Source organism: Carex rostrata, chromosome 3, assembly GCF_964058835.1.
Source record: "Carex rostrata chromosome 3, lpCarRost1.2, whole genome shotgun sequence".
In the NCBI taxonomy this organism is placed as follows: Eukaryota; Viridiplantae; Streptophyta; class Magnoliopsida; order Poales; family Cyperaceae; genus Carex; species Carex rostrata.
Genome location: NC_135920.1, coordinates 9,561,382 through 9,633,470, shown reverse-complemented (window position 1 = coordinate 9,633,470; position 72,089 = coordinate 9,561,382). Strand labels below are relative to the sequence as shown.

Here is a 72,089-nt window from a genome sequence, read left to right as displayed (position 1 = left end):
CATATGACACATAAAGTGAGTAGCCCATTTTTTCCTAGACATTCTTCCCTCCTGCTGCACCTTCCCCCATGAATTTTCTCATGTCTGCTCAACTGAATCTCCTTGCATCATTATATCTCTACCCAAATATCTCGATACCTCAATACCAAGGGTTTTTAAAGTATAGTTTGATGGATAACAAACAAACCATCTTACTTTATTGTGTTGTTAGCGTTTTGTAATGTCGAATTAAAAAAGATGCACAGGTATTGACTTATTAATTGTCAGTAATTTAAATTAATTTATTGAAATGGATTTTGAAATACAAGTTAAATTGTAAAGAATACAGATTCAATTATAAGAATACATGTTGAATTATGAGAATGCATATTGAATTATAAAATGCAGTAGATAGCTAAATACAATGAGAAGAGTATATAGAATTATGGATTCACCGTAACATTTTTTGAATTATATAATATATAATAGTTTATTTTTTTTCTTTTATATTTGAGTTGTGATAACTAAAGATATATTAATTATTATAAATACGTTATACGTACGTATCCCCATTCGTTTTATCATACTGTGTTCAAAGTTAATTTTATCTTATATTTACATGACTTATGATCAGTTTAATCAAAACTCATTACATCTAGCTCGTATCTTTTTTTAAAAGCTTTTTAGACTATTTTCGTAACTCTTTGAGTACATACCTTTATATACAATTGTTGAACATTAAATTTCATCTCAATTTTAGATTTAATTATGCATAAAAAAAAATTAATATTTATCGTGAAACCAAGAATAAATAGTAGAAACGTCCATTTGGGAAATATACGTGAGGGGTCTGTAGGCTGTACATTTGCGATGTTCAACTCAAAGGAGAAATACAAAGCTTCTTTTTAGCGTGCTCTACTGCTCTAGATAAAATGGAAAGATTCTTATTGTGAGGTTTATTCATGTAACTTTTACCTGATAGATTGATTGATAATGTCAATGTACCATGAACAGGCCACATTAGATCAGGCGAGGTGCAAAACACATCTACAGGTTATCCTGAAATATTACATCCTCCCAAAAAAAGAGGGAACATTAATTGCTGGTTTTTCTCGTTGATTTGGTTCTCTTCAATAACGCTGAAACGATACAAGGAAAGAGAGAGAGAGAGGGAATTGAGAGGATACTGGATTTTCATTATTCGTAACAAATTGATTACTAGGTCTATTTTAGAAGCAAGTGCTATGTAATTCTACTCAAAACTAAATAATATTTGCACAAATGCTATGGTAACAAAATTTAGTTACCTAAGAAGCTTACGCGCGGTGATTCTGATGAATTACTGTCACTTATGAACTGATTCTGCTGACAAATACTGAGTCGAGTAATAGTGACATATCGAAGTTAACTCTAACAAAAATCCTATGGAATAATGGAGATGTGGATCGGGTTGAGGTTTCCCTTCAAATTTACAGCTGTGTGCTGTTTTAGATATTTTTTTGTCTAATTTTATATAACAGCTAATTTGTAACTCTTTAAATTAATAAAATCGTCTACGGATTTTACTGTAAAAAAAAAAAAGTGACAAATCCATAATAATTTGTGTAGCTAAGTTATATAACCTAGCTCGACCAAAATGAAATGCACATATCGGGTTTCACATAGAAGTATGGAACTGAAATGGCCTCAATACCGAGAAAAAATGAAAGTAAAAGATTTGGAAACTTATTATATTAACAATTAATCTGACATATCTAAGTCATTTCGTCTCAACATTGCCACATTTTTTTTTTTTGGTTCTCAAACATTGCCACATTGCTGGTCCTGGATTGAAAAAGAATGCCACATTAAAAAAATGTGATACATGAATTCTAAAATTCAAAAAGAATGCCACATTACCACGTGTCAAAGTGGAAAGTGGAACGAGGAAGATGGAAAGGTCACCCCCTACAATTATCCATCTATAGAAATTGGGTCGGTTCTGGATTTCTTTAAATAATGGGGCCACTAAAAGGGTTTTGCTCCACGTTGAGCTGCCTGAAAGAGAGATTCATTAAAGATATTTTCGTTGATGCGACACAACTAGGTCTGTGTTCATATTATAGATTGGTGGAAGGTTTTTTCTGGTGCCAAATGGACGAATCAAATTATTCTGGGTAAAATAAAAACTTAACAAAAAAGAATGAAAAGAACGACCGCATTTTTTAAGGCCCAGTACACTCAGCCCAGTCTTCAGGCTTTATATCTCGGTCTAACAAAAGTGGGTCCAAATATTTGCTGGAGCTTTAGGCATAGTATTAGATTTATTTTTTTATTTACTTTATAGGCAGAAAGCCCGTATACAGGCCTCGTATTAGAGTTGAACTGTCGAAGCTGCATTGCCACCGGTAAACTTTGTTTCTGGCTACAGTGAAAATAGAACTTCCGCACCTTCTAATGTTTATCACTGAATATCAAAGTTGTAATATTAAAGTTCTAATGTTTGCGTAGCTATAGCTAGCTATTTAGAACCCGGTTGAATATTGATTGATCCGTGTTATAAATTTATATTTTTAATTATAAGTTAAAATAGTCGATTCAAATTCTTCAATTTAAATCTTTATATAAAAAACGTATATGAAGATAAAATTTTATATTTTATAAAAAATACTATTTTGTTTAGATATGTAGAACTGTAAACAGATCTGGATTATCCGGTCCGAATTCGCTTCGTATCCATATTAAACAAAGCGGATAATATCCGATAGTTGGATACATATATATTTGACTAATGCTAAATGGAGCGGATATTCGATAATATCCAGCAACAAAGCGGGTTACTGAAGCTTACCCGAACTCACTCTTCAACTTAATCTTTATATAAAAACATATATGAAGATAAAATTTTATATTTTATAAAAAGTACTATTATTAGATTAATGCTAAATGGAGCGAATATTCGGTAATATCCAGTAACAAAGTGGGTTATTGAAGGTTACCCTAGTGTATTAATGGTCGGGCGGGTATGGGTACCCCGGGTATACCCGGGCACGGGTACGGGTACATCTCGAGTACGGGTATGACGGGTACTAGGGTATACGGGTACGGGTATGTCGGGTATTTTTTTCAAAAACCATACCCTACCCGTCCTATACCCGTACCCGTGTACCCTTGACGGGTAGGACGGTCCGGGTACAGGTAGGGCAGGTATGGGTATTTTTTTTTTTTTTGCTGTTTTTTTTTCTGGTTTTTTTTTTGCTTTTTTTTTTTTTTTTTTTTTTGCTTTTTTTTTCTGGTTTTTTTTTGCTTTTTTTTTTAACAGTGTCGTATAAATGTTATTACGTATTTATAATTCGACTTTTAAAATATGAATAATTCAATATCAAATAGTATGTATATATATACATAAAATTATCAAGTCACATCTTTATAATTCCTAAATAATTAAAATTTGTAACTTATATATATAAATTATTCTTGCCAAAATTTGTATGTTTAGTCGGCTAAGTACAAATGTATTTATTTATTTCTTTACACGAGTCATTTAATTTTATTTTTAAATTCTCATTCTAATTATTATTGCAAAATCGGATCTATCTCGTTCTCCCCTTTCCGAAAAGTCGAAGAACGCGTGAATCCGACACTCGTAGCCAAAGTTATAGATGTTTGAAGTTTTTTCTTACGGTAGAACTTTGAAAATTCATAACTAATTGTAGAAAAATCCAAATAAATTGAAATTTGTGTCAATTATGTGTATTTTTTAATGTTATAATAAAAAATCTTATGCAATTCTAGTGTATCACATTTGTGTCAATTAGTGATATTTGACAAATTATTTAGTTTTGTTCGCGTGAAAGCGCAACGCAAGTTTCGGTACGCTTGGGAGCGTACCTTTTAAAACCGCGGTTACACCGTCCGATTAGGGTTGCAAGTGCACAACCCTATCGAGGAGTATAATCGGGTATCGATCCACAGGGACGGTTTCTTTGTCTAGAATCTACTTATCTTGACTAAAGACTAGAAGTGAGAAAGAAGGAGTTTTGGTATTTAATCTTCCTAAAGAATCAATTCAAACAATCAAACAATGCAATAGAATAGTGACTGTGCAAGGAAAGGTATAAACTGTGTTTTGATTTAGGATAAAAGATGTTTCAAGGGTTTCAGACTTCATCTCTGATTTGCCTCTAGTGGTACGGGTCTTACCAAGTTGGTACGGCTAGGCCGCACCAACCTGGTCCGATCAAGCCGTGTGGGGCTTGGTACGGGTAGGCCGCACCACTCTTGTAAGACCCGTACTGATTTACCATAACAGAGCTTACAAGTTCGAGTTGATGCATTTCTTGCTGGTACCTCGTATTAAACTCTTGAGAAAGGTTCAATTGACCATACCTAAGGTTCCTAAACCTCAACTCTCGTTTGTTGGTTCAAGATCTAGGTTTGGGAGTCAATTCTTCACCTTCTAGGGTTTCTAAACCTCAACTCTCGTGTTTTGGTCCAGATCCTCTAGTTGATTGATTGGAGATCTAAGGTATCCTCTAATCTGTCAATTAGGGGAGAATTCAACCTTTCGGCTTCAATTCGAACAAGTCTACCTAAAGGGATTGGTTTGGTTGAGAGAAGACAATGGTCACATGACCTTGTTAGGGTTGATCTACCACTATAGGCACACCACATGCAATCACAGCAAGACAAAGCAATCAAGACAAGCAAATACACAATCAATACAATCAAAAGAGTTCATACAAGATCCAAATCAAGAAAAGCAACACAAATCAAGAAAATCCATCTACAAACCCTAGAAACAATGATCAACTACTCACAAGTCATAGATCTGTCCAGAAATACAAATAAAGAGATAAAGAGAGGCATGATAGAACTAGATCGAAGATCGGGAGTGGAGAAGGGATTGATCCGTCGATTTTCGCCTCTTCCTCTTCCTTCTTCTTCTCTCCTTGCTCCTTTGCTCTCTTTCTCTGAGCTCTCAATCTGGAATTGGAATCGAATCCTCGAAAATGGAGAGATCCCTCGCTTTAAATAGCCTCTGCCAAGATTTGAATTCTGTCAGGCGGCATCTATGTACGGCCCGTACCAAGGTGGTACGGCTAGGCCGTACAAGATGGGAAAGAGCTGGATCGGCTAAGTCTGGTACGGCCCGTACCAAGCCTGGTAAGGGTCGTACCAAGCCTGGTAAGGGTCGTACCAGGGAGTCCAAAAACGCCGTTTCTTCGTGTATTTTGCTCTAATCCTGCAGAAAACAAACAAACTCTCAGCAGTACCAAATTCTAAGGATATATCAATGAAATGCACATGATTTTGACAATTTAGAACGTGAATTTGGTACGAAATCAAGTCAAATATAGGCTAAATATGCGAGGTATCAAGTTTCACTAAAACTAATATTTGAGTTTATTTTTGTTATCTTTTTTCTTCTACTCTTAAACTCAACATTTTCATTACTTAATTTGAAAATTGTCAAATATCACTTAATATTTAATCAAATAAATTCAAAACAAAATATTAGCAAAACAATTAATTTCCATCATTGAAGAGAGCAAAGACACAGATTCAGGCATAAAAGTGATTTTTTCATTTGAGAATTAGAATATTAAACTATTTTCAGATTAGGACAATTGATTTTGTCTAAAAGAACTATTTTATAGATCAAAAGTTGATCAATTTCTAATATGTTTTTTTAATTTTAGGATATTTTTTTTCTGTTTTTTATTAACAGTGTCGTATAAATATTATTACGTGTTTATAATTCGACTTTTAAAATCTGAATAGTTCAATACTTCAATATCAAATAGTGTATATATATATACATAAAATTATCAAGTCACATCTTTATAATTCCTAAATAAATAAAATTTGTAACTTATATATAAAAATTATTCTTGCGAAAATTTGTATGTTTATTCGGCTAAGTACAAATGTGTTTATTTATTTCTTTACACGAGTCATTTTATTTTATTTTCAAATTCTCATTCTAACTATATAGTTTCATAATTTATTTATATCTTGAAATTTTTAGTTTACATTTTAAATTGATAATATATTTTCTAAACGTTCATTTTAAATTGATAATATATTTTGTAAACGTTCATTTATTTTTAATAGGTTAAATAAAATATAAATAAAAAATATCTTAAATCAATTACTTTAAAACAATAAAATATAAATTAAAAATCTAACCTATTTAAAATAAATCTAACATTTTTAAAAATAAATCTAACCTATTCAACATAAATCTAACATATTCAAAATTAAATCTAACCTATTCAACATAAATCTAACATATTCAAAAATAGGTCTAACATTTTCAAAAATAAATCTAAACTATTTAAAAATAAATCTAACATTTTTAAAATAAAATCTAATGTAACATATTCACAAAAATAAATCTAACATCTTTTTTTAACCTATTAAAAATAAATCCGAATTTCAAAAATAAATCTAACCTATTAAAAACAAATCTAATTACTTCACATATTCAAAAACATAAATTAAAAAACTGATTTTTTTAACCTATTAAAAATGAATCTAACATATAAAATCAAAAAACAGAAATTAAAAAACAGAATTTAAAAAACAGAAATTAAATAACAGAAATTAAAACAGAATTTAAAAAACAGAAATTAAAACAGAATTTAAAAAACAGAATTTAAAAAACAGAAATTAAAAAACAGAAATTATAAAACAGAAATTATAAAACAGAATTTAAAAAACAGAATTTAAAAAACAGAAATTATAACAGAATTTAAAAAACAAAAATTAAAAAACAAAAATTAGAAAACAAAAATAAAAAAAACAGATTTAAAAAACAGAATTTAAATGGGTTGGGGGGAATTTTGAAAATTTTGAATTTAAACGGGTACGGGTACCCGGGTAGGGTACAACGGGTAAATGGGTACGGGCACGGGTACACGGGTACGGGTATGGTTGGGTACGGGTATGGTCGGGTATTTGCCCAAAAAATAGAGTCCGGCCCTTTTTTTGCCCGTACCCGTGTACCCGAGTACCCGACCCATACCCGGGCTCGGGCACGGGTACCCCGGGCGGCGGGCACGGGCGGGTAGGGTAGAGTATACCCGTTAAGGGTATAATTAATACTCTAGGTTACCCGAACTCAATTTTTCAAAAGTGGTTGTATATCTAACCTTTTAGGGCATGTTCGGCAACACTAGAATAGTGGAATTGAATGGAATTTAACTTCTATTCTTGCCGAACAGACAAAAAAAATATGAGTTAGAATAGAAGAGGCGGGATAGAGTCTTTTTCCTCTTTTCTCAATTCCAAGAGGGAGATGGAATAGAGAATTGAGATGGAAAAGCGATGGAAATTCTCATCTTTATTCCTCTATTTAACTGACATATATGGCAACTTCATCTCATTTAATATTCTCTCATCTCTCTTATTTGGGCACGGTTCCAGAGAAAAAAAACTTTTTTCTCTATTTACTCCAATCAATATTTCCGACGATCCGCTGAGAGATTCGCATAACTGAGACTACAAGATTAATGCACGCGAAATGCTCTTTCCAATGAGATCCATTTTAGTGATTTGCTTGTGGTAGACAACGTCGTGGTCGAGAGCTCCATGGTCCAGAGTACCATGGTTGAGAGTGTCGTGATTGGTTCGATTCCCCCTCACGACTTTGTAGCTTCTGCGAAGGTTTTCAAAAAAAAAAAAAGAGTGTCGTGATTGAGAGCTGGTTGAGAGCGACGCTGATTGATGCATGCGAACTGAAATGGTTGAGAGCTGATTGAGAGTATGGTTTGTTGAGAGCATCGTTGATAGAAGTAAATAAAATGGGAAGCCAATCTGCTCCTTTTCTTGAGAAAAGGAGGACCCTCCTATTCTCCAATCCGAACCGTTCAACATTGATCAAACGGCTTCAATTTCTTTTTAACATGACACGAATCTCAAAGCACAAATAAATTAGATGTAATTGAAGTCGTTTGATCGATTTTAAATGGTTTGGATTGAAGAATAGGAGGGTCCTCCTTTTCTCAAGAAAAGGAGCAGATTTCATTCCAATAAAATGTTTAGAAGAAAATGCATGGTTGAGAGCTGATTGAGAGCCTCGTTGATTGATGCATGCAAACTGAAATGTTTTAGAAGAAAATGAAATGTTTAGAAGAAGATGCATGGTTGAGAGCTTCCTTGAGGCTGACGTTGGAGAAGAAATGTATTATTGTCCATTTAATGTAACAATGGATACCTCTATTTCAAATTTCATCTTTGTTTTGTCCCGTTAGCTAAAAAAAAAGATACGAAATATCTTGCAGTATTAAATTTGTCTTTTTATTAGTTTTTATCAATTTATTGTTTTATCCCGTTAGCTAAAAAAAAGATACGAAATATCTCGCAGTGTTAAATTTGTCTTTTATTAGTTTTTATCAATTTATTGGTGCCAATTTTGTTATAGTTTTAAATTTATTTGTATTGTTGTTTGCTCTAAGATTTAATAATTGCTATTAGACATAACTAAAAATTGTATATTTGTATTCAATAGTTTTATATTTTTTTTTGTATTTTTTATGGCAATTTTGATATTTTTACATTTAATTTATAATTTTCTAGTTAAGCATTACGAATATATACACGAAAAATTCATAAGGTTATAATAGTCATTTTTCTATTAGGTTCATATTTAATAACTCTATATTTCCTCAATTCAATTATCATTCTTGCCAACATAACAATAAAATAGAGAAATAGTTTAGAAGAGTGATTAATTCTCAATTCTACAATTCCACTGTTCCATCACTATTATGTGTGTAGCCGAACAGGCCCTTAGGGAATTCACATCCTCTCCAATACCTGATAGCCGAACAGGCCCTTAGAGAATTCACATCCTCTCCAATACTTGATAAGGGAATCTTTTACAATTACTAGATCTGGACCGTTCTTTTTAACTTTGCACGAATCTCAAAGCCCAAAAATACAGCCTCCTATGGTGACCCGAATATCAAACCACCCGAATATCAAACCAGTTGAGATTTAATTTCAAACTGTAAACCAAACCAGTTGAGAGTTTGAAATATGGTGACCCGAATACCAAACCATAAGGGTGTGCTCCAGTTGGGGGGAACGGAGGGGAGGGTGAGAGAAATTTCTACGTTAACCTGCTCCACAAACGAATATCGAAAGGGAGGAAAGGCAGAGCGGGTGGATGGTTCACTCTGCGTGATCAAAAACTGTCACCCCCGATTCGGAGTGTACGCGAAGGAAAAATGGGCCCACCAGCAAAATTGACCAACTTTGCCCTCTTCCCTCCTCCGAAGCTTCGTCTCCCTCTTGGCGATCTCAGTTTTTTTCTCTCAGTGATCTCCTGTCTTCTCTTCTGGTGATCTCCGCCTTTTCTCACAGCTTTTTAAATAACTTCAATTCTATAAATTCATGAATTCTTTCTTTCTCAAAAGTACCACGAGGGGTTCCATAAAAAAAAAAAACAAAGATTGCTTTTTGATTTGAAGTTTTTATCCACTGTTTGTTGTTATCGTGTATATATAATGCTTGAGCATATATTTTGAATGTTAAAATAGCAAATATTTCAGGGACTGGCATGTAATTTTCGTATACCTTCCTTGTCAGATTCGTTTCTGGCTCTTGATGATCCTCTGCTACTTTTTATTAAGTCAATATTGTTACAAGATTGCATGATACTAATTATAAATATGAATGCTTAGTATTTCTATTGAAGGACCTATTTATAAACTTCAAATGAGGGTACCAATGGGTGTACTGGTACTGGTACCACTGGAACTAATAGAGCAAAATGTAGTTTTTACTGTCTAAAACCAACTAGGAGGGTAAACTAGTAATTTTAGATAAATTATAAGCGAAATTTAAAGATTACAGCTAGCCTCCCCCCTTCCTCCGTGAACATTATTGGAGCAAGTAACTTGTTAAAAATTCTCCTTCCTTTCCAGCCCCTCCCCTTCCTTCCCCTCCCCTCCCTCTCTTATATAATTACTGGAGCACAGTCTAAAGTGAGTGGAGTGAAGCGATTTTCATGCTGGGTTACGTGGCTGCATTGAAGGACTTTCACATCCCACATGGCCACATGAGGTGAATTTGATGTTGTCCGTTTTTTTTTTCAAGTATATAAGGCCTCAAATCATAATCTTGTATCCCTTGTGGGACTAATAATTGTAATCAAATCGTATGCATTTTGTTTTGTTGAGAATGCGTTGACTATTTTAGTAATATATGATATCTTTTGTTTGCTTTTTTTATTACTAAAAATAATTGGTTGTAATTAATAGTGTTCTAAATAGCACGCTACAGCGGCGCTATAGTGTTTTCGGACCTTGAACGCTACGCTATGGGATAAAAGTGCGTTATTTCAACTACGGCCGCTATAGTGGTAATAGCGGTCCGCTATCTGCGCTACACGCGAGGCGCTATAGCGCACACTATGCTACATAGGCTTTTATATAAATGTCCAACTTGAAAATTAATTTTAAAGATCAATTTTTTCAATGTCCAGATTAATTTTACTTTTCAATAGAAAAAGATAGTTTATTTCATGATATCTATCATTTTTTTAATAGAAAAAATATATAATTTATACCATGATGTTTAGGTTATTTTGAATGGAAAAAAGATAGATAGTTTATGATATTATTAGAGATATTATGAATAGTAATTGAGACTTTGTTCTGATTCAATATGAATATTCTAATTTCTTAATTAATTTTGTGTTACTTATTGATCTATGCGACTTTATATAGTGTTGATAATTAATAGAAATATAAAATATATTTTTTTAAACAAAAAACGCTATGTAGGATAGCTTTCGCTATAACTACGCTATTCGCATTAGCTTTTTTTTTAGCCTTTCTGTTATGATGCAATAATAGCTATTTAAAATCTTAGTAATTATAATACTTATATTATATTATAGAGTGAGTCTATGGTACTATGCATATTACGATTTGTTACCGTGCTACGGCTCTATATTCGAGTTTTCAAATCCTAACGGTCGATCCGAACCGTTCATCTTGTTCTCCATATTAATATGTGTTTGGAGACCAAATTTTACATTTTTTGAAATTTTCTTACTATTTTTTTAGATTTATTGAAAATCACTGTTTTTGGATGGTCCAGAATTTTCAGATCAAGTGATTTTCTAAATATCTAAAAAAATAGTAAACAAATTTCAAAAAATGTAAAATGTGGTCTCCAAACACATATTAATATGGAGAACAAGATGAACGGTTCGGATCGACCGTTAGGATTTGAAAACTCGAATATAGAGCCGTAGCACGGTAACAACCCGTGATATGCATAGTACCATAGACTCACTCTATATTATATAAATAGATTATTCGTATGACTTAATTATCCGATAATTATTCATTTAGCATATGTATTTCAATCCGTTTAAGACAGTTGGCTTTGAATTTTAATATTCATTTACTATTCGTATTTGTATATGTATCCACTCATTAAAAAATGAATACGGATATGGTATCGACATTATTCGCTCCGAATCCACTACGTTTACACCCAAAAGAGTACATACTATTTTGATAATAATTATAATATACAAGAAGTGTTGGGAAACCATTGTTGAAAGCCTACAACTGAAACAAGCTTATATTCATTTTCTTTAAGCATGGTTGAACGTGTAGTCTCTAACGGCATCTAGAGGAGAATGAATAGGGAGTCTTAAAATCCGTTGGACATTTTTTGGTTATACTCTCTAAACTAACAAGTCAGACAAACAACAAGTAAACGTGTACAAGTAAAAGTAAATATAATAGAGTTAGATAAATTTGCCTACATCTCCGGGGTAGAGCAACCCCGTCAGCACTCATTTTCTATTACCCAAAAAGAAATGATACAACTCGTGACACGTGAGCTCAACAAAGGTGGAAAGTCACAACCTAACTCATGTATAAGATGAGCCTAGAAGCTCAAGCTGGAGAGTCCCAACGGGATCGTCACGCAGCTATGGATATATGTGAGCGGAAGACGCTCGAGCTAGTGAATCCCTTTCACGCCCTACAAGCAGGAAACACTAAATTATAGACACTAAACTATATCTCAAAGAAGATGATGAATCATAATTTGACGTATTATTTAACACACGGTTAAGTCCAAAATTTATCCTAATTATCATATTTTATTGCATTTTATTTATCATTTCGTTCAGTTTTAATTAATGTTAGTCGAGACACAAGATATTGCGCAAGTTGTTAATTATTGCAGAATTGGAGCACGAAACCACGCGATCTGCATGTGCACAAAAAATCGATAATGTCAAGTTGATTGGAGAAACAAATGGAGGAGATCAATCTTTGAATTCGACTAATTAAGAGATTTCATAGTTTATGGCTGGACATTAATCACCTTGATGTTTTTGGATTCTTACCAATTTACCAACTTGGCTGACGCATATTTGTTTCCAATTAAAGCTGGTCAATTAAGGCATTTTGATTGAATTGGATTGCTGGCGCATACTGGCCCATTTAATTTCTTACCAAAGATTTTTTTTTAGGGAGACCTGATATATTCGGCTCTGGACAAAAATTAGGGGGCATCTTGATTTTTAGCCTTTCATTTTTTTTGACACTTTGAATATTTGGGAGAATTCAGCCAGAGAAAATTGAAGAAATGGGAGTTCGGCCAGAGGCAAATTGAAGGAAGCTAGAGCCGTGTTTGATTTAAGGGCATCTTAATTCTTCTTCTTCTTTTATTTTTTTGATTTTAATGAAATCAAATATGACTTGTGCTTGTATTGAAAGTATGCTTGGCTAAACATTTTATCTATGGATATGGGTGTAACTTGATACTTTAGTTATGCTAATTTAGTTGTTTGAATTTATTTGTGGTTGTGATGTTGAATTGTTTATGAATGCTTGAATGGTTTGTTTAGTTATTTCTTATTTTATGAAGGGATCCGCTAATAATAAATTGAGACCGAAATGAGAAATTTATTAGAAGTACTTTTTGAAATAGTGATAGGTATGCAAACAATATTAGGTAAATTTGGTGATGGGCCGAAAGGAGAAATTGAATTGCTTGAACAACATAAACAAACTTAAGTACTCGGAGCTACGAAAGTAGTTGTTCATGCACGAAAGTATGCTATACACAAAGTTTCAGGTACAGCTAGTTGTACCCTTTTATACTGTGATTTTAGCTTTTGAATTAAGTTGAAAGTGCACAACTTTCGTTCAAGAGTATAATCAGGTATCGATCCTCAGAGACGATACAGTTCAACTCTAAATCTTTGCTTGTCTCAGTTAGGTACTAGATTTTGAGAAAAGATTGGTTTGATTTGTTTAAATTCCTAAGTTCAATAACATAAAAGGAAAGCAATTAAACGTTTGATTTTACTTTGATTTTAAAACGAAGTTTCTAGGGTTTCAGATTTCATCTTCAATTCTGCCTCTCTGAACTCTCATGCGACTCGCAATGCTTTCACATGCGACCCTTGTGATGCGACTCGCATGCATGGTGATACCTTTGCATGCGACTCGCGTGGTCCTTGAGTGAATGCATCATTTGACCTGTTTCTGAGTTATTTTGCTTGTGTAAGGATCTGTTGACCATACCTAGTGTTCCTAACCCTCAACTCTCGTTTATTGGCTTAATGAACCTTGTAAGGAATTGCAACTTCACATTCTTAGATCTCCTACCTCAAACTCTCGTTTTACTGGTGTTCAACCTAAGTCATTTGTCTGGTTTGCTAAAGGTATCCACTATCTCTCAATAGATGGAAATTTCACCTCTCAGTTACTATTGATCTCACCTCTCGGATCTAAGATCTACCTCAAATACTTGATCAAATTGCAAGAAACATCAAGGTCAAAGTACTAGAAGAGATGCAAGAAACATTCAACAGTAGACATCAAGATTCATTCAAACAATCACAATCAAGCAATGAAAGAATAATACTCAGGCAATCAAACACAAGAAAAACTCAAATTCAAATTCAATGCATACAAACAGAATCTCAGACTACATCAACCCTAGAAACAAGTAAAGATCTACTCAAGCATCGTAAAAAAAGATATAAGAGAAGAAATCATGATAAAATCGAATGAAGAAATGGATCTAGGAGGAATCTTCCAATCTTCGCTTCTCATCTCCTCCTCTTTCTTGAGCGACACTTCAAAGGCCTTGGGGTTTAAATCTTTGAATTTTCTCCACACCCTCTCCAGTGGCAGAGGGTGGCCTATTTATAGCTTTCCCTCAAACGATCTTTCAAATTTGGGCCTTTACTAGGCTTAATTGGGCTTCTGTTGTCTGCTCTGGGGACTCTTGATGCGAGTCGCATCACCAGCGTTGTGACCCGCGTTGGAACATGACTGATGCGCTTCGCATGAGATGGCATTGCAACCTGCTGGTGCGACTTGGAGGGGTTGTCAGTGCGACTCGGAGGACTGGATGCACCTTGCGTCAATCATGATGCAAGTCGCATCAAAATCTCTGAACTTCAGAAATTCCCCTGATTTCACCAATTTCCCTGCGAAGTAAGAATGAAAGCGCAGCAGTACCACATTATATATATATTCATTATAGTAGACGTTATTTGATGGCTTAAAATACATGTTTTGGTACGGAAATTGGTCAAAATAATAGATTAGATATAGCAATATCAGTAGTCCAAAAGGCTTTTGAGGAAAAACATGGATTATCAAATAGCTTAATGGGTTTAGATTAAAACTGGTAAGCCACGAACGTAGGAGACCTATTTAATCTAGATATGGTGCGAAGCCGCGAAAGTGGATAAACATTTACCTTATGATAACACCCCCTCAACAATTACAAACCAAATATTAGAAAAACAATTAGAAATACATAATTAAAAGTATCATAGTGAAACCATAACCCTAGATATTCATCTCCTTTGATTTCTCTCATCATTTTCTGTTTCTGGAATTCAATCTGCATTATGTTAATTTAAGTTGCATTCAGATAATTTGCCCTGCATTCAATCTGGAATTCAGGCCGAGGTTCTGGAATTCAGTCTGCATTAGTTTATAATTCATCCTGCATTTAGTTAATTCATCCCGCATTTTTAGAATTCAGTTTATAAAAATCGCTCAATATTTGATTGTCTAGATTATTGAAAACCGGTAAACCAGTACTTACAATACCTCTCTGTGGTTCGATACCCAAATTACTAAACGATAAGGTCGTGCGCTTGCGACCGAATTGTATTGAGATTAGGGATTAAATTGTTAAACTATCAAAATTATATCAGAAGATAAGTCGAGTGAATGAGAGTAGCAAATTGGAAGGGAACACAATAACAGCCTTGACAAAAAATTATAGGAGGCAGGGATGTGTTGGCCAACAAGGCATGAGGGAAAAGGCGTTGGAAGGGGCGAAGCGGGTAAGAGAGGCGAGGAGGGGAGTGGATGGAGGTGGAGAAGACGGAGAGGGAGGTGGAGAAGACGGAGAGGGATTAAGAGGTGAGAGGAGAGAAGAATGTGAGTGTGTGTGTGGGGGGTTGTGGGTTGAGGTGGACTATAGAGGGCCGGTGAGGACCGGAAATGTCATAAATAATGATGGATGAATAGAAAGAAGATCGAAGAGAAGATTACGAAGAAGTTAAAGCAAAGCGCTTTGATTGATTGAGGTGACACTTTTTCATTAGTCACTTGGCCCATTTGGTCAAGTGAACTAAACTAAGCCCAGGCTAGCAACTACGAGGAAAAGAAAAAAGAATTCGCATCCTTTGAGATATCTCAAACTTTGAGTATTTCTTAGAAAATCTCAACCGTTCAAATATGTTATGCACGGATCTTAGAGCAAAAAAATATTGTGCCTGTGCTATCTCTGAAATTCGGGAATTCAGATCCTCCTCAGTACCGTAATAGAGTCAAATAAGAAAAAAGTATCGTAATAGAGAATCTTTTAAAATTATTGGATCTGGATCGTTCTTTTTAACTTGGTACGAATCTCAAAATGGTTGAGAGTTAATCTCAAACCGTAAAGTGAAGGGAATCTTTTATAATATTGTCCGAAATTTGAATGCGTATTCTTTGCATTAACTCAAAAGAAAATTTTTTGAGTTAATGAATATCAACCGTCTGATTTTAAACAGAATCAATCTGACATCTATCTATAACCTAAGTGGTCTTTCAATATTAGTGCGAATCTAGTTTGCAAAATCTTGAAACATATAATAACAGATCAGATGATTGAGATTCATTAATTCAAAAAGACTCCTTTTGAGTTGATGCAGAGGATTACGAATTCCCAAAGTTCGGTCACGCAAAAGTTGAGTGCGTATCCTCTAATATATCTCAACTTTTGCGTGACCAACGTGTCCGATGCCTATTTGGGGGTGATGATGTATTATGTGTGCTTTGAGATTCGTGCAGAACGTATTTAAACGGTTAGGATTTTCCATAAAGTCACACAAAGTTTGAGATATCTCATAGGATACGAATTCACCAAAGTTGAGATATGCGCACCCACCCGTTCGCATCCAACGGTCAGATCATCATCTCCTTCCCCCGTAATAAAGCGAATCTGGACTGGAGGTTTGGCACTTTTAATTCCAAACTCTTGTTATCTATTAATTACAGACTGACTAGGGTTTGGTTGATACTTGCCGTAAGCTTCTCTCAGTTGATCTGCGGCGCCACATAAACGGCGAGGGAGGTTCGAGTCGATAGCAGATCGACAACGATGGCCTCGCCGGAAGCTCCCACGCGTTACAACGGCGTCGCTAGAGAATCCGCCGCCTTCCGCCTCATGAAACAAATGGTATCCTCATTATTATTCCAATCGTTATATTTTCCATGCACATTATCCATGACTCAATACAAGCAAATTACACTTTATACATATGGTTGCCCCTCTCTTTTATATTGATTCTTGAAAGTCCATGTATCCCTTATCTTGAGCGTCCTTCTCTCTCTCCCATGCATCATAATATCACATTTCAAGAATTAAAACTCCATAAGTATCTTTCCCAAATCATGAATGCCTTCGTAATTCCATAAGTTTCTGTTCAGTTTACAAGATCTTGAAACTTCTTTCAAATAGGATGAAGGAGATGACTAACTTTTATGTGGTAGAATAGCAAGGATGTGATGGCTCCTAATAAATGTTTTAGTGATCAATGTAATCAATATCAGATTAAATTCCAATTTTTTGTGACTCCATATGTCAGATAAAAGTTTAGGGTGCTTATTGAACCAGAAAGTCTCGGACCTGATTGAAATAACTACATTTGTTGAGAGGCCACATCAGACTCTCACCTTTTAAGGAACTTATGATGTTTCTTACTTGAGCCTTGTTGTACTGATGTACTCTGGCCCCTCTGCTTTTTTTTTGGCTCTCCTTTTTACAACATCTGTAGGATATTATGTTTGAATTGAGAAATTATAAAGCAATTCAGGTGGTTGCATCAGCTGTTAACTTTTATTTTCTTCCATTGTATCATTCCTGCAGGGCTGGGAAGAAGGTGAAGGCCTTGGAAAGGAGAAACAAGGCATAAAGGGACACGTTAGAGTGAAAAACAAGCAGGACACTTTAGGTATGCACACTTTTTTAGCAGTTTTTTTGTTACGCGTACACTATTTTGGAGTCAAACTGTAAATATTTTTAATTCCTTGTGTTCAACAGGTATTGGTCTTGACAAGCCTAATAATAATTGGATCTTGGATACAACTCAATTTGATAACATTCTTAAAAAATTGAAAGTGGTGAGTGCTATTTATTGTTAATGCTACTTTAAATATTCAATTATTTATGGAATTCTCGGATCATGCTGACTTGTTTTCTCTTTTCTATTGACAGCAAGGAGCTGAATCAGTTGAAAAGGGTACTTTTCTAAAATTATTATTCTTTAATTATACATCTGTACTGTACCAATGTTGTAATCTCTCTCTCTTAATCTCTGTATAGAAGCTGCTGATGCAACGGAAACCCCTACTAAGGTTGAGAGGAAGGATAAGCCCAAAGAAGTTTGTGCTAACAAAGCTCCTCGGCCACAGGGAAGGTTCTTATCTCTATCTTAATTCTTGACTTGTACCTAACTTTTCTGTTCTTTTGGAATTCTCCATTGAACTTGTGTTTTGTTCTCTAAAATTAGGTACAAGAAAAGAGAGTGGGCAAAAAGAGTGAGCGGGTACACAGAGAAGGATCTTCAAGGAATCCTGGGTTCTGTATGATCCTTCCTTCCGTTGTTTAACTTTCTTTTTATTTTGAAGCTAATGGAGTAACTTCCTGTTGGTGTTGATGTTGCTAATTATGTGTCATAAGGAACTTACGATTATAACTACACTTACAGGCAAACAAAGTAGAAGATGGACAGAAGAATCTCGATTTGAACTCTGGTCCATCAGATTTGGAAATTGATTATCGTAATGATGACGAGGAGGCAGGTAAGCAATTGCAATCTTTTTATTGCTCTGGGTGTTATTTTCTTCTTCCCTTTTTTGTTTTTTGTTTTGGTACACTTCCATAACTTCTAATACCGTCCTTTTGTATTATACTGGTGCTAGTCTCTGATTTTGGAAAGAAAATGTGGTTCCAGACTTCCAATGACTAGGCTGGGCAAATAAGTCTTTTTTTATTTAGTGTTTCCAGCTATTCTACTGTGTAATGTTCATCTGGGTTGACGGTCGTAAGTAAATCAGGCTTAATTCGAGGTTTAAATGATAGGATTTAGTCGAGGCCAAAATGACAGTCTGAAATACGGAGATAATGGCAATTTTCAACATATTAAGACACCAGGAGTTATACTATTTTGTTTCTGCATAGCACATATTTGGGGAATAACAGATTTGTGAATGTTTACTCCAAAGATAAGAATGTGCAAATATTGGTCATGTGATATCTTCTGGTTTGATCCATGCAGTTGTGTATGTTGAAGCATTACTCTGGAATATATCTTTTCAAGATTTGTATATTTAAATTTTAAGACATGTCAGCTGGAGTTCAGATGCGTATCAGGGTATTGTAGTCCAATAATATATGGCTGATTATAAATCCATGGTTCTTTAATTATAGTTTTCTGTTGCCAATTGGTCTATTTATAATAATCTTGTTTTTCCGAGTTAAAAGCTTAAAACAAACAAAATAGTTAAATAAAAGATTTTCATTTTATATTGTTCAAATGGGCAGTCGTACCGGAAATAAAGGCTGATTGGTGGGGGCACAAGCAAGGGTTCACTTTTGGAGGGCTTCTTGGAGCACGATCTAATAAATTATGCAAAGCTAGAAGTTCAGATGACAACTCTGCATATGTCCGCAAGACTTTTGCTGAAGAAGATCAAGAAAATCTCTATAATCTGGTCCAGGTACCTTTTACTGGCTTAGATTATTCTGACTCTTTGGGGATGAGCATTTTTGTATTTATTGTTCACTGCAGTGATGCAAATCACTGAGATAATTTATTGTTCTTATTAGTGTGCACTTTGTGTTGCTGACTACTTAAGTTCACTGAACAATGCTTGTATTTTTGTTGTTACGATTGATACCTAGTAAATTGTTTGAGCATATTCATATATGCAAGCTGTTACAATTAATACTTCATAAATTGTTTGAGCATATATCTTCAAAATTATGTATTTCTTCAGGAGTTCCTATGCATCAGTAGAAATCATTCTACTCTAATTAACTGATGATAACTTGGTGAGTTTGATTCAATTTATTGATCAAATCTTGCAAAGTTCATTCAGCTGTTATTGGTCTATAGTAAGCTCAACATATTTGCCATTTACAGGATAAAGCAACAGCAGGAAGACAGGGACTAGGCATTAAGGACCAGCCCAAGAAAATTGCTGGAACCCGCTTCAAGGGCCAAAAAAAAACTTTTGGTTGTGAAAGCGACGAGGAAGACTCCACAAGTGAGTTGACAGATCTAAAACCAAGTGAGGACACAAATGAGGATTCTGGTCAAACTGTCTCTAATAAATCTAAGATAAAGCTCAAGAATCTGTGCAAAACAATTCTTCATCAGGTAGCTGACTATATTCGGTTGCGTGGTTTTTGTTTCTTTTCAAGATGCAAGTAGCTGACATTGGTTATTTAATTCAGGCACCTTCACAATCTCTGAAGCTAAAGGAGCTTAAGGCGCTTATTGATGAGCATTCCGAAATGGTGTTTTCCAAGTTCTCTTCTAAGCGCGAAGCTTTGACTTTCCTAAAGAAGAAGGTACACTTTGTTCTGATATCAGAAGGTTGTGTTTCTCTGTGTTGTTACTATTTAAGACAAATCCTCCAAGCATAATTTATCACCAGTGCACTACACTATTGTATCTACATTGAATTTGTACAGTATTGTAATCCTGTGGTGTGCAGCTTGGCTGAGGGGTAAATTTTTCCTTGGTCACTAAAGTACTCTGCCTTGGTAAGATAATGGCCAGTCAACATTGATTTATCCCTGAGATAAGTCACTGAACTTTGAATTTGGTCTAATCAAGTCACTCCGTCATTTTTTAAATCAAAAACTGAGTGCTAGTGTAACTTCATGTCAGCAAAAGGTTCTTCAAATCAACAAAATAATTTCCAAGAATTTCTTAGCTTCGGCAAAATATGTCAACATCATCTGACTTAATTGGGGCAAATTGAAAGTTCAGTGGTTTCTGGGGACAAATCAAATTGTAGTGACCAATTTATTACGAAGGGTAAAGTTGGGTGACCTCTGGGGAAATTTGCCTTGGCTGAGGGGTAAATTTATTACGAAGGGTAAAGTTCAGTGATTAATATGGTTGGACTCGAAATTTCAGGGAGGGAATCCCAAGAAGGGTGTTAGTAAGCTGATGCATTGTTATTTGATCAATTGCAGCTAGAAGGAGGCAAAAGGTTCAGAGTGGAGGGTAAGAAAGTATGCCTGATCTAATTTAGGGATATAACTTTTGTAGTGTGCTTCTATAGGGTAACAAAAGGTTTGCAGAGGTGAAAATTTTGCAAGGTGCTATTAATACGTAGATAATTTTAATTTATTTGTGGCATGAATTTTGAAAAAAAAAAATATTCATTAGAATGACAGTTGTAATGTTATCTCATATAATTTTGCAATTCTTTCTGAAGAAAACCTCTGGATTGTTGTTTTCATCACGTCTTATGTACTCAGCAATGATACATTACAATTTAAATTACCATCTGAGATGTGATTTACTTTACCTATTAATAGAACGATGGCAAAAAAAGCCTCCTATCTGAATTTTCATTTAAATCAGGAGCAAGACTCATCTATACACAAATATTTCCATTCTTATCAATATCGCTATTATTTTGAGTGTTTATTTCAATTGTGTTGGTGTTTTTTATATGTTATAGTATTCAGTTATAGACTTTATTTATTATTTTGGATAGGTCTTATTCTTTCATTAGGATCGATTCAAAATTATTATCATTGACCATAATCACTTTAGTTAGGCTTTCAAATTTGATTTTTCGAAGATGAGCACTTCCCATTTCAAAGCTAATAAAGGAAGTTTATCAGCATGTGAATTAGCCTATATTGATTAATTGAACATCTATTGAATAATATAAAGTTATTAATAGATAAAGAAAGATGAACTATTGAATAATATATAGCCTGTGTTGGGGTTTTACAAACCGGAAAAATTGATAGTGGAAGGCCGAAATGGAAAATTTTAATAGGAAGGGGTTTGGAACTTTGTACCAGTCCTTGATTAACATATGCATTTTTGTTTAACTAAATATATCATAAAACAGTCCAATTCAATGGTAATTATAATTACAATGGTTACAATAAACGTAGCGTCTAAATATTTCCTTGAAAGTGATAGATGAAAGAATGTTATGGTTGTATGGAGAAATTGGATATTATAGTGTTTTTATGGAGAAATTGGTTATTTTGAAAGTTTGTATGGGTACAATGGAAACTATCCCTTGGCAAACAACAGTAGCATATTTGGACATGATAACAGCTACTCAGATGTCAGCGCAAGGTAGGGGTTTTAATATCTGTTCGGAGCACTGAGATTGTGTAATTTGCTTTTGTTAATTAATATACCACTTGACAGCTGCTGTCAGGCTTTCAAAAAAAAAAGAAAAACTTGCCCTTTCATAAAACGGTCCAATTCAATGGTAATGGTAATGACTAATGACAATGGTAGCAATAAACGTAGCATCTAAACATTTCCTTAAATTAAAAAGCTTTTACAAAAGTAACATTGTTTAAACATAAAAATGATGATATGAAAAATCAACATATGGGGATAATCACGACACAATGCCCTGATGGCGCCTGCGACGGTCAAACACCTTATTCTCTTTTTAGCGCACACAACTCAAAGCCAGTGCCATGACATGATATGGTCTTGTAGCAGCCCAAACGAACTGAAGCCTAATTGTTCGGGACAATTGTGGCGGTCGTTGATATTTGACTACAACATTATAACAATGTCAACTGGATGTCTGGACCTGGACAAGCAAATATTCATTAAGGGGACGATTTCGATATTTATGAAAGGATAGAACCATACAGGCAACATATAACAACCATTCCAGTCCTCCAAATGTGTTAATGGGAGATATAGTGAAGAGAGCCTCATGTCGATTGGCCGCACCAAAGCACAATAAGAATTTACATGAATTTTGACTATACGGTTTTGAGTTAAGGGTTGCCCGCCAGCTTGAGTCCTGAAGAGATGAATCGCTGTGATGTGGTCCGCACCGTCAGGACTGGAGAGGAATCACAACACTAGAATGGAGAGCTCCTGGGGCAAGTCGTTACACCATATCAGCGATTACGATTTATACACTGATGTGTCCGTTTTTGTAGCTCTTGATTATATAGTTTCATCTATAAATAAGGAATAGGGGTGGCCATAACCCCTTTAGACCTCCATATCCAACGCCATTGCATTCCAATTTCTTCAGACTCCTCTTTCTCTGCATATCAAACACCATTGCACTCCAATTTCTTAGGATGTAAAATCAATTTAGTGAATTGTCTTGGTAATTTCTATGTTCTACATCAACTTCACTCTTGATTGATTGTGACACTTTGCAGTATGCCATGTGATAAACAGACAGCCTTCGCATTGCAATCTTATACAGCTACTCCAGTGGGTGGGTGGGCCATAGGCTATATGTGCGACCCCTGTGCTAAACTATGTTATTGGCTTACTGGTGCAAACAATAATTAATTTTAAAGTAAAAGAGTTCATTAAAGACCGGATTAACCTTTTCCAAAGGCCTAGTACACAAAATATTCAAAGATACATGCTGGATAATTGGCCCCTCTGCGCACAAGTACTATAAATACTCTTGCCTTCAAATTGACAAAACTGAAAGGCAAGGTATCTTGCTTACTCAACAACCATAAAATAACATAAACTCTAATTGGATGCAACGTACTCCAAACAAACTCTACACAGCTCTTCTAGACCAGTCCTTTATGTTGCAGCCCTGAGCATCAATCTGTACAACAAAAATAAACCCAGGTCAAAGCAAAAATAAAATGCAACAAAAATTTATATGGAAATGCTTCTGACATCAAAAGTTTGGCTCCAGAGACCATCACCCCATCCTTCCCACACACTTGATCTTTCAGCTTTTGCAATTTCTCAATATTGGCCAACAAATTCAAAAGAATAAAGAGATTCCAAAAAGACTCCCTTGATATTGATTTCAACCAATATCGATAAAGAACAGTGCCATATATTCGACATCAAAGATTACAATAAAAAATATATTACATGAACCCAGTCAGTTATTTGCTTACGTTTATTTACAAGCTGTACAGGAGCTGCCTTCACCGAATATTGATTTAGAACTATCCAATTAGAAAAAAAGGCTAAATTTTAGGTATCAGGTCTGGCTATCCTCCTTGAGACCCTTGCCGAGCAAATCATAGTTGATAGATGCAAGTTGTGACAGGTTCTGTTCACCATAAAGCAGTTAACAATAAACAATAAGCTTCTATCTCATTGAATCGTTCTTAAAATATTTATAGTACTTTTCTTAGGTTACTTTGCAAAATATATAAAAATAAAGCACACAAAAATTTCCCTCATACAGGAGAATAAACCAATGTGGGCATTTGCAAAATAGACATACAAAACATGGATTGGCTTGTGAGAAGTACAAAAATTACCACTTGGCGGTCTTTCAAATGTTATGGAACAGACCAATTCAAACATATTATAATGAATATATTGTCAAATATAATATATATTTGTACTGATTATAGAATTTATTTTTTCCAATTATTACCTTAAATGAGAAATTACTGAAGGAATAATTAACTGAAGTGCCAGAATATAACTCAGTAGTAAGGCCTCCGCATTCATCCCCCTAAGAAAAATTATAAAGATAAAACAATAAAAGTTATTCTATCACCGAAACATACAGTGTAAAAAGAAAAAAACTTTGGTATAGAAACATACCACATCATCTTGACGATTGCTTACACAGCTGCTGCTGCCGCTGACAGACCCATCATCACTAGAGACCTCTAGTTCATAGCCTTCCAATATGTTCTCATCGGATGGATTCCAAGAGTAACGGCTTGTGAAATAGCTCGTGTCAAAAGCACCATCAGAAGAGGGAACAAATGCTGCCTGTAAAAGAACAAGAAAGCTCAATGTTGACTATATAAAAAATCCCTTCTCTAACATGTACAGACAAATTAATATGCCCAAGTATCTAACCTTTTGCCTGGCCAATGTGTCCCAGTTGATATCCTTGAAAAATATGTGTTGCTTGACCTAAAAGAATGGTGTGTTTTAATGTTATAATACTAATTAAAACACAGAATTTTGGAACAAAATTATTTGGAGAAAATTGTATATTTTCTAGCAAAAATAACGTACCTCTGATGCACCTTTTGCTCCAAGCCGTTGATGAGGGTCCTCGGTCAATAACCTGTAAATGAGTTGCGCATACAGAATAGCAAAAATCAATACAATAAGAATGAACATCAGATGAAGTAGAAGATTACCGAGGATTTTACCATTACAATGGGGGAAAAAGGGTTTCCTACTTGTCAATTAAATCAGCAGCTTCCGTGCTCATCTCTTCAGGTACTCGAGGCCAAGGAATCTTCCGATTCAAAATATTGTCAAAGATCATCTAGAAAACAAGGAACACAATTATATATTCATATTAACATACTTTCCCACTAGCAAAGCATCCAATTCCATGTTCAAAAAGTTTAGTTTCAAGTTGGATGTGTTCCTTTTACAATTCAATCCAATTCTACAATTGTTAAGCAGTTCATACTTGAGGAAAAAAAAAGTTGCACTCACATACGTGCATGACGTGCTAATTCTTAGTAATTGTCCTATATATAAGAAAGGTATGGTATCCAAAAGAAAGAACATATAACTGCTAATGCTGATTAAATTGACGGTAAAGCTAACGGAATGAAACCTGTGGATGTTCAGCATTGAAAGGAGGTATTCCAACAATGAGCTCAAATAAGATAACCCCTACAGACCACCAATCCGCACTAGCACCTGTTTAGTTATTATTATTAAAAATAAATAACAACCAGTATAGGTTAAATATTGCTTGATGTGCACCAGCTCCACACAGAGAGAAATATTTGGTCATCGCTACCAGTACTGGAGTACACAACAAAGAAAATGCATTGTATCCATTAAACTGGGCTCATTTTATCTTGTTTGATTGATTATTAATGTTCTCAATATATTAGCATAATTAAAGTAACAGCATAGGGATAGGCAAACGAACCATGCATATCCCTATGCTGTTATAGGTGGTGACCATAATCAAAATAAAAGTAACAGCATAGAGATAGGCAAACAAACCATGCCCTGTGCCCAAAAGGATCTCAGGGGCCAAATAATCAGGAGTACCAACAGCAGATCGCTTCTTTCGTCTTTCAATCTGATCTTCTTGTTCAAAACCAGAAAAGTCAGGATCATGCTCATGCTCATGGTCATCCTCTACATACAATGAAGTCCCACAGACTGCTGGGCCAGACAGGTCATCTGTGCTGTTGATCAGACCAACCTTAGACAGACCAAAATCTGTCAACTAAGAAAAATGAAAAGAAAGAGTTCTTAGGAGTTACAATATTATAAGACACAAAGACCAAATTTTCAACAAACTGTGAAATGTTACCTTTATATGGCCATCATGAGCAAGCAACAAGTTATCGGGCTTTAAATCTCGATGTACAATACGATTTGAGTGCAAGTACTCCAAAGCAAGAACCTTAAAAAAAATTAGTCCAACTTGAAAAAATGATGTACAAAGTCAAGAGAGAAACAAAAGGAACTTCAATTACCAAAGAAGAAGCAACTTACTACTTCAGCAATATATATTCGAGCAACATCCTCATCCAAACAGCCTAAATTTCTAAGTAGAGAATACAGGTCACCTCCATTCAAATACTCCATTACAAGATACAGGTTCTCTCGAGACGTAAAAGAATAAAAGAAACGCACCTATCAGAAACAGGAAGTGAATCAAATACAAAGTGCTTGGTAAAGAGAGTTAACAATAAGAAAATTGTGAGAAAGCGAATTTTAACTAACTGACGCACCACAAATGGATTTCTGACTGTGATTAGGATGTCGCGTTCGGCTAATATACTCTCAACAGCATTTTTTCTGATCATATCAGCCTTTTTAAGGACCTGGTCACAATTAGGACAAGATTATAATTATTAAATAGTTTCATAACCCCATGCATCATCAAGGCAAGTTTATAAAAAGGCGTCATTTTAGTACATAAATTTTGTTGTTTGTGTCAGTTTTGGTTGTTCTGCTAAGTTCCATTAAAAAATAAAAAGGTAAAACAACATCTGCACAAATGCCAGTACCAAAAAAATTGATATATAGATACTAATAAAAGAGCTTCTGAAAGTTGCTGATTCGATTAACTATACACAACACGAAATATTCGACCCATATATGCCTCTAAAAGTTTTTACATTACATTTTGCACCATAAACTACAATAAAAATCTCATAGACCAAAAGGATACTCATCATAAACATTGAGATATATTTTAGACATTGTAAACGAGTGGATGTCCTTTTTACCTTGAAGAATTTATGTTTGTAATGAATTTCAAAAGGGTATCGCAAAGAAGTGAAAGAACCCATGTTTGTATCTATTACAACAAAATTTACCTTTATAGCAAAGAGATCTCCAGTTGTTCTTTTCTTGGCCAGGAATACCCGACCAAATGCCCCACGACTGATTGGTTTTATAATTTCAAAATCATCAATTGAAGTACGATCCTTGATTGGATGGACCGGGCTTGCCCGTAAGCTGCGCACCACATCATCCTCTTCATCCATTACCGTGCTTTGTGAATCAACCTTTTCATCAACAGAGTCACAGAGCTGCAAATACTTCTCTCTATTTCAATTGCAGAATGTAAAATACATCAAATTATATTGACAATAATAAGGGTGCATCTATGTCAAAAAGCATACCAAAAATAGGTTGTTTTAAATAAAAAACAAAAAACAAAAAACAAAAACAAAAAAGAAACAGACTATTAAATACTGCTCCAGTCATGGCAGATAGTGATGGCATGGAAGGGGACATATGACATGTATTTGAGTTTAATGAGGTCAGGAAAGAAAATTTTCAAAAAAAAAAAAAAAACTATAGAGCTTACTGGTGTAGCTTCTCTATACGAACACCAAATGTTTGAACTGTCAGAGCCTCATGCTTCCTCCGGCCAATTACTTCTTGCAAATCTTCCATGCAAGAAACCAGGTAAGGCGAGGATTTCTCTTCATAAAGAGACGTATTTGCTATACAACGTGCAATATCAGCAAGCTCAATAATCTGTACCATTTTGACACTAAAATTCAGATGCCACATATATAAATCCTGGTCAATGCCTGAGATATCCCCAACTCAGGAGCTACTAATGCTGTGTTTTTTTTAAGACAGATATGATACCTGAGGTATATCATCAGGCTCAGCAAGCGCATTCCTCCCAGTGAGAAGCATGTCAAAATGATTCGATCTAGGGGTGGTAAGTGGCGATCTAGGTGTCATTGAGCCAGCCGACGAAGTAGCCATTCCCTGATCAGATTTTTGTCCAAAGCGTGTCTTACAAGTCATAGAAGGTAAACCCTTCAAATCATCAAAACATAAGGGGTTAATATCTCCATCTTGAAAACAATCTAGCATATCGGTTGATCCTCTCCTGGACCAATCACTAAGCTTAGGGGAGGGCCCACCATCAGATTCACCATGCACACTGGGGTTCATGTCTTTTTGCGAGTAAGTCTCTATTAACTTTTCTAGCATCTCAGCTATTCGAATCAACCTCTCGTCGACACTTAAACCCTTCTGGTCACATTTATCAGCTATGGCACATACTTTGGAGTGGTCTTCTACATATTGTGTAGGTACATATTCTTCGCAAATGCGACACATAATAGAGCTCTCTTCTGAAACACTTGGTTGGTCAGGCCAATACCCCCAAGAGACCTTTTGCTGATTCTTGTCTGAAGGAATAACAGACAGGTGAATAGAAGATTCTACAGAGCTAGGTATTTCAGGTGTACTTGTACCTACAGCGATGGTCCTTTTCTGACTAGATGGTGGCTCCTTTTTCACCACTGGAGAGGGAAGTGGCTTCCAGGAGGTGATCTTTTCTCTGCTAGAAGAAGGCGGCTCCATAGGGGGTAACAAGTTGGTAACAGGTTGTAACTCATGACTCTGTTTCCATTTTAAACGCTGCTCCTGGCTATAGGACTTTCTAGAATTTGCTGCATTGTCGGTGCTTTTTCTTGCCTTAGGCCTCAAAGCAGCTTGTCTGTCAATTGACTGCACCACTTTTGGCCCCTTCAAATCCAACACTACCTCATCTTCAGCAAAGCCATTCTCCTTATGAAACTGGAGTAACCTAGTGCACCGGGTAAGTATGAATAGCATACGAGTATACAGCTTTTTTAGTACACCCATTGGCAAATCCTGTCTGTGATCATCTAGGTCCTGCACAATCCCTTCACACTGAAGCCAAAACTCACCAGGTGTCATCATAGAACAGCTTCGAGCAAGTATCAGCAAGTCTTCTAGGGTTTCCTTCCACTCCGGGTGTGTTTCAGTTGATTTCTCCATTATGCCGAGTAGTTCTCCTGCAAAAACTGCCAGGTCAGAGTCCACCTCCTCCTTGGCCTTCTCAAATTTCACCTGTATGTTCTTTAACACCTCCTGAAATATAATTTTAGGTCTCATGTTAAAATTTAGATTTCAGATTAAAAGTATAAAGGCCCCAATAATTGGTAGATGACTTCTGTAAACCGTTTGCACAAAATTCTTCAAAGGCAATTTCTTAAGCCAGAAGTATATTAAGAGGCCAAATTCAAGTAGAATGTCAACATGCCCATCGGAGTTGAGAGCACAATTTTAAACAGAAGCAGCAACTGGAATACACACGATGCAAATAATCCATATGTGGTTATACTTGCAAGTGGGGCCCAGTGTGAAATGGTACGATAGGGTTGCCCTAGTTATAATAAAGAACCACACTTCACTCCTTGAAAAGATTAAAAAAATAAATAAATAAATAAATTTAAATTAGGGAGGGATCATGTGACAATGGTCCTGACAATATCTCGTAAATCAACTCAAATAAGGTAGATAAGTAAAAGGTAAATTTATAGGTACGTTATTGAGCATATAGATAGCCCACCAATCAAATTTCATGCAACTCGAGTATCATTTGGTGATGCAAGGACCATTAATTTCACACTGCTGAGAAATTCAAATCACTTAATTAACGGGTAAATGATGCACCAGATCGCATGAATTTTTATAGGCATGATATATGCGCCATACAGGCAATGCCTATAATGTTAAGATTCAAATTAAATTTTTATTTTTCATGGTTGATAAAATTGTCAAGACAAACTATTGTCAAGTGATCCCTACCCATTAATATAATGGAACAATCCATAAAAGAAATCACTAGAGTTCGTAAAGGTGCCATAACAAACTAAAAACCACAAGGCTTTACAAAAAAATATCACCTTTAAGTTGTAAACACCGCGAGGCTTCCAAAAGTTGGGATATGGCCTCACTCCTTTAGAATTCAACTCATGTGAAAAGCTTTTTATATCACCTGGACCCTTCTTCCTTGGTGCACTTGTCGCTTGCATTATAGCCTTGAAGCGAGGCGACTCGGATTCTTTTGGAGTGTCATATGGATCTGATGTGGACTGCATAGTTATATGGTAACATCATCGATCAAAAATTAATACTACACTTTGATGCCAGCCTCAACTCAAGTTGAACTTGTACTTATGCAACAATAGTAAATGCTGTGTCCTTGGATAAAAATCTTCACACTTACAGATGAGAGAGGTTTTCATATTAGTTTTCATTCAATATGGTTTGTAGTGTACAAACCCTGTCGCTGCTGAACATGCACTGAGATACTACCATTGAGAGGAGATTATTGGCTGTTTGTTATTTCATTTTTTTTCTCTTTCAAGGGTATACTAGGAGATACTTGTAAATAGTGCATGTCCTAAGACACACAGTAACTATTATGTTTATTGCACTCGGAATTTATCTGGGTTAAGGACATTTTATGATTTTCATAAAGCAAAATTTTCATAAATAATACTTTTCCTCTGATGAATAGGATTTGAACATTAAAAGAAACAATAGTTTGGGAAGAAACTTTTTGTTGGCGCAAATTAAGTGTCCACTGCATTATTCCACAATCATTTATGTGAAAGACTTGTTGCGATATAGGAAATGCATTCTTGAAACAATTACATTGCAGTTCAATAATTACCTCGGATTCAGGAGTGAAAGGAGCAGGGCTTTTTATCTCGTCAGCATGGCTTCTTGATGTGCTGAGTTTACCTGAAGTGGCAAGTGGGACCCACATTTTAGTTAGTTAGGTAGTTCAAACAGTAACAAGGAGTTGACGAACTCTGCTTTGCTAAATTAGGCTATTGCTGGCTAATATGCAAATAGATTGGAATGTCGCTATGCGACTTTATCTAATGCAAAATCCATTAGTGCAATCTATTTTTTGACATCACCCAATTTATACAATTTCAAGCCAGATGTTGGACTCGTTCAAGCACTCAGCTATATACTTAAAATTCAAAGTGTAAAGAAAGTGAAAAACTAAAAACAATCTTAGAGTTTTCTATTGCATTTATGCATGGACAGATGGAATAAAACAGATTATTAAACAGACCTTTTATTTTTCAACAATGTGCTGAAAGGTCCATTATAACAAAAATACTACTAGTATAAATATACCTAACATTTCTGGCAAAACAGGAAAACATTTTTTTTTCTTTGATTTGCCTAGACAAAATGACTACCTGATTTTTCGGGCAGCGGCAGTTGAGCATCAAGCCCCAATTTCTTGTCAGCCACTTTGACATCCTTCTTACCTGATGAAGAGGTAGAAGAATTTAGAGTGGTTGTATCAGTCTGGCCTCTGGATAAGTTACTACCAGTGCCAAGGCCAGACATCCTGTGGTCCCCACGTAGTCCTTCCTGAAGCAAGGGGCCGGATCTGGTCTTGATCCTGTTTAAGCCTAGAGAAGAAGCTAATATAGGGGATAGGTAGGGGTTGGTTGGGTCTTTTGGTGCTTCTAGTTCTTTAATGTCTCTGTCTTTGTGTTTTTCCTTGTGCCTGTGCTTTGTGGAGGAGGAAAAAGAGGAGGACGAAGAGGGTGAGGGGGTGGAGGCGGGGGAAGGGTCGGATTTGACCTTCTTCTTGTCGGATCTGGTAGATGGGCTGCCTTTCTCTTGAGTGGGAGTTTTGGGGCTGTTGGAACCGTCAGGGCTGGATTTGCGGGAAGAAGAGAAGAACCTTCCTTTGAACACCATCTTCGATTAATTGCTCTGGTGGGGAGAGTTGCTAGGTTATCTGTTGCTCTAGAGGTCTGGTAGGGAGAAGAGAGGGAGCTACTACGGAGGAAGAGGAAGAGTCAGTCGGAGGAGTCGGTGGAGGAGCGGAGGGAGAGCTAGTGCCTACTGGGAAGGAAGAGTGAAAAGAGGGGTAAGAGAGAGAATAAGAAACTGATTCAACTCTTCTCTCCATTTCGCTCAAAACCGGAAATGTATCGCCCTTCATATTGGCAGCTTTCTTTCTTCCGAAAGGTGGAATAATCAAAATAATAGAAGAGAGGACTGGAGTGGTGGGGGATTGCGTGAGGATGGCAGTGGAATGGATGGAACAAGTAATGTAACGAATGGGGTTGGAGTTGGACTATGACTAATGACACCTCTTTGACTCGACTACAAGTCTACAACTAGAGTACCAGTCCCGCCGGTTGGTCCGTATGGCCCATCGCAGTCTTTGTTATACATTTCAACCACATCGGATCGGGTCCTCGACTCCTTTGTGCAACGCAGTCTACAGAGATAATGCCGTTTTTTTTTGTACCACCCTAAAAAATCCCGAAATTTTTATTAATAGAAAATATATTAAAAAATTATCCAGATTAAAGAACGCTTTTGATTTTTTTCGAGATATAGGGAAAACGTTTTGATTTATCACGGCCTCTGGCCGTTATGGCTTATTACGGCCAGAATTAGCGCTTAATTAACCATTCTAACTAGATTAACTATTTTTTAACTAAACCAGAAAAAAACCAAAAAAAACCCTGTCCGCGATATTTAGAAACGGCCAGCTCTGTATAAAGCAACGACCAGGCGAAAAAAAAAAAAAGTTGTCCGCGATAGATAGCAACGGCCAGGCGTGAAATTTTAAAAAATGAACCCCTGTCCGTAATAGGTGATAACGGCCAGCGAAAAAAAATTATTTCATATTGAAAAAAGTTGTCCGCGATAGATAGCAACGGCCAGGCGTGAAATTTTAAAAGTCGATCTAAACCGTTCAACATGATTTCTATATTAAAATGTGCTTGGAGATCAAATTTTATATTTTTTTTTACTATTTATTAAGTATTTTATAAAACCGTTATTTTTAGACAATTCTGGACCATGCACTAAAAACAACAGTTTTGTAAAATATTTAATAAATAAAAAAAATATATAAAATTTCATCAAAAAGCACATTTTAATATAGATATATATTGAACGGTTTAGATCGACAGTTTGAACTTTTTAAATTACATAACTAAATTGTTATAAAATACTGGAACTTACAAGTATTAATTGTAAATGCATCCCTTTTCATATATCACATTCGAAAGTTTTAACAGAAATACTGAAGATATCTTTCACTAATCAAATTTATATTAAAATATTATGAATGATTATAAAATAATTTTGTATATAATATAATTAATCGTTGATTGATCAGTTTTAAAATCAAGACAAAATGAGCATCAATATGAAATAAATTTTTTTCGCTGGCCGTTATCACCTATTACGGACAGGGGTTCATTTTTTAAAATTTCACGCCTGGCCGTTGCTATCTATCGCGGACAGCTTTTTTTCTTTTTCGCCTGGCCGTTGCTTTATACCATGGACAGAGCTGGCCGTTTCTAAATATCGCGGACAGGGTTTTTTTGGGTTTTTTTTCTGGTTTAGTTAAAAAATAGTTAATATAGTTAGAATGGTTAATTAAGCGCTAATTCTGGCCGTAATAAGCCATAACGGCCAGAGACCGTGATAAATCAAAACGTTTTCCCTATATCTCGAAAAAAATCAAAAGCGTTCTCTAATCTGGATATTTTTTTAATATATTTCTTATTAATAAAAATTTCGGCTAAAAAATCGGAATAAATTAAACGCCACCCGAAAAATCGGATTTGAGATTCCACCAAGTTCGCGTAGTGGATCTGCGAACGGATCGCCAACCCGTTCGCGTAACGGATCCGCGGACTGGCCCGCTAGCGCTATGACCCGCCAGAGTGACCCGTCCGCGTGGTGGATCGACGCACCGACCCGTTCGCACGGTGGATCTGCGAACGTGGTAGACATGCATAAAAACAGCTCCGCAGGCCATTTTTCCGGTCCGTCCCTGTCCGTCGCTGTCTCCGCAAATATCAGGTTTTTTTCTTTTTTTTTAATTAAAATTTGTTATTTAATTTTTTATTTAGTAGTAGTATTGTAAATTATATACAAATATTTGTGTAGTTTTAGTTTTAGTTTAGAATATCAAATATTTGTGTAGTTTTTAGTTGGTATATTTTTGTGTAATATTTGTATAGTTGTTCTATTTAAAAGTATATTTTTAGTAGACAAAAATGCTAGTTTGGTTTAATTTAGTTGTGTATCAATTTAGAAATGGACCAATTTAGGAATATCCAAAAATTATAATATATTATTATTATTATTACATTGTTATATTTAGACCAAAATTGAGTAGAAATGCATCAAATATTTGTATAGTTGTTTTATTTAAGTAGTATATTTTTTAGTAGACAAAAATAGTAGTTTGGTTTAGTTGGTACATTTTTTGTTTAGTTTAATTTAGTTGTGTACCAATTTAGAAATTGACCAATTTAGGAATGTCCAAAAATTGTAATATATTAGTATTATTATTAAATTGTTATATTTAGACCAAAATTGAGTAGAAATGCATCAAATCATAAATTTATTGTTATGCACTATTGTCTGATTTTACTGATTCATCCAAGAATAGTGATATATTATTGGATTACCATAAATATTTGTATTATTGTTAGATTTGTATTGTTCCTGAAATTATTGATAGAGGCCAAAACTGACAAAATTGATAAATTTAATGTTAGTATGGCGTCAACCAGCGGTAATAATGAAAACTGTTGTAATAAGGGGCACCGCTAATTAGCTCGAAAACTGAAATTAAATTGCAATTAAAAGTAAAAGAGATGAGTTTAGAGAAATTGACACGCGGGATGATAATAGAGTTCGGCAAAACAAAAGCCTACGTCTCCGGGGCGTCGCAACCTCTTTCTAGGTGCGCCTTTCTATTACCCAATATGAAAGGATTACAATTGTGAACCGTGAGCCCTTACAAAACGGGAAGTCACGGCCAACGAGAGATGAGCGCCGGCGAGCCCTTACAACCTATGTTGCATGGATACGAATACGGGTATCGTATCGGATACGATACGGATACGGCGATACGGCAATTTTCAAAAATCTAAGATACGATACGCCTATTATATATTATATTAATTATATTATTGATTCAACATTTGTATTATATAAATTAAGTATCAAAAATCTTGAATAAAGTACTTTACATAAGTTATATAAAAAAGTTACTATATTACAACATAAAATGTGAATTGCTGCAGTGGTTGAGGCCTATGTCCGCTTTCCCTCATAACCTTGGTTCGATTCTAGCTAGAGACATAATTTTGCTCCAAATGTGCTGCTGGTTACGCCTGGTTGTTGCTCCAAATTTGCTGGTTGCACTTGGTCTACGCACGGTGTGCACACAAAAGGGGAAATGGCCGGTCCATGCGCGGCTCACAGATTTCTGAAGGCGTATCGGGCGTTCAGTGGGCGTATCCGAGCGTAATGGAGCCGTATCGGTCGTTTCAGTGGGGTATCGTTGACCGTATCAGAGTGTTAAGGATACGCCACGTCATCCGATACGCCAGCTGGCGTATCGGATACGTATCGTGGCCGTATCGGACGCGTATCGGTATCCGATACGTATCGGATACGGGTACGGTGCCTAAACAGCCGTATCCGAGTAACATAGCTTACAACCAAGGGAAGTCACACAAGCAACTCGAGGTTTGAGCCGGCGAGCCCTTACAAACAAGGGAAGTCACACAAGCTACTCAAGAACAAGAGAAACACTCAATAGATCACTCTAACCTAATCTAATTAGAGATTAGTGAAGTGGGTTTGAGGTTGTTTGAGATTGATTGAGAGATATTGAAGTTTTAAGCTCAATCAACAATGGTGGAACCAAGCTCTCAGAAAATCGCCTCTTTTGAAGTTTAGGGACGGCTAGGTTAAGTGGGGAAGAGACCCCACTACTCTATTTATAGAGACAGCTCAAAAATGAGCAAATTGAGTTAAAACGTTACAACGTTTTATATTATAATGCGATTTTAGGTCTACAATTTTCTGACAGCTCAGCTAACTGATCCAAAATGTTACAACGTTTGTAAAACGTTACATAACGTTTTGCTCTGTAAAATCTTGATCAAAAACATGAATTGTTTGAAGCTCAGATTTAATTAAAACGTTACAACGTTTTAAATTTGAATTTAACATTAATACAGACAATCATAAAACGTTATAACGTTTTGTAAAAATGTTACAGCGTTTCAAGTCGTTCTGTACGCCTGTACTTCAGCATTTTTACCATCCTAAAACGTTATAACGTTTTGTGAAAACGTTACAAGGTTTTAGGTTATTTCTGAGTTTGATCAAGCTGTTACTTCAGCATTTTTGACAGGTTTAAAACGTTACCAACATTTTCCCTCTGTAAAAACAGCCTCAAACTTACTTTACCAAGTATCTGATTTTACAATTTGTATTCTTGATAAAAGTCTTCATGATTTCTTCAGTCAAGTATTCCATATTGCAATTCCAACTTCTTCTTGAACCTACATAATCTTAAAATAGAAGAAATCGTAAACTTCAATAATTGTATGTTTTTGCAAATTAGTCAAATAGACGTAAAAGATTATTGTACGAACAACAATCTCCCCCTTTTGGCGATTTGCAAAAACATACAATGCGAGTAAGTGCATAATCCGAGAAAAATTTGAAAATTTTTATTTTGCATATCTCGCATTCGGTATACCAATTTCTCCCCATTTTTGAAAATCGACGAAAGGGAGAAAAATTAGCACTCATAGAAGGTGCTCCCCCTCACAATATGCACCCCCCCTCAATTTAGCAATATAATACCGATAAATCACAAATAAAATAAAATTGAGGGATTACTCTAACATTATACATGACAATTGACAGGTCCATTTCAATTCGCAATTTTTAAAACAATAATTGTCAATCGACAAATTAATTCATGCATATCATAATGCATATAACAATACACATATGTCAATTCACTTTATGCATTTCAACATATCATATAACTTGTCAAGGTTCAAAGATATACACATATACGCATTCAACAATTTTGCAATTTAACCCTTGACAAGTTATCAATTCATACAATTCATATAAAAATCCTACATCTCATACATATCAATCATCAATAAACAAATTTCCAAGATATAGCAATTCAAACAAGTCAAGCAATTGATATTTTTGCATTTAAACCCCTACTATATCCTTAATTCATAAAATCCAACAATTTAGCAATTTGTGTAAGAATTGACAATTTGGTTTTTGTTGTCGATATGTATGAGTCGTAACTAACACAAATATTTCTATTTTGCTTAGTTTTATGGCACTAGTGTTGTCACACATAATTGGTATGTAGCGGAAGCGAATTTCATAATTATGCAGAGTTTAGATTGCGCATAATATTTGTGTGTAACAACAACTTGTTAGTGTAATAATCTAGAAGTCAATAATACGATAATTTATCATAAAGCTTTGTTCATGAATTGGATGATTAATATCATTTTGTTGCCTTGAGTATTATTGAATTTATGGATCATTTCGAGTTCATGACTGAAATTGTGAAACTCCATAATATAGATAATATATACTCTTACAAACCACCTGACACGAGATGTCATTTTAATCACATAGATACATGTTCTAGGAACATGGTATTTGACAAACCCTGAATGAAACATTAAATAGAATTGTGTTCGTGTCATTTATGTTTTCATTCAGTGTCAAGTTCTACAGTATGAGGTATTCATCTTTCCTACTAAGAAATGTATATGTGTGATTGTTATCAAACGCTGTCGGTAAAATGCAGTTATAACGGTAGCTCTTCGGTATAAATGACTTAGCTGAGGTAGTGATGGTTTACCAAGAATACTATTTGTCCCTCGTATCTCTATACGAGCTATAGCATCACTGGGCCCCTTGATAGAGTAAGATTATCTGCTAGCAGTATAATTACAAGAGTAATTATATTTGATAATCTGCTCAAGATCAAGAAAAGATTCAGTTAGCAACGATGACACACATCTACCTTGAAACTAATCTGGTAGCTATGAGACAGAAGAACAGACACAAGTAAATTGTTTACTGGATCGTGATATTGTACTGTACAGCATCATCTGTGTAATTGGATGGTCATGATGTGTTGCCAGATGCCGCTCATGATTATAGAAGTTAAAACAGTTTTAACTCTGTTTACCAACATAACACAGATCCTGTTGGGTCACACCATATAGGAGTTAATCGGAGAATCTTATTGTGATTGATTATAAATTTGTTATGATCAATAGTAAGATGGTTATAATTAATTATACGTGTTATAATTAAATTATGAATGTTATGTAAAAATAACAAGCAAAAACATTGGTTAATTTATAAATGTGTGTGACACGTTGTATAAAAGTTAACCGGTTAATTTATAAATGTGCAGGACACATTGTATAAATTACCGAAACAACAACCGCAAGAAAAATATATATAATTGTTCAGAATAATTATACGAATATTATTTGTATTCGGGCCGAGGGCATTCGGGTCTTTTCAGATTCGTCCTTATCCGCATGACATGTCATCGATCCTATCCAGATGACACGTCGTCGATACCAAAACAAACAATCGTAGAAAAATATATATAATTGTTCAGAATAATTATATGAATATTATTTGTATTCGGGCCGAGGGCATTCGAGTATTTTCAGATTCGAACTTATCCGCATGACATGTCATCGCTCCTATCCAGATGACACGTCATCGATCTTATCCACATGACATGTCATCCTTATCCATTCAATGGCATATCTTGTAAATAGGCCGAACTTGGAGGGCATTTTGGTCTTTTGGCAATCGACCCTAAACCCTATAAATAGGGGTGGAGGGGCAGAGAGAAATTCGCTAATTCACTCATACCGTTTCGTGTCGGAACGGGTCGGTATTTTCTCTCTTTCTCGGTTTCTCTCCCAAATAGTGTTTCGGTTGAGAAAAGAAAGTTATACGTAGTTGACGTATAATCTTGCGGGTTGTTGTGAAGTATATTTACGGGATCGATGAATAGTGTTTTACCGAATTTCGCGGTATGTCAGTTTTGCATATTGATGAAACTGAGCAACCGAAAATTTGTGTTTACGGGTTTTCATCTTTTTCCCGTGAATAGTGTTTTTGCAAAATTCCGCGGTTTACGGTATTTCTGGCAGAAGAAATAAACCGCTCTCCGGTTAGTCCTGGTGGATAACCGATAGAGGTATCACACGTGTGATACTCCGAGTCGATTCCTTCCCTGGTGAGGCTCTACTCGCTCGGTCTGCATTCCAACTGTGATTTGGAAACAAGGTATAAATATGCTATATTAATCTATTTAATTGGTAAGTAGATTAAAGTTTTAGAAATCAATCATGAAGTAGATCTGTAAAATGATTAAATTGGGTTTTGATGCCAAAGGAATACTGAAGGTGGACCGCCTTGGAAAGTTTCCTGACATACCCCGTTTAATCCTGAGCTTAAGTTGGCCGTAGAAATTTTTTTTCTACTGTCATTCCGCAACTTAAGCCTAAACGGGTTTTGGTTACAGCATCGTAAACCCCAACACAACTATCAATGATCCAAGCATTTTATTTATGAGATGCAATCAATCACTCCTACAATAGTATATATTAGTTATTGTTGAGTTAGTAATTAACATATACCTTGTTTAATCTCCCCCTTGATTTTTGGCAATTTGAATAAATTAGGGGAGATTATGTATGAATCTAAGCTAGTTTAGCTTAAGGAACCCAAACAACATTTGAGTTGTTGTCTCCAATCCTAAACCTACACTCTAAGGAGGTATTGCCAATTTTGCAACAATAATTACAAAATGTAATTGATGGCTTTTGAGCAATAGAACCTTGTTTGAAAGTGGCATGGTATTTTGTTCTCACTTCATGAATTTTGTTCTTTGGATTAACAAATGACCTATTTGTAACTCTAGATGTGACACTTTTGGTGTTGTTAGACTCAATTCTATTGTGATGTTGGGGAACATATTTTGTTAAACCATTTCTTTGAATTTGATTTTGTAAAACATTTTTATTTTTTAGTTCATAAAACCATCCATCCGGTCCTTTGAAAGAAGTTTTGTTTGACCATTTTGGATTAAATGTGTTCCTATCACTATATTGAAAATTTTTGTTCTTATAATTTTTGTGATCATACTTATACCTAAATGCATGATTTGGTTTAGCATTTGAGGTTTGAGAGGTATTCCCTTTGTTTGACTCCTTTTGCAAGGAAGTATTACCCTTTTTGGTAAAAAAATGATAAGTAGAATACTTATCACAATTAAAATTAAGTTTAAAATTTTTTGTGTTTGAAGTTTGTATATGTTCCCCTTTTCTTTTCGGGCCTTGTATATGGTTAGATTCGAATGAGAATTGACCCTTCTCGAATCCAAGACCAATTTTATCCATTTTGCGATAAGATTTGCCATGGATCAAACTATCCACATAATAAGAATCTAGACTAGTGACATTTGAAGATTCACTAGGAGACCTTAATGCCCTATTTTCGGTCTCTAAGGTTTGAACTTTAACCTTTAATATGCCTATTTCACTTATGTGCGGTGTTTTTAAATTCCTAACTTCACATTCTAACATGTCATTTTTAGCAATCAATTTTTGAATAATACATTCCTTTTCAACCAAGATTCTATTGGAGTCATCAAGGAGAGATTGCCACCTAGGTTCATCATCATACCGTGTTAGAATCTCATTTGTGAAATTGCTTGTATCATTGGTTTCTAACCGATTGATACACAAGTCATGTTTGGTCTCATCAATTGAATCATTATATTCTTCACCACCTTCTTCCTCATCGGTCAATTCATCTTCGGTATCAAGATCATTAAGACCAAAATTTAAATGTACCTCATTAGCGGAGCTAGTTGAGGCTTCAATTTCATCACCTTCCTTGTTGATGTTTCTTGATTTGACAAGGTCTTTTAAGGAATTCGATTGTGGTCTCATCGGTGATATTCTTGCTTGCGATAATCGAGTCGATATCAATTGCCGAGAGACCTTCATCTACACTTGCCATCAATGCAAGGTTTGTCTCTTGTTCATTTTTCGGCTCCGTGTCGGATTGCTCCGCCTCGCTCTCATCCGAGAATAAGGCTTGCAAGGCTTTAGCCTTTTTCTTGGCCTTGTACCCGTCCAATTGGAAGCAAGTTTGAGTGGTGTGCCATTTTCTATGACATGCGAAGCACATCACTCTTTTGTTCTTCTCTTCTCGTTCCTTGTTGTAATTTATTTCGAGATCAAGCATGTCTTGAAACATTTTGGATAGGAGAAGGGTATTTTTGGAGGTCTCATGATCAATTTTGTTTATAAATTACTCAGTTTCACAAATAAGCAAAACTGACATACCGCGAAATTCGGGAAAACACTATTCATCAATCGCGTAAATATACTTCACAACAACCCGCAATATCATACGTCAACTATGTATAACTTTCTTTTCTCAACCGAAACACTATTTGGGAGAGAAACCGAGAAAGAGAGAAAATACCGATTCGTTTCGACACGAAACGATACGAGTGAATTAATGAGTTTCTCTTTCCATGTACCCCTCTATTTATAGGCTTTTGAGGAGGTTCGCAAAAAACCGAAATACCCCTCAACATATGCCTATTTACAAGATATGCCATTGAATGAATAAGGATGATGACATGTCATGTGGATAAGATCGATGACGTGTCATGTGGATAAGGATGACATGTGAAAAGACCAAAATGCCCTTGGCCCGAATTCAATTTAGCATCCATATAATTATTCTGAACAATTATATTTCTTGCGGTTGTTGTTTCGGTAACTTTTATACAACGTGTCCGGCACGTTTATAAATTAACCAGTGTTTTTGCTTTGTCATCCGTATGACATTTATATATATTAATTATAACCAGTATAATTAATTATAACTATCTTACTATTGATCATAACTAATTTATAATCAATCACAATAAGATTCTCCGATTAACTCCTATATGGTGTGACCCGATAGGATCTGTGTTATGTTGGTAAATAGAATTAAAACTGTTTTAACTTCTATAATCATGAGAGGCATCTGGCAAAACGCATCATGACCATCCAATTACACAGATGATGCTGTATAGTACAATATCACGATCCAGTAAACAATTTACTTGTGTCAGTTCTTTTGTCACATAGCTATCAGATTAGTTTCAAGGTAGGTGTGTGTCATCCTTGTAAACTTAATATTTTCTTAATCTTGAGCAGATTATCAAATATGATTACTCTTATAATCATACCGCGCGCTGATAATCTTACTCTATCAAGGGGCCCAGTGATGCTATAGCTCGTATAGAGATACGAGGGACAATAGTATTTTTGGTAAACCATCACTACCTCAGCTAAGCCATGTATACCGAAGAGCTACCGTTATAACTGCATTTTACCGACAGCGTTTGATAACAATCACACATATACATTTCTTAGTAGGAAAAATGAATACCTCATACTTTAGAACTTAACACTAAATGAAAACATTAATGACACGAACACAATTCCATATAATGTTTCATTCGGGGTCTGTCAGATATCATGTTCATGGAACATATATCTATGCGATTAAAATGACAACTCCTTGTCTATGGTCTGTAAAACTTGACCATCATTTAATCCACATACTAACCTTATCGTGGTAATTGGTGTTCCTGCTAATTACCTTGGCCAGTGACTTTTTTTAGAGTATATATCATCTATATTATGAAGTTTCACAATTCCAATCATGAACTCGAAATGATTCATAAATACAATAATACTCAAGGCAACAAAATGATATTCATCATCCAATTCATGAACAAAGCTTTATATAATCAATTATCGTATTATTGACTTCTAGATTATTACACTAACATTCATGAACCATCCCCAATTCTCAAAATCCTAATTCTCTACCAGTCCAAATGCTAACGGGATTAATTGGTTCTCTGCATCATATCCGGTTACAATTAACAGCTTACCCATGTATCTGCCAGACAAGAAACAAGCATCGATACTGATGACGAGTCTAAGGTGACCGACTGCGGCAATACATGGTCCCCATGCCCATGCTGCTCTCATGAAAAAACGATACCCTGGCTTAGTGGTTGCCTTTGAAACAATTTTATATTGGGTTCCCGGATTTGACCTTTTTATTGCCTCCAACAAAGGGATAATCAGCCCGTAAGACCCCTCCCAACTACTAAAGGCCCGGGCAATTGCTAACTCTCTACCACGCCATAATTTATTGTACTTTGGAACGATGCCCTCGTACCTTTCAGCGCATAAGTCAGCGACTGCCCGGATAGAAATATCAACATTTTTTTCCAATGATAATTTTATACAGTTGGCGACCATAGCGGACGTCAATTGTGCATGATCTAACCTGGATGCCGATGCGTGACATGTGTGCTTAGCCACATTCTTCGTGATGGCCCAAGTATTACCAAAGCCTGTAGCCCTCGCAACCAACGCCCACCTGCATCGGGCGCTAACACACTTGTACCTCATCCTGGTGGTATCACTGTGTGTATTTTTAATCTCCCTATTTTGTTTGATGTGCCAGTGGTTAATTGTATCTTTCATCTTATCCTTGCTGTCATATGTCATCCCCTCAGACAATTCATGTCTTTCTCCCTTTTGATTTACAAAAGAAACAACAAAATTTAAACAACAATTTAATAATTATATTAAAATTAAATAAAAATTAACAAACATACCTCAGAAGTCGCAAAAAAATAGCTATCGGCCTTTTCAAACCCTGATGTGTCATGAAATTGCTCAAACGGATGCCTTTCCCCACGACCCACTATAGGCCACTTCCGTCTACCAAGCATAGGAATACCAGTATCCTCATCACTGTGATCTGATACCCCACCGTCCCCATTATCATCCCAATTATCCTCTGCCTCCCTTTCTTCAGGATCCTCGTCCGTATTGTCAGTATAATAAAGTCGTTCAGGGGTTTCAGATCGGTCCCTTTCAGATTGGACTCGGCTAGAGGACGAAGATGTTGGGGTTTCACGGTGCTGTAACCAAAACCCGTTTAGGCTTAAGTTGCGGAATGACCGTAGAACAAAAATTTCTACGGCCAACTTAAGCTCAGGATTAAACGGGGTATGTCAGGAAACTTTCCAAGGCGGTCCACCTTCAGTATTCCTTTGGCATCAAAACCCAATTTAATCCTTTTACAGATCTACTCCATGATTGATTTCTAAAACTTTAATCTAATTACCAATTAAATAGATTAATATAACATATTTATACCTTGTTTCCAAATCACAGTTGGAATGCAGACCGAGCGAGTAGAGCCTCACCAGGGAAGGAATCGACTCGGAGTATCACACGTGTGATATCTCTATCGGTTATCCACCAGGACTAACCGGAGAGCAGTTTATTTCTTCTGCCAGAAATACCGTAAACTGCGGAATTCTGCAAAAACACTATTCATGGGGAAAAAGACGAAAACCTGTAAACACGAATTTTCGGTTGCTCAGTTTCATCAATATGCAAAACTGACATACTGCGAAATTCGGTAAAACACTATTCATCGATCCCGTAAATATACCTCACAACAACTCGCAAGATTATACGTCAACTACGTATAACTTTCTTTTCTCAATCGAAACACTATTTGGGAGAGAAACCGAGAAAGAGAGAAAATACCGATTTGTTTCGATACGAAACGGTATGAGTGAATTAGCGATTTTTCTCTCTACCTCTCCACCCCTATTTATAGGGTTTAGGGTCGGTTGCCAAAAGACCAAAATGTCCTCCAAGTTCGGCCTATTTATAAGATATGTCATTGAATGGATAAGGATGACATGTCATGTGGATAAGATCGATGACGTGTCATCTGGATAGGATCGATGACATGTCATGCGGATAAGTTCGAATCTGAAAATACTCGAATGCCCTCCGCCCGAATACAAATAATATTCGTATAATTATTCTGAACAATTATATATATTTTTCTACGGTTGTTTGTTTTGGTATCGACGACGTGTCATCTGGATAGGATCGATGACATGTCATGCGGATAAGGACGAATCTGAAAAGACCCGAATGCCCTCGGCCCGAATACAAATAATATTCGTATAATTATTCTGAACAATTATATATATTTTTCTTGCGGTTGTTGTTTCGGTAATTTATACAATGTGTCCTGCACATTTATAAATTAACCGGTTAACTTTTATACAACGTGTCACACACATTTATAAATTAACCAATATTTTTGCTTGTTATTTTTACATAACATTCATAATTTAATTATAACACGTATAATTAATTATAACCATCTTACTATTGATCATAACCAATTTATAATCAATCACAATAAGATTCTCCGATTAACTCCTATATGGTGTGACCCAACAGGATCTGTGTTATGTTGGTAAACAGAGTTAAAACTGTTTTAACTTCTATAATCATGAGCGGCATCTGGCAACACATCATGACCATCCAATTACACAGATGATGCTGTACAGTACAATATCACGATCCAGTAAACAATTTACTTGTGTCTGTTCTTCTGTCTCATAGCTACCAGATTAGTTTCAAGGTAGATGTGTGTCATCGTTGCTAACTGAATCTTTTCTTGATCTTGAGCAGATTATCAAATATAATTACTCTTGTAATTATACTGCTAGCAGATAATCTTACTCTATCAAGGGGCCCAGTGATGCTATAGCTCGTATAGAGATACGAGGGACAAATAGTATTCTTGGTAAACCATCACTACCTCAGCTAAGTCATTTATACCGAAGAGCTACCGTTATAACTGCATTTTACCGACAGCGTTTGATAACAATCACACATATACATTTCTTAGTAGGAAAGATGAATACCTCGTACTGTAGAACTTGATACTGAATGAAAACATAAATGACACGAACACAATTCTATTTAATGTTTCATTCGGGGTTTGTCAAATACCATGTTCCTAGAACATGTATCTATGTGATTAAAATGACATCTCGTGTCAGGTGGTTTGTAAAACTTAACCATCTTTTAATCCACATACTAACCTTATCGCGGTAATTAGTGTTCCTGCTAATTACCTTGGTCAGTGACTTTTTAAGAGTATATATTATCTATATTATAGAGTTTCACAATTTCAATCATGAACTCGAAATGATCCATAAATTCAATAATACTCAAGGCAACAAAATGATATTAATCATCCAATTCATGAACAAAGCTTTATGATAAATTATCGTATTATTGACTTCTAGATTATTACACTAACAGAAGATGGAATCTGAGGTCGACCCTTGTCAGATTGAACTCTACTAGGACCCGCTACACATGGGGCCCGACTAGGACCCGCTACAGATGGGGTCCGGCTAGGACCCGTTACAGATTGCTCGAGCCCCAAACCCTGAGTCAAGTGCAACAATTGTCTGGTATTCTGTCTGGAGTTCTGTCTAGAATTTTGTCTGGGGTTGGCTACCACATATAACTCTAGAAACTTGAAAGGAGTGGCCATATTCATTGTCATTTGGAGATATAACTCCCAACTGCTATCGTCTTGTACCGAAAACTGTTGGAACCAGGTTTGGTTGCCTTGGCCAATATTGATCCTTGCGTTAATTACCAGTTCATAATTACGGTGGTTAATACCGAGTTGTTCGTACACTTCCGTATTTATACTTCTAAAATCCAAACCTAAGCCGATATTGAACATTTTCGGCATTTGGTGGCTATAATAAGCGTCATTTGGTCCTTGTAATACTTCACCACCAAAATAACAAGCAATTCCAATCATAATTGGTTGAATGAACCTAATATTACAAAAAATATTATAAAATAATGCACTAAATTAAATAATACTACAGAAGATAATTTTTTTGAAAAAAATAATGGAAAAAAACGCACCTTGGCGGCTGTCTTTGGTGAAGAATTGAAACAGAATCGATCTAGTCTGTATATATTCTAAACCTAATGAGTGCGCAGATCCACCGTGCGAACGGGTCGGTGCGCCGATCCACCACGCGGACGGGTCACTCTGGCGGGTCATGGCGCTAGCGGGTCAGTCCGCGGATCCGTTACGCGAACGGGTTGGCGATCAGTTCGCAGATCCACTACGCGAACGTGGTGGAATCTCAAATCCGATTTTTCGGGTGGCGTTTAATTTATTCCGATTTTTCAGGGTGGTACAAAAAAAAACGGGAGATAATGAAATATGTGCTTCTTCCGAGTTCAGACCGATTTTTTTATTCATATCTAGGATTTTCGGAAATTTTTATTTTTAAAAATATCTAAATCGTCCAGAATCTCCACGGTTCACTTTATTTCAGAATTGTCAAAATTCTAGACAGTACATAAAAAAAGTGAAACGTCAAAATTCTCAACGGTTTAAACGTAACATTATTATTTTTTTGTTTGACATGTTTTTGTCAAATAATTTGAAATTCGGCCAATTTGTGAATTTTTTTATTTAATTAGGAGATTTTATGATTTTTTTATTTTTCTATTTTTCTATTAAATATTAGGGATATTTTTATATTTTTTTAAATAAATGGAATACTATAAAATAAATTTACAAAAAAGACTGCGACAGATAATCTGGATCAATATTTTTGGTCGAGATTTTTTGCAGCTGTAAGAAAAATTAAAATATTTCTTTGTGTGTTGCTGAAAAAAAATGTTTTGGATATGAGTTATTAATCTCGGTTCAAAAGTCATTTTTGTGTAAATTCTAAGGTATTCTATCTATTTTCTTAGAAGAGATTTTAAGAAAATATTATAATATAAAATAACTTCTAAAAAAATAGATGGAGTACCTTAAAATTTGAATGTACTAGAAGGACCAGGATAATTTATTTGTTTACCCATAAGTGACTTTTGAATTAGAATTCATAACTCAGATCCAAAATATTTTTATTCCTTTTAGTAACACGCAGTGACATATTTTAATTTTTCTTACAGCTGCAAAAGATCTCAACTGAAAAATGTTGATCCAAGTTATTTGTCGTAGTTTTTCTACTAAATTCAATTCTTTAATATTTTATCTATTTTCAAAGAAATATAAAAATATTTCTAATTTTTTAATAGAAAAATAAAAAAGATCATAAAATCTTCTAATTAAATAAAAAAATCACAAATCGGCCGAATGTCAAATAAATAAAATTATATTATGCTCGCACTGTTGAAAATTTCGACGGTCCATTTTTTCTAGACTGTCCAAAATTCTAGTGGTCCGAAAAGAAAGATGGACTGCCGAGATTATCGATGGTTTAGGTATTTTTAAAAATTTCCAAAAAATGATAGGTATTTCTGTACTTTTCTATTTAATTATGGATATTAATAAAAGAAAAAACGGAAGTTCAGACTTGCTATTTTATAGTTTGACCGTTCAGCCCGTCAGGACATTTTCTCAAAACTTTTAGAAGAAAATATTTTGTCTTAGCTTTTGAAAAAGAAAATTTATAAAATTGCCTAACAACTTTTGGTTTGTGATAAAAATCCATTGGTATCAACAAGCCGAATTTTTTTGTAGCATTAAAAAAAAATCATTGCGTGAAATTGAGAAAAGTCTCGAATATTAGTTGAAGTACCTCATAGCTTGTATTTTTTTTTTTTAACTTTTTAGGAAAAAAACGTACACAGGGCTCGCGTTTTGCTACGAGAAAAAGACAAGCACGTGATACATCTTTCTTGGAGTAAAACATTCATGTGCAAGCGTTTTACTTCGGCTATAAAAACACAAGCATATGATGCGAGATTGCGAGCTGCTTCTAATTAGCAAGGTTAGATTATTAATTTCGATATTATACTTCCGATTTGAATTATACACATCAAATGTATATAAAATGCAGACTAAATATAGAGCAACCGTAGTGATAAATTACGTAGGTACCAGATAATGTAGATTAAGCGTGGGCCAAATGTCTCCAAATTGAATATTAATGATAGATTACATATATCTTTATTCTTATATTAAGCACGTAGATGTCCTAATTTGTCAATAGCTGTGATTAAAAGATAAAATTTCGGATTGAATATCAGCTCTCCAATCAAATAATTTGCTTTCTTTTGATTCTGTACATCTTTTTTATATTTCCTACTATATTCTACCTAAACTATCAATCGTAGTGGTCAAAGTCCTAAGCTTACATCATTGACTCCAAATTCCTAATCTTATGATCTAAGATCTATAACATTATCCCTAAATAATTTCTAACTACTACTAGGTCATGGTTCTAGTACGTGAATCGCTAGCTTTCACGCGCTCTTGTCCGAGTCTCACTCCTTAGATACATTCCACTTCTTCAAGTCTATTTTTACTGCTTCGTCCCATGTCAATCGTGGGCAACCTTTGCCTCTCTTTTCGTTTTTGATATGCCTTATAATTCCAGTACGCACCGGTGCTTCAGGCGGCCTCCGTTGGAGATGTCCAAACTATCTCGAACGGTGTTGGATTATCTTCTCTTTGATTTGAGGAGAAATGAGGAGATGAAAGGAGTAAGAGAGGGAGCGACCCTTCAAATTGAGAGGTAGAGATTTGAGGAGAACTCTATTTAATTATGTGTCGTGTTTCCTCTTCTCTCCCGTTCTCTTCCCTTGGTTCCTCTCCAAAATTTTAATTTATGAAGCAAGTAAACACTCTTGGGGTAATCCAATCATCCTTTCTCTCCCCTCCCCTCTTCCGAAGCATACCTTTAAAGAATACTAATTATGTGCATATATTATTTAGTAATATCATATGTTATTTAGTCTAATTTTTTTATGAAAATATGTCATTTTATATTATTATTTTTTTATAATATATTTTTATTGCAATGTATGAGCACGATACTAGTACTAGATAATGTAGATCAAATATAGACCAAATATAGATCAAATTTTGATTAAATCACTAGATTTTACATACATACCAATTACATAAGAAATGTAAAATAGGATCCGCATGACATTTCATCAATTGAAAATGTTCTACTAATGTCTACTTCTTCCGAGACGATAACTCATGCATACGACAACTCGTATCAAGAACGGGAGTGGGTGCAGATAATATCCGCATTCGAAGCGTATTATACACCTGATATACAAGAGTTTGGACATACATGTTAATATTTAATTAATAAACTTATGTTCATAAATGATTATTTCTTATTGAAAATGTTATTTTTGTAGGTAGATCACGTAAGACCATGATGCGCTATATTGGTGTGCCGATAACAAATGAATTATTCGGATTCGGTTCAGCGAGATCAAAAATTCGTGATTCAGGAATAATTTGGGTATAATTTGGGAATGATTCGGATCAAAAATCTCAGTCCTGCAAGGGAGCAAAAAAAAATTATTCTTGAAAAAATTCAGGAAAAAATCGTGAATAATTCGTAAAATTCGGGGAAAGTTTGTAAAATTCGCGAATTATTTGGATTTAATTCGGTCAACTGAATAATTCGGTGTTCGATTTGGCACCACCCCAAAAAAGAATTATTTGGGTATAATTCGGGTATCTTGTCACTATAGTGGAGCGCACTGACGTCGTACGAGAGGAATGCATTAGTAACTCAGGATGTGCTTTAGACGAGTGGGATCGAAGGGAGAGAAAGGGAGAAACACTGATGGAGGGGAGATTTCGCTGGGTCTGTGGGTTCACCCCGCTCCAAAAGAGATGAAATGAAAAGGGAGCAGAGAAGATGCTACAGTGCGGAGGGGAATGTCCTGTGAAATTTTGACGAAATCCTTCACCCGAAATCGGGGTGGAGACGAGGTGAAATGGCATCGTTCTCTTCCTTTCCCTTCTCATTAATAGTAGTTCTTATTTTTATGAATTCGTATCCTCTGGATTACCTCAAAAATGAATCTTTTGAGTTAATACATCTGGACCATCCGATCAGCTTTAAGATTCGTGCGAATTAAATATACACTAATATTAAGGACCTCTATATTTTAAATGAGGCCGAATGGACTCCGTTTACAATCGGACAACCGATATCTATTAATGCTCTTTTGAGTTAACGCTGACGCTGCGGACTCTGTTTTTATGAAGCACAACCTCAATGTCATACCAGGGGACGCCCTAGCCTTTGATATCACAAATACTCAACAGTTATTTCATCTGACGCCTGATTGGATGAAATAACTGTTGAGTATATTCAGCATGGTTTAGGGTGCAAAGCCACAAAGAAGACGTAAGATTGGATCAAACAGAAATAGACGGGGGGTGTTACGTTACGGAACTTCAACAATTAAATTCCGAATGAGTTGAAAGCAAGAATAAAAAATCATGCTAACAAAATAGAAGTTTAAACCTTAATTAATGCCTCTCTAAATAAGTAAGTCAAGTGTGAATCGAAACCGCGTTGAAATTTCGAGAATTTGAGACTTTATAGGCTCAATGCGTCCGCACTGGTTGTGAGTGCGGGTGGCTGACCCGCACTGGCCTCTGTTTGCCTTGGGTTGTTGTCTGAATTTCTCCTCAGTGCGTCCACACTGGTGCGAGTGCGAATGGGTGAACCGCACTGATTCTAATTTCTCTTTTCCTCCAAGTCCTGAGTGCGGGTGACCGACCCGCACTAAAATTGAGTGCGTCCGCATTACGCTAAGACATTTTCCTTGTTCAGTGTCGTTTTCATGAAAATTTGACTAAGTACTGAGTGCGTCCGCACTGGGGTATTCTTTTATGTGTTTTCCAAGCTGCCAAAAATCTGCCAAGTGTTGAGTGCGGGTGATTGACCCGCACTGAAAATGAGTGCGTCCGCACTCGTGTATATTTCTGTGTATTTTCAATTGCAAAAAATCTGTTCTAAGTGCTGAGTGCGGGTGGCCGACCCGCACTGAATTGAGTGCGTCCGCACTCAAGGTATCTTTTCATAAAAGCCCAAAATTTCTTTCTTTCTCTCTCTTCCCATCCGCCCCTTTCCCCATTCTTTTGTGATTTTCACCAAGAGAGAAGAAAAAGAGTGAGAGAGCTTCCCTTCCCTCTCTAACCCCCGATTGTTGCGATAAATCGAAGCTGGAACCGAGTAAGCGCCCGTGGATCTCTCCTAGCTCTCATTTCGGTATTCTTTTCTCTCTAAATCTCGAATTTTCTCGATTTCTCGGGTTTTCGTTTTAAACCCGAGATTTGTGTTCGAATTGCTTGTAGACTAGCTCCTTGAGCTTCTTTGACCGTTTATTTGCCGATTCCTTCCCGATTTCAGTTCGATTTCGGATTTCAATTTTTAGGGTTTTCGTGCCAAAACTGAAATTGGACATAATCGTGAATTTATTTGTTTAATCCAACCGATTAGACTTGTAATCGGTAGGGTTACCTCTTGATCTTGGATTTCTAGAACGTTTAACGGTTAATTTGAGGTTTTGACCAAATTAGGGTTTAACCAATCGGTAAATCGAATTGTTACGAGAACCAAAATAGTGAACTGATAAGTGAAGTGTTACCAAAGTGAGAGTTATACGGTCCCGAGGACCCAGATGAAATTGTGTGTGTGGTTTTAGAGGATTTTGGTAAGAAATAATGAATCGAACGAATTGGTACCAAAGGATAGGAGATTGGTTAAGGTATAAGCCCTAATACAACTCGAGTAAACTCCTCGATCATGAACCAAGGTTAAAACCTAGTATACATGTAATATAGGTGTAGGTTCGGTCGAGCAAGATTTCGCGGGGCAACTCGAGACGCCCGATCCTTAATCAAAAAGCTTGACTTCGTCAGATGCGAAGAAGAATCTTATGTATACAGAAAAACTAGTGGGAGTGTCATCGCCTTTCTTAATCTTATATGTAGATGGCATACTCTTAATAGGAAACGATATTCCTCTATTGCAATTAGCCAAGTCTTCATTAAAGAAAAGTTTTCTCGATGAAGGACTTGGGCGAGGATGTCTATATATTAGGCATAAAGATCTACCGAGGTAGATCAAAGAGACTTATAAGATTAAGTCAAAGCACGTACATTGACAAAGTGCTGAATCGGTTCAGCATGCAGGATTCTAAGAAAGGATTCCTGCCAATGAATCATGGTACACAGCTTAGCAAGACTTAGTGTCTTTCGACAACTAATGAGCAAAGCACTATGAGTAGAGTACCATACGCTTCGGCTATTGGCTCTATCATAAACGCCATGTTATGCACTCGCCCTGATGTCTTGTACGCTTTGAGTGTGATGAGTAGATATCAGGCTAATACAGGCATAAAGCACTGGAATGCTGTAAATAATATCCTTAAGTTCTTGAGGAGAACTAAGGATATGTTTCTCGTCTACAACGTTATCACCTAATACGAGAGATCGTAAACATAATAAGATGCTTATAATTTAATTATAAAAGATATAATTAATATAAAGGTGATGTAAAGATATGTAGAGTTGACACAGTCAGCAACACAGTTGATCCACTCACAAAATCTCTTCCTCAAGCCAAGCACTAGATGCTTAATGCTTCTATGAGTCTGGAACACATAGAAGATTGGCTGTGTGATTTTCTCAGGATCTACGAGATCTTAGAGAATATAGAATTTTGTATATAAGTAGGGCCTACGATGATTGGCTCCTAGCTTAAGTGGGAGATTGTTAGTTTGTAATAATCTAGAAGTCAATAATACGATAATTTATCATAAAGTTTTGTTCATGAATTGAATGTTTATTTATATATCATTTTGTTGCCTTGAGTATTATTGAATTTATGGATCATTTCGAGTTCATGACTGAAATTGTGAAACTCCATAATATAGATGATATATACTCTTAAAAAGTCACTGACCAAGGTAATTAGCAGGAACATTAATTACCGCGATAAGGTTAGTATGTGGATTAAAAGATGGTTAAGTTTTACAAACCACCTGACACGAGATGTCATTTTAATCACATAGATACATGTTCTAGGAACATGGTATTTGACAGACCCCGAATGAAACATTAAATAGAATTGTGTTCGTGTCATTTATGTTTTCATTCAGTGTCAAGTTCTACAGTATGAGGTATTTATCGTTCCCAATAAGAAATATGTATGTGTGAGTGTTATCTAACGCTGTCCGTAAAAAGCAGTCATAACGGTAGCATTTCCATATGTATAGCTTAGCTGAGGAAGTGATAGTTTACCAAGAATACTATTTGTCCCTCGTATCTCTATACGAGCTATAGCATCACTGGGCCCCTTGATAGAGTAAGATTATCTGCTAGCGGTATAATTATAAGAGTAATTATATTTGATAATCTGCTCAAGATCAAGAAAAGATTCAGTTAGCAAGGATGACACACATCTACCTTGAAACTAATCTGATAGCTATGAGACAGAAGAACAGACACAAGTAAATTGTTTACTGGATCGTGATATTGTACTGTACAGCATCATCTGTGTAATTGGATGGTCATGATGTGTTGCCAGATGCCGCTCATGATTATAGAAGTTAAAACAGTTTTAACTCTATTTACCAACATAACACAAATCCTATTGGGTCACACCATATAGGAGTTAATCGGAGAATCTTATTGTGATTGATTATAAATTGGTTATGATCAATAGTAAGATGGTTATAATTAATTATACGTGTTATAATTAAATTATAAATGTTATGTAAAAATAACAAGCAAAAACATTGGTTAATTTATAAACGTGTGTGACACGTTGTATAAAAGTTAACCGGTTAATTTATAAATGTGCCAGACACGTTGTATAAATTACCGAAACAACAACCGCAAGAAATATAATTGTTCAGAATAATTATACGAATATTATTTGTATTCGGGCCGAGGGCATTCGGGTCTTTTCAGATTCGTCCTTATCCGCATGACGTGTCATTGATAAGCATAAATTATATACACATTTGATCTAGATTTTATCATAAAATAACCTCAAATATCTTGTATTTTTAATATAAAATGATTTAAATACACCTGGAATCAAGTTACTGCGGTTATTTAGCTTTTCGTTGCAGGAAATGATGGAAAATGGCGAAAATACCCTCCAGTGCGGATCAAATCACCCGCAGTGCGGATCAGAGCAGCCGCACTGAGTACTTAGCCGCATTTCCAACATTCAAGCGCTGCGCAGGAAAAAGTCCGAGCCTAGTGCGGATGAACTTCCATCCGCAGTGCGGATGAGCCCAGCCGCACTCAATACTTAGTCGATTTCAGGACCTTCAGAGAAGCAGAATCCACCCGCAGTGCGGGTCAGCCATCCGCATTCAACTAATTCGCAGAAATTAAATAAGGAAACTTAGAGTCAATGCGGATGAGACCACCCGCAGTGCGGATCGGCCATCCGCACTGGAGCCGCAGAAAAGCCATATTTACATGATTTCAACACGGTTTCTATTTTTGGCACTTCATGGACGCGTTTTACAGCCAAATGTGGACAAGGCATCCTGGGAAACAATCCAAATATAGCACCCACTAACTCCACTTTCTAGGCTCTTAATTGGACATGGTCTTTAGCTATAAAAGAGGGTGTTCATTCTCCATTCAAGGACAGATCCCTTCCTCTTTCATTCTCTCTCTATACACACAATACTTAGCGATAAATTCTAGAGAAAAGGAAAGCTTTCAAGCAAAGAGAAGAAAGGTTTCCTGAGCAAGAAGTCGGCAAAATAGAGGTTTTTGATTTGTTAAAGGGTGTAATTACTTCCTTTATTTCATTTCTTCTTACTTTGCCAATTTTTGTAATGGATCTCTCTATGAGGGAGTAGATCTCTCTCTAGGGGTCTAGGTCAATGCATGAACTTGTTTGATTCTATTTTATTCGGTTATTTGTTTTTATTATGATTGTTTTATGGGATTTGATTGTTAATTTCTGTGATTTATCATTTGTGTTGATTACATAGTTTAGTACTTGAAATCGCGGTAGTCCCGCTTTGGAATCGGTTTGTTAAGCAAAAGATCCAAAGAAGTTAGGATGAGAGGAGAGTACCAAATTATGAACACAAATATCTTAGGTTTTAGGTTAGAAGCGACCGTACTTTGATACCTATAACCGGAACTATAGAAATTAAGGGTTAGGGTTTGGTGAAGAACGACCGTGAAGTCAAACCCCTACTTAGGACACCTATATTGATTAAGTAATTAGTCAATATAGGCTAACAAGAGCTTAATGGGTCTTGATAATTAGGGTGAAGAACGACCGTGAAGTCCGAAATTATCTGGGCACGTTATTAATTCACGACCGTGACCCTTTTTAACACTTTAGGTTAGAAACCTCATCAAATCATACATGAATTCAAACAAATACCGAATAAATAGAGTTAGCAAGGGATTGTAGACCAAAGACCCCTAGATCTCTAAATCTTGAAAGCAAATCAATTCCTTTCTTTTACTTTTATTTACAATTATTGTTTCAAACTCCTTTCTTTTGGGTATTGAACCCAACCTTAGGAATTGTTAGAACAAACCCCCCTCCAATTTACTTTTATTGCACTTTACTTTATTACTAAAGTTTATACTAAGTTTTTATCGTACTCCCTGCGGTTCGACACCTCAAATACTACTTTGATAGAATTGTGCACTTGCAATTTAACTCAAACGTGTGTTAAAGGTTTAAAAAGTACATCATTGTACTGAAACTTTGCACCATACCCTTTGGATGCATCAGTCATCGATCCTATCCAGATGACACGTCATCGATCTTATCCACATGTCATCATCCTTATCCATTCAATGACATATCTTGTAAATAGGCCGAACTTGGAGGGCATTTTGGTCTTTTGGCAACCGACCCTAAACCCTATAAATAGGGGTGGAGGGGGTAGAGAGAAAAACTCACTAATTCACACGTATCGTTTCGTGCAGAATCGAATCGGTATTTTCTCTCTTTCTCTGTTTCTCTCCTAAATAGTGTTTCGGTTGAGAAAAGAAAGTTATACGTAGTTGACGTATAATCTTGTGGGTTGTTGTGAAGTATATTTACGGGATCGATGAATAGTATTTTACCGAATTTCGCGATATGTCAGTTTTGCTTATTGATGAAACTGAGCAACCGAAAATTCGTGTTTACAGGTTTTCATCTTTTTCTCCGTGAATAGTGTTTTTGCATAATTCCGCGGTTTATAGTATTTCTGGCAAAAGAAATAAACCGCTCTCCGGTTAGTCCTGGTGGATAACCGATAGGGTCATCAGACGTCTGATGCTCCGAGGAGAATCATTCTCGTGATGTAGCTCTACTCGCTCGGTCTGCATTCCAACTGTGATTTGGAAACAAGGTATAAATATGCTATATTAATCTATTTAATTGGTAAGTAGATTAAAGTTTTAGAAATCAATCATGGAGTAAATCTGTAAAAGGATTAAATTGGGTTTTGATGCCAAAGGAATACTGAAAGTGGACCGCCTTGGAAAGTTTCCTGACATACCCCGTTTAATCCTGAGCTTAAGTTGGCCGTAGAAATTTTTGTTCTACGGTCATTCCGCAGCTTAAGCCTAAAAGGGTTTTGGTTACCCCGAAACCCAACATAGTAGGCCTTAGTAGTTGACCATCACAGGACCCTAGATATGTTTTGGTGTGTAGTTTTAGGGTAGGCCTCGTGGTTGGTATCTGGATGAGATATTTTTCTTGTATTATATTCTGACCAGACTGTGTACTCTGATTTTATTTAGAAACTTGCTTTATATTACATTATTACTTGTTGTTTGGATTGAATTGTTAATTGCCTTGTAAGCATACACGGCGTTGTATGCTTACGGCGGGAGACTGTTACGACCCGTGGCCATGGGGTGTGACAGGGGGCTAGTGTTTTTTTTTTTTTTTTTTTAATCTGTGCCTATCATGTTGTATCAAACATCAGAGTAGCATTGGCTTTATATACAATTTCGATTTTTTCTTTCTATCACAGTGTTTATAATACAAATTTCAAATTTTTGTATAACCCAAAGGATGCTCAGTTATCCTATGATTTCAAATTGTTTGTTGAAATTTTTTAGTTAGCACCTCAAAAATTTAAAAATAAATAAACACCAACTAAAACCTCAAATTTGAGTTTTTACCACCCACGCATACTCAGTCCGTGCACCAAATTTTTTGATGCACAGACTGGGTATGTGTACCAAATTGATTTTTTATTTTTTGGTGTGCGCCCTCAGTATGCGCACCAACTTTTCTTTTTTAGTTATGTTCTAAAATATTTGAAATTTTTGGCCTAATTTTTTTTTGTTCCATTCTATTTCGTTCTGTGGCATTTAAAATTATATGTACACATAAAATTTGATGGTGAAATTATAGAAAATAAAACACACTTATTTAACAAATAAAATTTTAGACTAAATTTGAACTAAAAATTACTACAACAAATTATATGCACAATCTGATCATCCTTTTGTACTAAGTTGGTGCACAAATTGCTACAAATTATATGTACAATTCGATCAACGTTATATACTACAAATTATACGCAGAACAAAAAAAAAATTAGTCCAAAAATTTCAAACAATTTAGAACAAAACTAAAAAAAATATATTTGGTGTGCATGCGCGCACCAAATAATAAAAACCAAAATAATAATAAAATAATCAATTTGGTGTGCATATCTGGTCTGCACACCAAAAAAATTGGTGCACGAACTAAGTATGTGTGGGTGGAAACTCAAATTTGAGAGATTGGTTGGTGTTTGTTTAATTCTGATTTATTGGAGTGCTAACTAAAAAAATATCAGAATTTTTTAATCATGCATATTAAAATTAAATTGAATTTTTATATAGTCCAATCCATTTATAAATTATTACATCTCCGTTTATAGTTTAGTGATTAAAATTCTAATTTGTCACCGTCAAAGTTTGAGTTCAAGTACCAACCATGCATTTTAAATTTCAACTCTGTCAATTTAAAATTGTCTAGTTACGCCTAATTTCTTAACTTCAAAAACAACAATAATTATCTAAATTTTATTATGTAGGTAAAACGCAAGTATTGGATGCATTTGTGCTAAGTTTCGATATTTTTCTAAATTCCGCGCTATGATTTTTTTCAAAAATGCTAAAAGTAATAAGTCTGAAATTTTTAAATATATCATACCAAAAAAAAAAACTAAATAACAATGTTTTCTGAAAAATTCGAATTTTGATACGGCCGCATCCCCTAGATGCGGCCCCTCTTTTTTTCTTTTCTTTTTCCTTCTCCTGCAGCAAAAGCGATCGAAATATATGACCATTTGAAAAAAAAGGAAACACGGTCGCATATAAACTAAACTCCTCAAGTCAATTGACCAACCATATAAACCAAATAACCAATATTCGACTAACAGAGAGAAGGAAAAGGAAACAAAAAAAGAAAAAAAAAAGGAGGGGCCATATCTAGGGATGCAGACCCCATTTATGGTTCGCATTCCCTAGATGCGATTCTCAGAAAAGGGGTCCGCATCTAAGAGATGCGGCCAGGGTATTTTTAGAATTTCGTGATTATTATTATTTTTTTTTGGAATATGGTAATTTAAAAAAAATTTAGATAATAATCGGCTCAACAAAAAACTTGAGAGGATTGGATTGGATGGATTGCCATTGCATATCCTTACTGAGAAAGTGAGAAGTGAGAACACAAAATTAAAAGGGAAAATTTCTAGTGTACCCATCAAAACTTTCAAAATAGCTAAATTGAAATTTCTTATTTCCCTATCTCAAGTTAAAATCCTTTCTTATTTCCCCATATATTTATTAAATTTGAATTTTTAAGTTAAATTTATAATTTTATTTTATTTTAAAGTTTTGTCTATTTTACCCCTCTTCTAAAGCTGCCCTTTCTTCTTATTCATCTCTTTTTTTCATAGAGATATTCTTAGCTATAAATGGTGATTTAAAAATTAAAAGAGAAAAACGAAGAGGGCTTCAAATGTTAGAGAGGCAATAGCTTCATAAGTGTCTTCGGAGCATTTAATCCCATTTTTATATCAGGATCCTAACTTGTCCAAGCCTTCTGTGTTCCAAGCTTCAAGCACGCTTCAAGTAAAAATTCACATTTTACTCACAGCCGAAATTCAACATTTTAGAATTTCATATTTCATGAGTCTCTATCAAAATTTTACAAGTATTAGCGATCTTAGCTGTCAGAACTAAGACGAAATGGGTTTTCGAGATTAGAATGATAACGGATAATTAATTTAGCAAAATGGTGATAAATTAGGAATTGAAAGTTCGTAAAATCATTGCTGTTAGGCGATACATTAGGAGGCCTTTTAGGCGATACATTTTGAATTGAAAGTTCCTAAAATGACTAAAAATCGAAATCAATTGAATACACGTGTGACACTTCCGAGGCCAAATCATTGCTATTCATCCTACTTGTTTCGCATTGTCTAGCTAGAAAATCGTGGATTATGAACTTTAGAAATGAAATTACTTTCTTGCCTTTTGGCTGTAATGCTCTGAGCTTCCTTTGTTGAGGGAATGAAATCTGTTCCTTTTCTTGAGAAAAGGAGGACCCTCCTATTCTTCAATCCGAACCGTTTAAAATCGATCAAACGGCTTCAATTACATCTGATTTATTTGTGCTTTGAGATTCGTGCCATGTTAAAAAGAAATTAAAGCCGTTTGATCAATGTTGAACGGTTCGGATTGGAGAATAGAAGGGTCTCCTTTTCTCAAAAAAAGGAGCAGATTGGCTTCCCTTTGTTGAGACAGCAAAAGGAAAAAAACTTCATCGATAGAGAAGAAAAAATAAGGTGAAGAAGGAGAAGAGAGGGTCAGAGGGCAGCTTTAGAAGATGGGTAAAACAGATATTTAAACTTTAAAATAAAAAAAATTATAAATTTAATTTAAAATTCAAATTTAATAAACACATGGGAAAATAAAAAAGGATTTTAACTTAAGATGGGGAAATAAATTTTTTTATTGTTTTGATAGGAAAATTGATTATTTTAAAAGTTTTGAATGAATATACTAAAATTTTTTCCAAATTAAAAAGGATTTGTAGAATATCATCTGCGAATAAAGCGGAATCAAAGAATTTTCTACAAATATTCATTCCTTAATGAAAATTAGTTACGTTATTAATTTGAAAAATGTATTATAGACCTGACTGAGAAGTGAGATTGCAACACAAAAATGTATTTTCTCAAATTGATAACGTAATTATTTTTCGAATTAAAGAACATTTTGAAGACCGTACCCGATCCACTTGTGCACCCGAAATCGGTTTTCGCCAGTTGAATCTCTCCCCCCTTCTCTCTCTCTCCCCTCACCGTTCTCCATGATCAGCCGTTGTCTCCCCCCTATTCCCCTCATTCCCACATCCCATAGAGATAAAGAGAGAGAAATGGAACGGACATCATCCCTCATCCCTGCCACCGCAGTCCGATGATCAGATCTCACTTCCCCTATTGATTAACCTGACATTCTCCTTCTCTCCACTGTAGATTGCCATTATGGATCCTCTCACCCACCTCTGCGACCTCATCTCTCAAAACCCCGATCTCCTCTCCGACAAGCTCTCCTGGCTCTGTTCCCGCTGCCCCTCTCTACCTTCCCTCCCTTCCTCTCGCCTCACCTCCTCCCAGCTCAATTCCCTTCTCTCCCTCGCACGCCTTCTCTCCCTCCGCGCCTTCCCCTCCCCTCACTTCAACCCCCTTTTAAACTTCCTTTCTAACCTTCCCCTCAACCCATCTTCCTTCCCTCCTTCCATTTCCCCCTCCAATTACCTCTCTTCTCTTATACACTTCACCTCCCGAGCAGCCGATCTCTCCCCAGAGCTCTCAACTCAGCTCTCCTCCTTCCTTGCCACATCCATTCTCTCCGCAATTGAGCTGTCACCACCAAACGAAGTCTCAAATTCTTTTCTCTCTGCAATTTCCCGCAATTGCCCCCCAATTGCAGTATCAGAATCACCCCAATTGATTGACCGGTTGCTACACGAATTATCTCGTTACGATGTGCCATTGCCAGTTTATAAAGGGAAGCAAAAGGAGGAAGAGGAAGAGTCAACATCTTCCCCATCCATATCGAGAAGTAGCTTTGGGTCTGGAGAAGGAGGGATTGAGGTTGTGGTGAAAAGAGAGGTGGTCGGTTTTGAAGAAGAGGATATTGCTGGATTGGAGAGGCAAGAGATTATTTTTGGTGTTTTTGCTCAGGTCGTAGAGAAGGTTGGGAATATTAAGACGGAGGATGTGGAGAAGGTCAGAGAGGCCGCCACAAAGCAGATCAAGTCCCTTCCAGCTTTTCTCAAGGTTGGTTCTTTGCTTATTAATGTGGTTATTCAGAAACTGTCTGACAAAATTCAGCTTCTGATGGTGCTGAGATGGTACACAAGCAACCGTTTTGGGTCTCTGGACCAGTAATCTCAAGGTCTTTGATCAAAGTGTTTAAAATTTTGTATTTTTAAAAATTCATTCTATAAAAATTGTGCTTTTCATAGTACCATATCTAAGGTGTCACGTGGCTTCGTCTTTAGCAGAGAAAATATATATATAGGTTCTGCCCACATTCAAAGCAACTTCGACCAGTAAACCCCAAATCAATCTAGTAAGTACCAGAATTTATACAATTATATTGGTTTTGTTTGAATGATTGCCATATTATGATCATCACTACTGTAACCTAGCATTAAGCCCTCTTGCTTTCTTCTGTAGTCTGTGTGGAATTGTTTCTCAAGAATAGTAAAATATTATATAAAAAACAGCTATTCATCTTTGTACTGCCATATTTAGATAAGGAAGCGTGATTGGAGAGAACAGGGAGGACAGCTGAAGACCCGCATCAACAAAAAAGTCTCCTGTTGCCAAGCTGCCATATCAGTTCAAATCAAGACTCTTCTGTCTGGAGAGACAGATTCAAAATCCTCGAAAGATGTACTGCGTCGAACTCTCGCGATTTTCTTGGATGCAGCTGAGTCATGCATTCTATCTTCATGGCGAAAACTTAGGGTTTGTGAGGAGCTGTTTTCTATTTTGCTGAGTGGCATTAGTCAGATCACGATTTCTCGTGGTGGCCAGCTTTTAAGAGTCCTCCTCATTCCTTTGAAGCCTCTTGTTTTAACCACTTGTGCTCAGGTGATCTTTGTTATTTTTAAGCATATTGCATGTAGGGCCCAACTTCAGACCCTCACAATTGGTGAAATTTATAGGTTTAGTACCCTGATAACTTGCCCAAAACAATTTCTTTTGGAAATGCTGATTGATCTGGGTTCAGGTCTAAATGTTGTCATTTCGATGAAAAAAGTACCAGTAAAAGGTTGCCTTTGTAAATGAATAGTGGTTACTTCTTTTACCTTTACCCTGATTAATGCAAATTTGCAAACCATCTTTGTGCTGATATTTCGTGTTATATACATAAGTAATTTTTCTTTTTTTGTGGCACTGCATGTTGTCAATTTCCTTGTATCTTTTCAGTTTATGCATAGGAAAAAACTCTAGTGGATTGGTGTAATTTAGAATCTTTCACTGACTTAATTGTGGTTGGAATGAAGGCTGATATGCTTGGAAACAACCCTGGTGCAATGTTTGAGGCTGTGACAAAGCTAAGCTGTGAAATTATTGAATTTGGGTGGAGTAAAGATAGGGCTCTTGTTGATACATTCCTGATGGGCTTAGCTTCATGCATTCGCGAGAGGAATAATTATGATGAAGAGGTATAAACCATTTCTTTCCTCAACTACTTTTAACTTATACCATTTCAAGTCTTTCTAGTTAATAGGCTTGGTTTACTAGCTTAGTGCTATGTACTTGCCAAAAAACATGAATGTCCAATTGGAACACCCAAATAAACTATAGAAAAATTTGATGCTGTACCAGCACTAACATCTAATTTGTTATATAATTCAGTCATTTGTTTGCCGATTCATATGTTGATGCAAGTTTTTCTTTTTTCCTTTTCATTCACAGGACGGGAAAGACCGAGAAAAAGAGCCCATACCAGTCATGCAGCTAAATTTAATACGACTACTGGCTGACCTGTGTGTGTCAGTTAACAAACTTGAAGTAGTTGACATGATTTTACCCCTTTTCATAGAAAATTTGGAAGAGGGAGATGCCCTGACCCCAAGCCTATTGCGTTTAAGGGTATGCCATTATATTCTTGAAATTTTGCATTTGATGTCCTATTTCACACATAAAGTGAACCCTATGAAACCTTGCAAGATTGTGAACAATTTTGTCTCTCTTGTGCATTTGGGGCAGCTTTTAGATGCAGTATCTCTAGTTGCAAGCTTGGGTTTTGAAAAGTCGTACCGGGAGACAGTTGTGCTAATGACAAGGAGCTATTTAGACAAGGTGAAAACTGTGGTCGGGTCCCCAGATAGTACTACCCTTCCAGCTGAGGCAATGACAGAGAGAGTAGAGGTCTGTTTTTGTTAACATTTATGCCATCTAAATACTTTGTATGGTACCCTGGCCGCTTAAAACTGCAAATTTGCTTATAATTTTGTCTACAACTTGTAGAACTCAATAATGCATTGTCTATTGAATTTCTGGCAAGTGTCGGTTGTTTAGTAGTTTTAAACCGAAACCAGCATTAAGTTGTGATGTAAAATATAATATATGCAGATTTGGGTAAAAGTTGACATTACTGCAAACTTGGAATAAGTGTGCAGTTTAGTATTAATTTTGCTGGACAATACCTTAATAGAGTCTGTATAAACCAGTACAGGTGAAGTAGGTAGGGAGTATAGTGTAGGACTGTCACATATCAGTATGATAATAAAATTTGTACATGAAGTTTGCTGTAAGCAAATAGAGAAAAGTATCTACTTGCACAACATGAAACCAGAGCATAGCATTAGCTAAAACATAACTGGTATGGACTTGGACTGTTATGAGACCAAACATGCAGTTGCCATATATCAAGTACATCACTGCAGCCGAATCAATGGGTAGAATGATAATGAGGTTTCATACTGTGACAAGTTCAATTTTCTGTCTTAAGGGTCAATATTTAAATTGGTCTTTGTTTGAAGATAATAGCTCAGTTTGCTTGTTTCTTTCCAGTTATAACACAAGCAAATACATTTGTACCCATTAGAAGTTTGATTGTAATTCATGAAAGTTAATGAACATACCTAACATATCCTCGCAATTTAAGATTATAAGTGTGAGTTTCAATGGAATTGGTGCAAGCTTGCTACTGAATTTTGAAGGGGTATAACTGTTTATTTAATTTTTCTTTTTGTTGTGCTGCAACCTAATGTTTTTGAAAAACCTCTGTAGACACTTCCAGCAGGGTTTCTGTTAGTTGCTTCTCATCTAACTAGCCCAAAGCTAAGAGCTGATTATCGCCACCGTTTGTTATCTCTCTGTTCTGATGTCGGCCTAGCATCTGAATCTAAAACTGGAAGGTGATTTTCTGTTATCTTTTTACAAGTTACATGCAAGAATAACCATACAAGCTGGAATAATTAGTTTTTTATTTATTTATTTTTTTTATTTTACTTTTTTAAGTCTTTTCATATTCTTGTTTTACACTTCTTCTTTTTTTGGAATTTGCAGAAGTGGTGCTGAGTTTTTGGGCCCACTGCTCCCTGCAGTTGCTGAAATATGCTCAGATTTTGACCCTTCTTCAAATGTTGAACCTGCTCTGTTGAAGTTGTTCCGCAACCTTTGGTTCTACATTGTTCTTTTCGGTTTGGCTCCACCCATACAGAAGAATGGCAGTAGCCATGTCCCTTCAAAAACAGTCTCCAGCTCTCTGCCTAGTGTAGGAAGCAGTGGTTCTCTAGCTCTGCAAGCTGTTGGTGGGCCCTACATGTTCAACAAGCCGTGGTCACAAGCTGTGCAGCAAATCGCTCAAGGGACACCGCCGCTGGTACGTGCACTGTGTTAGCCCCTTTCTTTATTATGATATAACCCTTGCTGTAAAGCTTTTTTGTTTAAAATTTTTTAGTCTTATATTTTCTAGTTAGTGCAGATATTGGTTAAGCACTTCCTAGATCCGCCTTTCAAATATTTGTAAACCTGTTTGATTTATTCTTTTCCTTTATTTTCCTCTTTTGTGGAATTTTCTTAAGGTTATGTGAAATACACTATTTCTTTATCATTAATCATTATGTAATTATTTTTCTTATGATCTTTTCTTTCCCTTCTAGCTCTTCTCAGAGTATGTATATCAGAAGAACTTAGCGCATTAAATGGTATTATCAATTAGTTCTTATATGTGTCTGCATCATAAATTAGTGGGATAACTTTCTTTTAGGTTGTAAGCTCAGTGAAGTGGCTTGAAGATGAGTTAGAACTTAATGCACTGCACAATCCTGGTAGCCGCAGAGGTAATGGCAATGAAAAGGCAGCAGTGAGTCAGAGAGCTGCTCTTTCTGCTGCTCTCGGAGGTCGTGTTGAGGTGGCAGCCATGAGCAGCATTTCAGGTCAGTTAACATCTCTCTCTTCTTTCCCTCCCTCCCTCCCTCGTATGGATCTTGTCGGGCAGGTGGGCTCAATAGTCAATACCAAGCAAGAATTAATATGATCTAGCATGCCAGTGTAGACCAGTATGTAGTGGATCATTACAATACTTGTACTAAACTATTAGCCTGACCTCTTTTAGCCTTTTATGCGTGTTTTCTTTCTATTGGCTTCTAGCATTTTTTTATTGGATAATTGAGGACATCTTGGATTAAAATTGAAGTTATTTTAACACCTCCAGGAAATTGAAATGTACCTGTTGTTTGTATGTACAAGAAAGTGCTGTGCATAAGTAACTACCATAGCAGTGTTGGCTGTTGATTATTTACTGTGGTTAAAATTGATGAGCACACTAATTAATTATTTTAATCTTTGTTTGGCTTGATATGCAGGTGTAAAGGCAACATATCTCTTAGCTGTAGCTTTCTTAGAGATAATACGATTCAGTAGCAATGGTGGCATGCTATCTACAATAAATTCACTGAACAAGTCAAAAAGTGGCTTTGGCTGTGTATTCGAATACCTTCTTACCCCTAATTTATTGCCAGCTGTCTTCCAATGTTTGACTGCCACTGTTCACAGAGCTTTTGAGACAGCAGTTGCCTGGATGGTATGATTAAATGTCATGCAGAATTCTCAACTTTTGTTTTATTTTTTTTTAGTTATTTCTGTTATAGGAAAGCAGATTTACCGATTCCTGTCGACAATATATGACCATAGTCATCATTTTGTTTTGGACATGCCTGTACAAGTAAATTGGATTTGTGTTTATGTTCGAAACATTACAAAAAGCTTTTTTAATATCGTAGAACTGTTGAAGTGACATAATCTTATTTAATATCCAGGAGGAAAGGATTTCTGACATAGGCCAAGGAGCTGATGAACGGGAGGCAGTTTTGTCATGTCATGCGTGCTTTCTCATAAAGAACATGGCTCAAAGGGATGAGCATGTGCGGAATATCTCTGTTGACCTTTTATTTCAGCTGAAGGAGAAGTTCCCACAGGTTAATTCTACTGGTCATTCTTGCCCCTGTTTAGGTTTAGTTGGTGCGGAATATCTTTTGTTTTGTTTTTTACTTGAGGTTGCAATCAGGATTCAGGGTTGATTGAGGCTCAAACATCATAACGTTAAAATTAAACAAAAGGAATAAAGGCATGCTTGTTATATACTTGATTATGCTCTTTCTGTAAATCACATGCTTGGTATATACTGATTGTGCCCAGTCATTCTAAAGAAATATACTTCTATTTTTTTTTCAAAAATATTATTTCTGAAATATACTGATTGTGCCCAGTCATTTCTAATTTTTTTTCAAAAATATCTCCGTTTTCAAAGTCCAAACAGTCGACCCGAACCGCTCAACATGATCTCCATATTAAAATGTGCTTGGAGACTAAATTTTATATTTTTTTAGATAGGTAAAAGTCATTATTTTTCAGAAGATTCAGGACCATCCAAAAATAGTAAAAAATTTCCAAAAAAATATAAAATTTGGTCTCCAAGCACATTTTAATATGGAGATCATGTTGAGTGGTTCGGATTGATTGTTTGGACTTTGAAAACGGAGATAAGGATGTGAGGCTTGAAAGACATGAGGCATTTGAAACTATCTATATTTTTTATATACTTATGAACGAGGCATTCATTAAATAATTTTTTGGTGTTCTTTTATGTAGGTTTTATGGAACTCTTCGTGTATGGATTTACTTCTAATTTCGGTGCATGACGAGATAGGATCTACTCATGTGAATGATCCTGCTTGGGTTGCCACAATTCGTAATCTGTATCAAAAGACAGCGCGAGACTGGATAACAAACGCACTCTCTTTCGCACCCTGTACTACCCAAGGCTTGTTACAGGTTCACTCAAGACAACTTGTTTTTCATTTACTAACATCTTTCTGGATTTTAAGCTATCCAATTGGCAATTGGTTAAGGATATAATTGATCGAATTAATATTCAGTCTACATGTACAGGTAATTTAATTTGCTTGCTAATAGTTAACTAATCTTTCAGGAAAACCTTTGCCATCCAAATGCAATGCAAAGGACACAGCATGCTTCAGATGTGGTCAATCTCCTCTCGGAGATACGGATTTGCACCGGAAAGAACGACTGGAATGGCATCAGGACGGCCAATGTCCCTGCTGTGATAGACTCTGCTACAGCTGCGTCAGGGGCAAAGAAGGAAATGTCAGATAATTTCATCCTTGAAGTGCTGGCTACAGCAGTTGTCAGTGCTACTGTGAAGTGCAATCATGCAGGTAATTTGATTTTGGGTTAAATGCAAAAGTATTGTTGTGCCCGGTACTGGTATCATTGTGGTCATGGTGCAGAACTGTTATCACATTTAGTTTATGATAGAATAAACAGATTAGAGAGAAAGAGAGCAGAGAAATAATATGATAGAATGATTTGTATTTTCATTAAGAACTGATTGTACAATGATCTGGTCTATTTATAGCCAGTGCAATATAATCTAATCATCTCTAGAGTACATAACACACAACAGCAAACTAACTAACACATCTAACTAACAATCAGTTACTGTGTTTCCTTGTAATCTGATGCGCCTAATACCCCCCCCCGCAAGCTGAGCCTGGTAGAGCATGAAGGGTCAGCTTGGATTGCAGAAACTCTAGTCTCGTAGAGGAAACTGACTTGGTAAACAGATCAGCGATCTGGTCTTTGGTGGAGATGAAACGAACATCCAATTGCTTCCTAGCAACTTTCTCTTGAACAAAGTGAAAATTGATTTCTATATGCTTCGTATGTGCATGAAAAACTGGGTTAGACGCAAGAAACGTAGCACCCAAATTATCACACCACAGCACAGGGTTGGAGGTGAGAGGGACATGAAGCTCACGAAGGAGTTGTTGGAGCCAGACCACCTCGGTGCATGTGCCAGCCATAGCTCTATATCCAGCCTCAGTACTCGACTTCGACACCGTCGTTTGTTTCTTAGAACCCCACGAAAGCAAGTTAGACCCAAGGAACACACAAAACCCGGAGGTGGATCGCCTATCATCGGGGCACCCAGCCCAATCAGCATCAGAATAGGCATGAAGCTCTAGGGAGGAATGCGCACTGATGTGAAGTCCATGAGATAACGTCCCTTTGAGATACCGCAAGATACGCTTGACAGCATTCCAATGCTCGTCAGTCGGGGAGTGCATGAACTGGGAGGCTTTGTTGACGACATACGAGATATCGGGTCGAGTGATCGTGGCATATTGGAAAGCACCAACTATGCTGCGATACATGTGAGGATCGGCCATGGGATTGCCGTCAAGTTTGGAAAGGGTATCCCCAGGGGAGAAGGGAGTGGAGCAAGGCTTCGCGCCATCCATTTTGGAGCGAAGAAGAAGATCTCGAAGGTATTGTGGCTGAGAGAGATGAATACCATCAGATTGAGAGTTGACTTGAATGCCCAAAAAGAAATGCAAGGGTCCAAGATCCTTGAGAGAGAATTGTGAGCCAAGCGAGGCAATGAGAGAAGTCACAAGAGAGGCATCGGATCCGGTCACTATAATGTCATCCACATAAACTAAGATAATAGTAATCGAGGAAGAATCACCACGTATAAAGAGAGAGGAATCCGATTGGGAAGCCGTGAAGCCAAGCTTGGTAAGAACGGAGGCCAATTTGTGGAACCATGCACGAGGGGCCTGCTTGAGACCATAGAGCGTCTTTTTGAGAAGACAAACATGATCCGGGAAGGTAGAATCCGCAAATCCCGGAGGTTGAGACATAAAGACCTCTTCTTGAAGGTCGCCATGGAGAAAGGCATTGTTGACATCTAATTGATGAATCGTCCAACGGCGGGAGGTAGCAAGAGAGAGAACTACCCGAATGGTGGTGGGTTTGACAACTGGACTAAACGTCTCATGATAATCGAGACCCGCTTCTTGATTGTAGCCCTTCGCAACAAGGCGTGCTTTATAGCGCTCAATTGAACCATCGGCTTTCCGTTTGATCTTAAAAATCCATTTGCACCCAATGATATTTTGACCGGGTTGAGAAGGAACAAGGACCCATGTGCCATTTTTTGCAAGGGCATTTAATTCGTGAGCCATCGCCTCACGCCACTCGGGTTGTTTGTTTGCCATGGTAAAGGAGGTAGGCTCATCAAAGGAAGTGGATGGGAGAGGATGTTTAGTTGTAAGGTGAGTCTCATGATTCGGCTGTGAACAACTCCTTTTTGCACGGTGATGAGTCGTCATGGGATGAATAAAGTGCAAGGGAAGAGGTGCTGGAGTAGTAAGAACAGGTTCTGTTGGATGAGAACTAGGCAAACTGGAGGGACCAGTTGGTGCTCGGGCTGCAGGAGTAGGTAAGCGGCGGTGATATACCTTCAATTCAGTAACAGGTGGTGGGCCAGAAGCCGCTGGTAGTGAAGCCGAAACTGGAGTTGGCGCAACTCCAGTTACTGTAGGCGAAAATGGAGCTGCTGCGGCCTGGAGTGGGAAGTAGGCCCTGTGAAGAATTAGAGAAGTAATTGGGGGAAGAATAGTTACCCCTGCCACGCCTTCCTCTTCCACGACCTCGGGTGACATAGTTAGCTGATGGATCTGCCGAGTGAGAAATGAAGGAATTCTGTGAAGAGAGCAAGGATTCGTGTGAAAGAAGAAAGGCATGAAGATCTGTCAAAGAAACAGGAGATGCGCGAGTAGTGACAGCCACAACGAAAGAGTTATACTCTGGTCCGAGACCACTCAGGATGGATCGAACTAGGTCAAAATCAGGCACAGGGTCGCCGGCCGCCGCCAGCTGATCGGCCACGCGCTTCATCTGCTCAAAGTACTCACCGCACCTCTGATTGCCGCGGATGGAGGTTTGAAGTGAACGGCGCAGTTCCATGATCTGAGCAGTGGAGATAGCAGAATAGGTCTGGTGAAGAGAAATCCAGAGATCGCGTGATGTCTGACACTTGACATACTGAGAGAGGATGCCTTCGGTGATGGTTGTGCGAAGCCACCCGAGTAAGAAGCGATCTTGCTTGTACTACGCTGAGAAGCTCGGGTTAGCAGATGAGACACCACTGACAACGATGTTCTTGGCAGGAGGTGAGACAGAGTCATCAAGGTATTTGGAGAGACCGAAACCATCAAGAATAGGTTCAATCTGAGATCGCCAAGTCAAGAAGTTGTCACGGGTGAGTTTGGTGGAGACAGGTAACGTGATTTGAATTACTGGATCAATAGGGTTGGGAGGAGAGGGATGGGAAATGCCACTGGAAGCCATTGATATTTCTCTGAGTTCTTGGATCAGCACTAGGCTCTTGATACCATGATAGAATAGACAGATTAGAGAGAAAGAGAGCAGAGAAATAATATGATAGAATGATTTGTATTTTCATTAAGAACTGATTGTACAATGATCTGGTCTATTTATAGCCAGTGCAATATAATCTAATCATCTCTAGAGTACATATCACACAACAGCAAACTAACTAACACATCTAACTAACAATCAGTTACTGTGTTTCCTTGTAATCTGATGCGCCTAATAGTTTAGCTAGCATTGTTTTATGCAGCACATTTACTGGTTCTGATAGCTGCACCCACCCTTAAATGGTGGTACCGTAATCAAGTCAGTTGCTATAGGTGCTGGTATTATTGATTATTTCTGTATAAGAATGGCATAAATTGGTTAGGTTCTTTCATATACTTATTTTGTTGTGGTGGGGATCACTTATGGGTCATATTAGGTGAAATTGCCGGCATGAGAAGGCTCTACAACAGCATTGGAGGTTTCAACATGGGCATTTCATTTGGCCTAGTTGCTTCTCCCCAGCCTGCACAACTTCAACAAGAGTCTTTCAATGAGATTCTTCTAAAAAAGTTTGTTCTTCTTCTCCAACAATTCGTTGGGGCGGCCGAGAAAGGGCTTCCAATAGATAAAGCTTTATTTCGTGAAACTTGCTCCCAAGCAACGGCATTACTCCTCTCGCAGATGGTATA

The 72,089-nt window shown here is 36.3% G+C and overlaps 3 protein-coding genes across 3 annotated transcripts in view; 2 read left to right on the top strand and 1 right to left on the bottom strand.

The window, feature by feature from the left end:
• Positions 1 to 16,413: 16,413 nt before the first annotated feature.
• LOC144551353 (D111/G-patch domain-containing protein) lies at positions 16,414 to 21,035 on the top strand. Its single transcript, XM_078299300.1, has 11 exons — positions 16,414 to 16,698; positions 17,389 to 17,473; positions 17,563 to 17,642; positions 17,737 to 17,761; positions 17,845 to 17,938; positions 18,032 to 18,104; positions 18,230 to 18,323; positions 19,066 to 19,241; positions 19,667 to 19,903; positions 19,981 to 20,097; positions 20,731 to 21,035. The coding sequence occupies exons 1-11, from the start codon at positions 16,621 to 16,623 to the stop codon at positions 20,782 to 20,784; spliced, it is 1,113 nt and encodes a 370-aa protein (XP_078155426.1). The 5' UTR covers positions 16,414 to 16,620; the 3' UTR covers positions 20,785 to 21,035.
• Positions 21,036 to 23,065: 2,030 nt separating this feature from the next.
• On the bottom strand, positions 23,066 to 31,983 carry LOC144551354 (Protein kinase superfamily protein). Its single transcript, XM_078299301.1, has 18 exons — positions 31,210 to 31,983; positions 30,666 to 30,736; positions 29,893 to 30,081; positions 27,812 to 29,074; positions 27,522 to 27,694; positions 27,025 to 27,256; positions 26,434 to 26,526; positions 26,195 to 26,335; positions 26,010 to 26,102; positions 25,694 to 25,922; positions 25,293 to 25,378; positions 24,904 to 24,992; positions 24,734 to 24,785; positions 24,572 to 24,628; positions 24,308 to 24,481; positions 24,135 to 24,215; positions 23,644 to 23,801; positions 23,066 to 23,339 (listed from the first exon to the last, which is right to left on the bottom strand). The coding sequence occupies exons 1-17, from the start codon at positions 31,721 to 31,723 to the stop codon at positions 23,730 to 23,732; spliced, it is 3,609 nt and encodes a 1,202-aa protein (XP_078155427.1). The 5' UTR covers positions 31,724 to 31,983; the 3' UTR covers positions 23,066 to 23,339; positions 23,644 to 23,729.
• A 28,924-nt stretch (positions 31,984 to 60,907) lies between these two features.
• The window catches only part of LOC144551352 (Phosphatidylinositol 3- and 4-kinase family protein), an 18,188-nt gene continuing 7,006 nt past the window's right edge, over positions 60,908 to 72,089 (top strand). Inside the window, exons 1-13 of the mRNA XM_078299299.1 lie at positions 60,908 to 61,965; positions 62,446 to 62,787; positions 63,204 to 63,365; positions 63,619 to 63,795; positions 63,913 to 64,074; positions 64,939 to 65,066; positions 65,218 to 65,533; positions 65,921 to 66,089; positions 66,519 to 66,736; positions 66,972 to 67,130; positions 67,804 to 67,986; positions 68,144 to 68,390; positions 71,837 to 72,084. Of these exons, the coding sequence (XP_078155425.1) occupies positions 61,168 to 61,965; positions 62,446 to 62,787; positions 63,204 to 63,365; positions 63,619 to 63,795; positions 63,913 to 64,074; positions 64,939 to 65,066; positions 65,218 to 65,533; positions 65,921 to 66,089; positions 66,519 to 66,736; positions 66,972 to 67,130; positions 67,804 to 67,986; positions 68,144 to 68,390; positions 71,837 to 72,084 (3,309 nt within the window). The 5' untranslated portion in view covers positions 60,908 to 61,167. The remainder of the gene's footprint in view (positions 61,966 to 62,445; positions 62,788 to 63,203; positions 63,366 to 63,618; positions 63,796 to 63,912; positions 64,075 to 64,938; positions 65,067 to 65,217; positions 65,534 to 65,920; positions 66,090 to 66,518; positions 66,737 to 66,971; positions 67,131 to 67,803; positions 67,987 to 68,143; positions 68,391 to 71,836; positions 72,085 to 72,089) is intronic.

Excerpts from the sequence above, each read along its gene's own strand:
- LOC144551353 (XM_078299300.1), top strand. The coding sequence starts at position 16,621 with ATGGCCTCGCCGGAAGCTCCCACGCGTTACAACGGCGTCGCTAGAGAA. Across the intron at positions 17,474-17,562 it reads AAACAAGCAGGACACTTTAG|GTATTGGTCTTGACAAGCCT; the intron begins GTATGCACACTT and ends TGTGTTCAACAG. Across the intron at positions 17,762-17,844 it reads AGCTGAATCAGTTGAAAAGG|AAGCTGCTGATGCAACGGAA; the intron begins GTACTTTTCTAA and ends ATCTCTGTATAG.
- LOC144551354 (XM_078299301.1), bottom strand. The coding sequence starts at position 31,723 with ATGGTGTTCAAAGGAAGGTTCTTCTCTTCTTCCCGCAAATCCAGCCCT. Across the intron at positions 30,082-30,665 it reads CTTTCACTCCTGAATCCGAG|TCCACATCAGATCCATATGA; the intron begins GTAATTATTGAA and ends ATAACTATGCAG. Across the intron at positions 25,923-26,009 it reads CTCATGATGGCCATATAAAG|TTGACAGATTTTGGTCTGTC; the intron begins GTAACATTTCAC and ends CATTTTTCTTAG.